The sequence below is a fragment of the Podarcis vaucheri genome (genome assembly GCF_965113315.1).
Source record: "Podarcis vaucheri genome assembly, chromosome: 17".
Lineage (NCBI taxonomy): Eukaryota > Metazoa > Chordata > Lepidosauria > Squamata > Lacertidae > Podarcis > Podarcis vaucheri.
This window is the reverse complement of record NC_138755.1, coordinates 4,343,262-4,397,796: the sequence shown is the minus strand read 5'-3', so window position 1 is coordinate 4,397,796 and position 54,535 is coordinate 4,343,262. Positions and strand designations below refer to the sequence as shown.

Genomic DNA, 54,535 nt, shown 5'->3' with positions numbered 1-54,535 from the left:
ATAAAAGCCCTGTTCTTTTTCAAGTACCAGAAACAGAAACCTGACTAGAACTGCATCCCCTCCGTCTGTTCCTGGTCGCCATGCCACCTTTCCACTTTTTTTCACATAATTTAAAAATAAAAATAAAAAAAATCGGCACTGAGGTTCTGATGAAAGCAGGAACCACAGAGATACAAATGAGTTTGAGATTAAGAATTCCACTTTGTGGACCTTGCTTCCAGTTCCACTTTGAACATTGCCCTATGGGAGTCAAGAGCCCAATACGGGATGTGGGGAGCTGCCCCAAGCATGATGAACAGGGCCAACTCAATATATTTTGGCACCTGAGGCAAACCACAAAATGGTACCACCTCCTGCCAGGGAAGAAGGGGTGAGTGAAGATCTGTCTGTGGATTCTGCCGCCTGAGGCTGGCACCTTACTTGCTCATGGTTGTGCCCCAGACAGTTCTCATTTTATAATATTGTTTCCTTCTCCCTGGATCAGACCAGACTTGTCCATCTTGCAGACCAGTCTTTCTCAGTTAACTTTTGACAGTATTCCTCCACCCCTCTCAATCACCCTCCAGTTTAGTGGGGCAGAAGTGAAAACAGCAGTCAGGAGAAAGCAGAAAAACCTAGCTATTTAGGACAGCTGTTATCTGGCAGCTCCACAAACTCCTCAGTCAAAAACAGGGAAGCAAAAGAAATGGGAGTTTGTAGTTTTGGGGACAGATTGATTTGATTAATTTACTTACATGTCACTTTTCCACCATGAGCTGTACCCAAAGCACATTGCAGCAAACATTTAAAAACATCAAAATAAAGACCATTGGAAATACAAATATACAAAATACAGAACATGGCAATAAATTCAAAAATGACAAAAATCGGCAATTTGGAAAACACAGACTATATTCAATATTACAAAAAATAAAAGGAAATATAATTAAAATATAATAATATATAGCATAACAAATTTTTTTTGCTGTGAATTTATCTTTACTTTTTTTAAAAAATGTGCTGCAGATGTAGACACAATTATCCCCATACTGCAGATGTGGGGAGGGAAGAAGAAGAAGAAGAAGAAGAAGAAGAAGAAGAAGAGTTTGGATTTGATATCCCGCCTTTCACTCCCTTTAAGGAGTCTCAAAGCGGCTAACAATCTCCTTTCCCTTCCTCCCCCACAACAAACACTCTGTGAGGTGAGTGAGGCTGAGAGACGTCAGAGAAGTGTGACTGGCCCAAGGTCACCCAGCAGCTGCATGTGGAGGAGCGGGGAAGCGAACCCGGTTCACCAGATTACGTGACTACCGCTCTTAACCACTACATCACACTGGCTCTCAGAGGCGAAGGAAGCAGTTTTCTCCACAATATACTGTAGTCCAATTTTATTAGCCCCAGGTTTGTGGAGGGAGCTGAGGCTGCGACCCTATGAAGCTGTATTGTTTATTCACTCATATTAATTTTTTGCCCTACAAATGCATGTCAAAATGATTTACAAACATACCATAAAACAGCTAACACATATTTTTAAATAGCTAAATATAGGTTTAAAACAATACAAAATTAGCACCCAAGTTGTTGAAATAAAAAAGTCTTCAACTGTTTCTGAAAAATACTGTTGTGAGTTTGCGGGGGGACCACCCTAAACCCTAGAAATTAATAAATGGTAGGATTTTATTTGGAGAATTGAAGGGAAGATTGCAGGCCAGAGGAAAAATACAGGTCAAGCTTTCTTTCCAAGCCAGAACCTCACCTGGGATAGAGGCATTAACATGACAAAAAGGCGCTGATGGCTCATTTAAGAGGAATCTTGGGCCTGGATAGAAAGTTGCTAGAGTAACTGGGTGTGAGTTGAAAGGTAAAGAATGTCTTTTGCAAGCTTGCTGGAGAGGAGAGAGAGAGAGAGAGAGAGAGATCCATCCATCTTGGGCAGGCTGGCTGAGAGATGCCTTAGACCAGGGGTCAGCAACCTGTGGCCCACGGGGGCAGTTTAACCGGCCCACGAGCCACCCCTGAACCAAGCCGCCCACTTGGTGAGTCCCTGCGCGCTGCGCTAAGCAGTGCGGTGTGGTGCGGAAAATCGTGTCTGCGTATGCCCAGATGCCAGAAATCGCATATGTGCATGTCCAGATGCCGGTAAAATCGCATGTGCGCAATCAGGCCCACGGAGAGATCTCCGCGGGACTTGACTGGCCCAGGCAGGTGAAACCTTGCCGACCCCTGCCTTAGACTCCATGGCTGCACTGCTGTGGGGAACAAGCTTTGCTTGACATGACCATGCTGTTAAGATCTGGACTCCTTCCATGCAATCTGAAGGTGTAAATATGTGAATAAATCATATTTCTTAAAGGTACAACAGTCCCCACTGTGTCTTCAAGGCGGTGGTGGTGGTTCAAGGCACTTATGCTACTTTCAAGCTGCCATGCTCAACAGGCCACTCTCCCCACAGTAGGCAGTGGGGCAGGCAGGGAACGAGGGGTGGCACTTCCCTTGGAAGGGGTGGCTGGAGACTGCAGTGTTTGCCTAGCCAGCAAGGCTGACACGCAGCGTAAATTAATAATGCAGAGTTTTAAAGAATAAAAGCTTTACTGAGTTAAAATAAACTTCTTCATAAACAACATGGTTCCAGTTTGACTGAGATTCCATACTGACTCTGTTCACAACTGAAACAGACAGACTGTCACTGACATCTTAGAGAGCACAAAAGAGAAAGTGGCTACTAAGTCAGTGTCAGAGTGACTCCACAGCAGTTAGGCCTGAATAACTTGACTAGGCCCAAATGACTGTGCAGTCCCAGCACTTCCCAGCCTGCTTTGCTGCTTCTACTCTCATGTGTCTTTGTCACATGACAAAGGCCAGGTGAAAAGTGTACACTCCACTGCCCAGTGAAAGTGCACTTGCTTTGCATGTGCAAAGTCCCAGATTCAGTTAAGTCTTCTTTATTTGTTAGTTTAAAGGATCTCAAATTGCGTATGATGGGGAAGACCCCTTTGTGAGGGATGCTAGCTGTTAATAATAGAATATACTGGGGAAGATAGGCTGACAATCTGTCCAGGTATAAGGCAGGTCTGGCTATCCTATAGCCAGCTTTCCCCTTATACATGCTATTCCTTTAAAGCCTATTTTGAAGCACATCTTGTCCCTGAAAATACTTGAGGGCATCGGTACCTTGGGGCTGCTGTGGCTTGTAACTCTGTGAGGGGTCAAATACAGCGCCCACTGCAAGCTCAGCTGTCCAGAGAACGCCATCACCCTGTGGTCTTGCAGTTCACTCCTATGCAAGCTGTGCAGAAGCAAACCCCACTGAGCCAGGCACCTTTGGGTGTAGCAAGACCAGTACCACAAACTTTATTGTGGGTTAACTTTCCTTTTTGCTTTGTATTTATGTACTGACGCCTAGATTGGTGTTGGGTGGGTTGTTTGTATGTGTGTGTGTGTGTGGGGGGGGTAATACTCAATTTATTCTGCGTCTGCTAAATTGCTTTAAAAAAATTTACTGGCATACTCTGCATCTTGCACGTTTGCCTTTCCAAGGCTTTGCAACGTTTGCTGTGGGCTGCTTTTTGGGCGCAGCTTGTCATGCAAAAGTAGCAAGTTAAGTAATATTATAATAAAATTTGGGGTTGACTTTTAAAGTCCCAATTTCCCACCAAGGGACCCAGGATCCGCTGCTCGTTATCGGTCAGAGAAGAATGAGTGGAGGCAGGAACCAGTCGAGGAAAGCAAGGGCGATCTGTATTTTTCTGTTGCAAGAATCCCCCCTTCCCATTTTTCTGCGGAGCGTGTGCCCGCTATATATACGCATCTTCATTTTTTTATAGCCGCAAAGCCGACTCATCGGCTCAATGGGGCGGCCCCACATTGCAAGCACCCAACCTAAAATGGAGGTCCCTTGGAGGCGCGCATGTGCGCAACTCCAGCCCTTTCGAGAGAGTCCCAAGAAGACAACTTTTCTGCTCTTTTACGGCGCCCGCTTCCTTTGCCGGGGCTCGCGCTCCCTGCGCAGTCCCTCCGTTTGCATAAGAAGAAACCGAACCAAATAAGAAACTAAGACTAAAGACGCAGCGGCAAGGGCGGGCATGCACGGCGATGGCGAGGCGTCTTCCGCCCGGCTCGGCCGCCCTCTTCCTTCCTCCCGGCCGACGAGACCCTGGGATGCCGCGCCCACCGCCGGGAGAGGCGGGGCCTGCCAGCCTTCTAGTTCCGACTTCGGCCGCAGCTGGGCTCTGCTGGAGGGCCTGGTAAGTGGGGCGCCGCCCGGCCTTCGCCCCGGGGGCAGCGCGCGGGAGCGGGGCAGGGGCGCGCCGAGGGCGCCGCAGGAGCGTGCCGGGCGGCCGAGGCCTCCCCGGGAGAGAGGGGCTCCGGCGTGGGCTCTCGCTGCTTCCCCGCCCCCCACCCCCTAGGCAGGCTCTTCTCGGTGTGCCTTCGCCCCTCTTGCCCCTCTGAAATGTCGCGGGGGTGGGAAGCAAGAGGCGCGCGCCGCCCTGGCTGCAGCTCCCCGAATCCCCATTGCCAGGCGCGGCCAGCCTTTAGTCGCGCGCAATTAACTCTTCCCCACGTTCCTCTTGGGCTGCGTGTCTGCCTGCCTGCCTTGCGAGCGCCGCGGGTGAGGCTCCTCGGAGGCAGCGGACGAAACCCGTCAGCTCGCAGGTTTCTCCGTTTGCTGCTCCTGCTGGGCGTTTGCGTGGGAAGAGGCGCGCACAGACCGGTTCTGCAACAATCCTGCCTCCTCGGCGGTTCGCAGGAGCCCGGTTGGATCCTGCGGCTGGTTCTGCCGGCTATAAAGCGTGGGAGAAAACGCATTGCCTTATTGCAGGGGCGAAGCTAGGCTTTATTTCACCCGGGTTAAAGACCCAGACTGGCAAAAGAAAACCCGTGCATTTGCGAACGCACACAGGCTGGTGCCCCCCCCGGAGGCGTCACCCGGGGCAAAAAACCCGGCTAGCTCCCGCTCCCCGCGTAGCTACGGCTCTGACTTCTTGCTCGGCCATTTCTAAAGTTTAACAACCTAGAAGCAAGCTTTAGAGTTAGACAGAACCCCCACCGCCTTTTTAAGGCCTTAGGTTTCCATAGCAAAGCAAAAATTTGCTTTGCACCTTGCCTTGATAGCCGTGTTCCCAGTACATACTGCAAAGGGAATGATTTTCCTTGCCCTGCCCACGTGTTCTCTGAATGTGGCTGATGGTGTAACACTGGGGGAGGCGGATAGAACTTTTTCTGGTGCTTTCTCTGGGCGTGGAAGTGAGGCAGGGAACGGTAAACGAAACCCCTGTTTGCTGCAAGTGTCTGTTTAAGCCCCTGGTGGGCTATTTCTGCACCGAATGCTCAGATAAAAGGAAGTGAACAGGCTGTGGCAACCCCTCTGCTGTCCTGGCGGTTATGGGCCTGTTCCAGGATTGCCTCCATGCCTGCACTTTTTCAAGTAATATGCTGAAATATTGGAGAAGAGCTTTCTGGTCTCAAATGCAACTCTTCCATTGGGTTTGTGCAAAGGTTGTAAAGGTAGCAAAGGGTGAAATATTGCTTGCTTCTAAACACTGATGCTGTGGGGCTGGAGGCCTACAAGTTGTTACTGAATGAACTGCCTGTTAGGTGGGGCACTATCCTGGTGTCCATGGCAGCATCACTCCCTAAATGTTTGCGCAGGAAAGATGGTACTGAACAGAAAGCGCAACTTTTGTTTCTTTCCCTAAAAGAGTTTTTCTTGGGGTGTCAGACCCTGCCCCAAGGCCCCTTCTTATTTGCATTAAGGTAGAGGTAAAGGGACGCGGGTGGCGCTGTGGGTTAAAGCCTCAGCGCCTAGGGCTTGCCGATCGAAAGGTCGGCAGTTCGAATCCCCGCGGCGGGGTGCGCTCCCACTGCTCGGTCCCAGCGCCTGCCAACCTAGCAGTTCGAAAGCACCCCCGGGGGCAAGTAGATAAATAGGTACCGCTTACCAGCGGGAAGGTAAACGGCGTTCCATGTGCTGCGCTGGCTCGCCAGATGCAGCTTTGTCACGCTGGCCACGTGACCCGGAAGTGTCTCCGGACAGCGCTGGCCCCCGGCCTATAGATGTGAGATGGGCGCACAAACCCCAGAGTCTGTCAAGACTGGCCCGTTCGGGCAGGGGTACCTTTACCTTTACCTTTAGAGGTAAAGGGACCCCTGACCATTAGGTCCAGTTGTGACCGACTCTGGGGTTGCGGTGCTCATCTCGCTTTACTGGCCAAGGGAGCCGGCGTACAGCTTCCAGGTCATGTGGCCAGCATGACTAAGCCGCTTCTGGCGAACCAGAGCAGCACTCGGAAACACCGTTTACCTTCCCGCTGGAGCGGTACCTATTTATCTACTTTGCACTTTGACGTGCTTTTGAACTGCTAGGTTGGCAGGAGCAGGGACCGAGCAATGGGAGCATTAGACTGTGCCTAAAGCAGGCATGGGGAACCTGTGGCCCTCGAAGTTGTTGTTGAGCTACAAGCCTGGCCATTGGTCATTGGCTGATGGGAAGGAGCTGCAGTCCAGTAACATCTGAAGGGTGACAGATTCCCCCAACCCTAATCTGAAGGTAAAATCAAAATGGAGGCGGGGAGGAGAAAGAGGCCTTGATCTAAAGAGACAGCAGAAGATTATCATAGGGCAATTTTCATTAATGGCTCATTAATTGCAACCTTAGGGTGAAAGGCGGGTACTAAATTAAAATAATAATAATGATGATGATAAACTGTAGAAAGATAGGAACAATCCAAATTATCATAAAATAAACTATTTATATAACCTGTATTTTGGGCAGCTCACAAGGTACAAAAGAATAAATGCTAAAATGTGAGGATGAACCTAATTCCCTAAGGAAAAAGAACAAACTTGTTCCAGTTCTTGAGCAGCTTAACGACATGTTCTGACCATTGTGCCAAATACATTTTTTTGGGGGGGGGGGTTGATGTGGGTTTCATGAACATTACAGACTTTAAGTGCATCGGAGCCCTGCTGGATCAGGCCAGAGGCCCATCTAGTCTAGCATCCTGTTCTCATAATGGCCAAACAGGATTCCTCTGGGAAGCCCATAGCAAAGGCAACAGCACTTGCCCCACTTGTGGAACCCCAGCAAGATACACCGCCTCTGATCCTGCAGGCAGACCCTGCCTGAGCTTACTCAAAGGCTGTCCTCTGAGATGGCAGTGAACTCGCATGGTATGTAAGCTTAGCCAGTCTTGAAAGCAGAGGGGAAGAACCTGTGGTCCTCTAGATGATGTTGTACAACTCCCAGTGGTCATCCCTGACCATTGACCATGCTAGTTGGAGGTGATGGGATTTGGAGTCCATTGCCATCTGGAGGACCATAGGTTACCCAGCGCTGCCTAAATAGATAAGGGGGAACCAATAGCTGAGGCTTCTCCCTCCTTCAGTGTGCCATACAGGTTAAATCTTAGCTTTGGAGTTGAGCGGTTGTTGCTGCGAGGGTACAAGATAGGGGATTTTGCCCAGCAAATTTCATATTCAAGTGTCTTCTCTCTCTCTTCCAGCTAAGAATTGCATCCTAGCCGTGAAGTCTTCAGCCTCTCCAACGTAAAGTCCCTTCCAAGCGTCTCACGATGAGTCTCCAGTGGGCGGCTGTGGCCACCTTCCTCTATGCAGAAGTCCTCCTCGTTTTCCTCCTGTGCATACCCTTTATCTCAGCAACAAGGTGAGCTGAGGTGGGGATGGGATTGCGGGTGAACCTAGGAGCCTTTCCAGGCCACAGCTGTTGTGTAACACAATTAAGGACGCAATCACACCCTCTCTCGGCCTTGGTTTCTAGGATGTTGCAGGAGGCGGATGCCTGTCAACGAAACAGTGGGTTGAGCTGGGTGAGAGTGATTAGCTCTTGCAGACCGATGGGAAATTATTTTTAATATCTGGTTGTCACTGGAATCTGTGAGAGGAGACAAGGAGGTGGATGAAAAGTCACTCCCATTTATTTAGCCAAGTTCCTTATTGTCAAACGTCTGTTAAGTAGCTCAGGGGGGGGGGGTTTGTGGTTAGGAGATGGTGCAACAGCCCTTATGTAGGACATAGTTCTTGGACAGTGTTCTTAGGAGCCACCCTATTCTACGACACTAATTTATTTTAAGCTGATTAAAATACCTATTAAAAAGTGCTGCAACTCTGGAACTTTATAGAAGGGCGGCGAAGTAATTTTTTATTACTATTACAAAGGTTGATAGTGAAGCTCACCGTCAGGGCTGTTGTATTCTGATGCACTAAGAAATAAAATTCTGTAGCCTGCTAAGTCCAAATTTTGCAGATTCTGCAGCAAGAAAAGCCATGTTTTGCTACATAAACTTGTAAACAGTGTTTGGAATTAGCCAGTTGCGACTGGTGCGGGTCCAGTTGTGACCACATGGAGATCTCTGGATGCCAGGCTGGCGACTGAGGAAAACAAAATGCCACTTTGAGAAGAATCTGAAATACTTTCCCTGAAGCCCGAATTAGATTTATTCTGAATTGTTTTATTTGATGTTTTAATGTGTTGTAAAATACAGAGATTTGTTCTTTAAAATATAAAGCAGTATAGAAACAGAAATAATAATAATGATTGTCATCATCCCATGGGGGTGGGAGGGGAATGGTGCCACTGGGGTGACCGCAGCCTTGGTTTAAGGTGCCATTTGGCGATCTGTATCTGAGTTTCTAACACTGCTTGTAAACTTAGTTTGCATAATTCAGTTAATGAAATCCGATTGTTGATTGAATCTTTTGTGTGACATGATTGGACAATGAGAGGCAATTGCTTAAAAAATATTTTTGTGTTTGGTGCCATGTGTCACAATCCTTAAAATGGCCTACTTAAACCCTGCATAGTTCTGCTAATTTAACTTTTTGGGAGAAGCAAAGAGCTGCCTGGGACACTTCAGCTCTGTCTCTAGCTCCTGGAAGCTTTCCTTGGCTGCTCCTCTGGCTTTTGAGTCTTTCACAGGCACTGCTCACCTTACAAACATACCTTCCCAGTTATGAGGCCTAGAACCTTAGTTTTCTTTAAAAAAAAAAAAAACATATATGCAAGACTCTCAGGAAGCTGAATTCTCTTCCCAACCTGCACTTCTTTAGAATCATGGCATACACATCCCCCCCCTCACCCATTCCTTCCTCCCATCTCCTTCTGGCATCTCTTCCGCTGCTGTTTAACCCAGACGGAAGGCTGTCTGGGGATGTTGCTTGGCAATTACCGAGTTGTCTCCTGATTTCTTCTAGGAGAGTTACACTCCCTCCAAGGCATTGATGTAGCCCCAAAATGCCTTCTGCCTGAAAGTGCTTCCATGGCGTCAGGTTAGGCAGAGGTAACTGGGGAGGCGGGAAATCCCTGGAGGTGGGGAAGGGGGAACCTAGAGCCTTCCAGATGTTGCTGAGACTCCCATCAGCTCAGCCAGTGTAACTAATACTTGGGGATGATGGGAATGTTATAGGCCAACTGCGTTTGGAAGTTTACCATCCTAGTCTTGGTCGTCGCTTGTCCACAGCCTCCTAAATAGCCCAAGAGAGGAAAAACTGGGTCCTGTCTCCATTTTGCTTCCCCACCCATACCAGAACAAGCTGCTGCCTGTGTTGCAGTCAAGTGTGTTTGTGTTTGTTGCCTGCAAAGCATTGATCCTAACCTCCAACCTTCTTCCACAGATGGCAGAAAATCTTCAAGTCCCGCTTGGTGAAGATAATGTTGGCCTATGGGAATACCTTCTTTGTTGTGCTCATAGTCATCCTGGTCCTGTTGTTTCTTGGTGAGTGGAAGGAAGCCATTGTCCTTGGGGCGGGTGTTCTCGCCTCACCCGCTCATGGGAGCGTTTGCTTCTCTGCCTGTGCCTGCCAGGTTCTGGCCAGGTCCCCAGGGCCTTGGGCCACTTCTTCCTCCTGTGCTCTCTGAGCTGCTCATAGCCTAGCACTGTGACAGAAAGGGGACAGGAACGTGGCTGTGGTTCAGGGCCTTTCTCCACACCCGCTCAACTTTATCTTGGCCAGTGGTTCAGGAGAACCACCCTTTCATCTCCCTCCATGTAGCTGGGGTAGGGCTTTGCCCAGAGTGCTGTGCTGGGTTTGGCCGTGAAGGATTGAGGTTCAATTCTGCCCGGCCATGAATTTTCTTGGGGTCTTCCTCACAGGGTGGCTGTGAAATTTAAAAGGCAACCAGAAGCATTTCTGTGCTCTGGAAAATCCTAGAAGAGTAAGAGTTGAAGATAAACCAGAGGGGGAAAGCTGGTGTCAAAATACTGGGGGTTGCGGGTGCGAAAGTGGTGGAGATGACAGACCTCTGCTTTATAGGTACCCGTATTTTTCACTCTATAACACACTCCCAACCATAACACGCACATAGTTTTTAGAGGAGGAAAATAAGAAAAAAAAATATTCTAAACGAAACAGTGGATGTATGATTTTTGTGGTTCATGCTGTGGCCACAGACATGTGATCTGACGGTGAGTTTGGGGTAGCCCAATGCAAAAATCCTGAGGATCCATGTGGACCCGTGCTTTGTAACCATGTTTTTGCACCACTGCGGCCCCAGGCAACAGTGGGTGCGTGATTTTTTTGGTGCAAGCTGTAGCCATGGACATGCTATGTGATCTGATGGTGAATTTGGGGTGACCCAGTGCAAAAATCCTGAGGATCCGTGTGGACCCGTGCTTTGTAACCACGTTTTAAGTGGGGAGGGAAGGAAAAGCACTCAAGGGACAGGGAACACGCGTGGGGTGGGTGGAGAAGGATGCTGTTAATAATGCAGAAGAGGGGTATAAGAGGAGAAGGCTCTTATAAGAGGAGTGGGGAGGAGAGAGTGAGAGCCTGCTTGCGAAAAACTTTGCTGCTATTTAGCGAGTGGGGAGGAGAGAGAGAGAGACACAGAGAGCCTGCTTGAAAAATCTTTGCTGCTATTTAGCGAGTGGGGAGGAGAGAGAGACAGAGAGCCTGCTTGCTTTAAAGGAGCCAACCGGACAGGAGCCGCTTACACTCATGTAAGCGGCTCCTCTCCTCTCCCGCTTTGCTCCTTTAAAGCAAGCAGGCTCTCTGTCTCTCTCTCCTCCTCACTCAGCGGCTCTTCTCCCGCTTTGCTGTTTCAAAGTGAGCCACAGAAGAGGGAAGGAAGGGGAACCATGGATCCTCTGCTCACGACTGCAGCAGATCCCCCCACCATCTGTAGGCATTTGCCCCATAACACGCAAAGACATTTCCCCTTACTTTCTAGGAGGAAAAAAGTGAGTGTTATGGTGCAAAAAATACGGTACCTTCTTTCTACTTCACCATTGCACTTAACTGCTCAGGACAGTTGAGTAGACAACTGCTTTGCATCCATTTTGATGTATTTTTAATCTTTGTTGGAAGCTGCCCAGAGTGGCTGGGGAAACCCAGCCAGATGGGCAGGGTACAAATAAAATAATAATAATAATAATAATAATAATAATAATAATAATAATAATAATAATATCATCAGCAGTTGGGCTAGGATGCCAATATCTTTTGTGTGGGTTATGGCAATGTATTCTATTCAGATGGGGGGTGGGGGAGAGACCCTGGAAGCCTTGTGAAATGAGGCTGCTCTTTTGACCCCTACCTCCACTACACCAGTTCCACATAAAGCAAACCAATTTGTTTTAAGTCCCTTGCATCTGGGCATTTCAAGAAACCGCCTCCTTCATGTGATACTTCTCTGCCTTTTGAGGTCCTCAGCAGATGCCCTGCTCTGCCACTGTCAGAGATGCAGTCTACCCTCTACATGGGGCAGAGCCTTTTGGGTTGTTTCTCCCAGATTATGGAACTCCATGCCCTGAAGGGCTCACTTGGCCCCCTCTCCCTGCTAGCATTTCGACACTTGGCCCAGCCTTTATGTAGTTCCTTTGTGGACAAGCTCTCCCCTGGGTTGTGTGCGTGTCACTCCTGATCCAGTTTTATGGTGCAGAATTCTATATTTTTAAAAGATAAGGTTGCCGGCACTTTGAAGGCCTTTGAGATGGAGAAACGGCTTAGAAATAAATTGGACCAGAAGTTGGGCACATTCTTACCTCCCCCTCCATTAAGATAGATTATGTGGCTGGGTTGTTGTCTTAGAGATGCTCAATTTCCCCTAAAGCAAGGATGATCAACATGGCGCCCTTCGGCTGTCCCTGAACTACAACTCCCATCATCCCTGACCGTTGGTCATGCTGGCTGAGGCTGTTAGGCGTTGCAGTACGCCAGCCCCTGGAGGGCACCATGTTCTTTGTCACTGCCTCTAGAGTCACCTGCGGTGATGGCCCAGAATCCAGTGTTCTAGCCAGCAGCACATGCCCAGTGACAGGTAGGCTGTTCCCTGTGAAACATTCCTGGCTGTTCTTCAGCAGGTTTCTCTGCTTCTGGCTCCTTTGGCAAGAGAGACTCTGCAGCGCAAGAGTGTTAAAATGGCACATGCAGAGATGGAGCTTGCAAGGTATGCAAGAAGTTGGCTTCTGCTGCCCCCTGGAGTTTTCAGTGGGACAGTGAGGGTGAGAAGTGCACTTTTCCGTACAAACCCCTTTCATGGACTCAGAATTGTAGAGTTGGAAGGAAACCCTGAGGGTCATCTAGTCCAACCCACTGCAATGCTGGAATCTCCACTGAAGCATTTGTCTTATGAGTGAGTAGAGCACCATCCCATCAGTTTGTGCCGTCTGGCTGTCGGGGCTCCCTAGGGATGGAGCTGATGGACTTGTGTCCACACAAATGCAGACATTATTATAGAACCAAAATGAGCCATGTTCACATGGCGCCACAAGAAGGCAAGTCCAGCCCATGGGTCATCAGTCAGCCGTCTTGGTTTTTTTAGTTTTTTAAAAGTAATATTTATTAAAATTTTACAAACAATAAAGAGTTTCAAAGTTTAAACATAAGAACAAAGAATAACCCTAATAAAAGAAAAAAGAGCTACAAGTATACAAAAACAAAACACATGAAAAATGCAAAATAGAAACCAGTTAAAAAGAAGAAAAAGAAAGAAAGAAATCAATATTTTCATATCTTATACTTCATTTACTAGTTTCCTGACCTCCTCACACCTCCCTTTTTGTATTCCAGTTCAGATATTTAATTCAGCAGGTCCTTACCCTTTATCATTTATCCTTGCTCAACATCTTAACCTATTATAAATATATATTTTCCACTATTATCGATCCATATTTACATACTCTTGTTAATCTTTTTACCAATACCGCTTGTTTTCAATCCAACATCTCTTTAACATTCATTAATTTTACAGTATTTCTGCAAATAGTCTTTAAATTTTTTCCAGTCTTCTTCCACCACCTCTTCTTCCTGATCTCGGATTCTGCCAGTCATTTCTGCCAATTCCATGTAGTCCATCACCTTCATCTGCCATTCTTCCAGAGTGGGTAGATCTTGTGTCTTCCAATACTTTGCAATAAGTATTCTTGCTGCTGTTGTGGCGTACATAAAGAAAGTTCTATCCTTCTTTGGCACCAATTGGCCGACCATGCCCAGGAGAAAGGCCTCTGGTTTCTTCAAGAAGGTATATTTAAATACCTTTTTCATTTCGTTATATATCATCTCCCAGAAAGCCCTTATCCTTGGGCATGTCCACCAAAGGTGAAAGAATGTACCTTCAGTTTCTTTACATTTCCAACATTTATTATCGGGCAAGTGATAGATTTTTGCAAGCTTGACTGGTGTCATGTATCATCTGTAAATCATTTTCATAATATTCTCTCTTAGGGCATTACATGCCGTAAATTTCATACCTGTGGTCCACAACTGTTCCCAGTCAGCAAACATAATATTATGTCCAACGTCTTGTGCCCATTTAATCATAGCAGATTTCACCATTTCATCCTGAGTATTCCATTTCAACAGCAAGTTATACATCTTTGACAAAATCTTAGTTTTGGGTTCTAACAGTTCTGTTTCCAACTTTGATTTTTCCGCCTGGAAGCCAATTTTTTAATCCAAATTGTATACCTCTCTTATTTGGTAATAATGAAGCCAATCTCGCACTCTGCCTTTTAGTTTTTCAAAGCTCTGCAATTTCAATTTGTCTCCTTCTTGCTCCAAAATTTCCCAATATTTTGGCCATTTGGCCTCCATATTGAGCCTTTTCTGAACCTTTGCCTCCATTGGTGACAACCACCTTGGGGGTTTATTTTCAAGTAAGTCCTTATACCTTGTCCAGACATTAAACAGTGCTCTCCTGACAATATGGTTTTTAAATGCTTTATGCGCTTTAACCTTGCCGTATCACAAGTATGCATGCCACAGCCGTCCTGTTTTAGGGAATGAATTCAACATAGAGCTAAGCAGATCGCTCTGTCGGCTCACTCATTTCTGCTTTCCTGATAAAATGAGCTGCCTTCTCCTCCACCTGCCTGCTGTCCCAGTGGTTCTCCTGACCCCCAGAGCCAACTGGAGGGGCAAGCCCCATTGCGCTAGCAGAAGAAGTTGTTGCACAGGCTTTTTTTCTTTTCTTTTGAAGAGGCTTTCTTGTAATAATTGTCAAGGGCAGGGATAGGGCACTTTTTCCTCCTGGGGGCCACAAAATGGGCATGGCCAGAGGCAAAAAGATGGGTAGAACCCCAGACATTACTCACTTGCATATAGCAGGCTCCATTCAAGTCATGTAAAATCCAGAGGTTCCTATGCAGACCTCTCTAGTCTCAGTTCCAGTCAGGCAAAAGCCCTCAAGGAGACAGTGGGGCAGGTGCTAGTGTGGGCTGTGTCCTGGAGAGAGTCATGTGGGCCAGATAGAGAGGTCTTGGGGGTAGATGGGTGTGCACTTGGCCCCTGGGCCTCAGGATTCCCACACTAGGCCTAGGAGGAGAAGGAATTCAGTGCTTTAGTTCTCAGTCACTTCAAACTTTAGTTACTTTTATCCTGCTAACCCCATATATTCTTGAAACATGACTATCGCATTTGACCCAGACTGGATGATATGTTTGCCATGTGACTTGAGCTTGATTTTCCTTCTGGAAATATCAGCTGTGGGGGTTTGACTTTGGGTAGGATTTGTGGGGCGAGGGAGTTGTCCCTTCTCCACACATTTCCCCCCTCAAAATTGCCTCCCAAGCTGCTTGTGGCAAATTTCTAGTTAGAAAAAAGCTGTGGAGTAGGGTCACCACCCCCACCCCCACCACCCCCCGGTCCATGCACTGTGATCCCCATCTGGATTGCACCCCAGCAATTTCTGTTGCTAAAAGAAAAAGAAGCCTGGGCAGCACAATCATGGGACCAACGTATCGCCTGGTATTGGAAGTCCGCTGCTTTTAGAATACTTGGCGAGGCTGAATATGTGAGGAAATAGTTTCACCTTTAGCACAGTCAGTGAGGAGTCAAAACTTTATTTTGCAATCATGCATTGCCATGACTTAGGCTGTCAAAATGGCTTGTAATGTTAATACCCAAAAGCATTCGTACTGTCTCAGAATGGAACGGAATGAAGGAGGGGTGACATTGTCTTACGTCTACACAGACCTTTCAGCTAACATTGGCTTAATTCTCAAGCATGAGAAGCAGGGCCTTTCCGCCCCCTTCTAATGGCACCTCTGTTTCTTTGATGCTCATGGCAGCCATTTTGTGCTGGCACCCACAGCACATTGGTATAGATACTCGAACCGGCACCTCATTATCATTATTCTTTTAACAAAAAAAAAAGCCCTGAAATATATGACAATGGAGTGGAACTGACAGATTTCTCTCAGGAGAGAATTTAACTTGGGCGCCATGCTGAATATATCCTATTCGTGGTGACAGCTGATCTTGCCTCAGATGATCATGATTACATGAAGTAATGTCTCATGTGTCAATCTTAATTAATGTGGTGGGTGGCAAGTATAGGACAAAGAGCTCATTAAGTGGCTTCCGAGGCCACCGAGGGCTTTAAAAATTGGAAGCCGACACCCTAAACTGGGCCTGAAAACAGGCTGGCAGCTAATGGCGCTCTCCTCAGAGACTGGGCTGGGGAGCTTGTGACACCCCCCCCCCAGTAGTTGTTGAACTACAGCTCCTACCACCTCCAATCATTGGTCGTGTTGGCTGGGGCTGATGGGAGCTGGAGTCCATAAATAGCTAGAGAGCCCTGTTCTGGGAGGTGAGATACACTCCTGGAGGTTAGTTCTAGACAGAAATTGTGCTACTATATTTTGGACCAGTGGAAATTACCCAGAGGCTCCTCATGGTAGGAGGGTAGCAAAGTGTTGCATTGTGTGGGGGCAGCTGAAAAGCTTGTTTATGTTCCCATCAGTCTAAGACCTTCTTTGGGGACCCTACTGTTGGTCAGTGGGACAAGCATTCTCCCTCCCTCAAGTTGGCATGACCAAAACCTACCTCCATTTTATACTTCTGTCCGGAACACATGCTGTTGTGGCATGATGGCTTTTGGTGGATTCTTGTCAAAGACTGCAGCCGGATTCATGGATTCATAGCAATGGGCTGAGCTTGGGACGAAATCTCAAGAAACCAACCGGAGCTTAAGTTCAAGCAAGACTTGCAAATAAATTGTCAGTCTGCGGAGCTCTGACTCGTATATAAATTTGTGACTTGCAGATGCCATTCGTGAGATCCGGAAATATGACGATGTGACCGAGAAAGTGAACCTGCAGACCAACCCTGGGGCTGTGGAGCATTATCACATGAAGCTCTTCCGAGCCCAGCGGAACCTCTACATTGCTGGCTTCTCGCTGCTGATGTCCTTGTGAGTACCTCGGGGGCACTGCTGAGGCCAGATCAGGTGGCGGGCAAGCTGCGTGGCCGGCCAGACTCATCACCCCTGACTATTAGCCATGCTGCCTGGAGCCTGATGGAAACTGGAGACTTAACAGCATCTAGAGGGCTACCATTTCCCAATCCCTGGGCCAGATGCTTGGGAATCTGGGTAAGGCTTGGATAGTAGGTTTGAATTCAGGAGGCACTGGAAATAAGGCATTGAGGGGAGCATCAGCTGCAGCCAGATTGCATCACCCACTTCTTGCCAGTAAGAACCAAATTATTTACTTTGTGGCCCTTGACATAGTTCTTGCGTATAGTAGCAAAGAGTTCTCTAGGGCAGTGTTTCCCAACCGGTGTTCCGCGGCACACAAGTGTGCCGCGAGAGATTGCCTGGTGTGCCGTGGGAGGGAGGCGGGCGAGTCGGGCGGCGAGAGGCGGGGCTGCGGCGGCGAGGATCCGCGTCGAGCCAGGGGCGGCTCCGCGGTGGTGGTGCCGAGGTTTCTCTCTCCATTCTCCCCTCACACACACACACACACAGAGGAAATAACACAGGATCAGCTGACAGGACCCGGCCAATGGGGCGGCGGCGGGACAGCGCGCGCAAAAGGGAGGAGCGCGAGACAGCGGACGAGGAGGAGGCCGGCATGTCCGGGCAGCAGCAGCAACTCCCGGCGACGGCTCCTCAAGCCCCGGGCAACCCTACTCCCTCACCGGCCTCGGCCGCCCTCCTGCTCCACCTGCCTCCGCCGCCGGCCACCTCGCCGCCGCCCCCTCCTCCGCCCGCTATCGCCGCCACCACCACAACAGCCGCCACCGCCTCAGCTGGGCCCATGCCTGCCAGGAGCGGCGGCGGCAGCAGCAGCAGCGCCCCGGCGCCCTTCCCTCACGGCGGCGACCCAGCCCTGCAGTGGCGTAGCGTGGGGGTGCAGGGGGGGGCCGGCCGCACCGGGCGCAACAACTGCGGGGGGCGCACTCGCAGCTCTCTGCCCCTCCCGAGGTACTATTTCTGGGTTAGCGGAGTCTGTAACCTGAAGCGTATGTAATCCGAGGTACCACTGTACTTCCAAGTCAGCGTGCAAGGGATTGCAGGACCGGCGGACTTGGCGGTGGGGGTGGTTGCTGGAGCCTTGTCTGTCCTTTCAGCCCTGCACCCACCGCAGACCCCTTCCTATGCCACTGGTAGCTAGGCGAGGCGGGGGGCACTGGGCGCCACACCTCGGCGCCTGCAGCGTGCCTGAGCCATGCGTCTGCGGGCGAACTGCCCGCAAGCTCCGCTCTGGCCTCTGCCCACCGCCTCAGCCTCCCTACAGCTGAGGGGGAGGCTGCAGCGAGGCTCCACGCAGCGCGCCCTGCCATGGCTCGCCCCCATGGCACTCGCCCCTGGCTGCAGGACGCGCGCGCCGCCCCTGGCCCCTGAGCGGCTAGCTGCGCCGCTGCGCTGAGCGCAAGGAATACGTCCTCTCCGAGTTCGGCGTCCTCTTCGTGGGCAGCGCGAACCGCATCTCCAGCTTCGGGTGGAACTTTGGCCAGGTAGGGGGAAGCCTTTGGGCGGGGGGGGGGGCTGGAGACCGGGGTGGGGAGGGGTTAGGAGAGACGCTACCGGCGCCGTCCAGAAATGCCCAGAGCAACTGGAGCTCAGCTACGCGCACACATGCGCCCTCCAAATCCCGTTTCCCACCCCTTTCTCAAAAGAAGAGAGAAAAAATGGGTCCTGGGTGTGAAACCAAAGGACCTTTCCAGCTCCTCCTCAATTCCAGGTGTGGATGGCAATGCCTCGTGTCTCCTCCCCCGCGACCAGAGCACACTTCCTAGGCTGGTTGGACGGTCCCTGGGGGTCTTCGGGTTGCCATATTTTGAAGAGCAAAAAACAGGACACATTTGTCGACTTCTGCTTTTAGCTATGGATCAGTGGCCTAGCGTGGGGGGTGCAGGGGGGGCCGGCCACACCGGGCGCAACATCTGGGGGTTAGTGTTAGGGGGCGCAAATCCACGGGTCAGGGGGCGCAAATTACTTGCATTGCCCCGGGTGCTGACAACCCACGCTACGCCACTGCGGCCCTGAACGAGCAGGAGAAGGAGCTCAAGTGACGCTGCGCGCTGACGTCACGGGGCTGTAATGGTGGTGTGCCTCGAGATTTTTTTCATCAAACAAGTGTGCCTTTGCCCAAAAAAGGTTGGGAAACACTGCTCTAGGGAGCATCCCTCTCCCCCTTGCAAGGGTGGCCTCCATATATTCTCCTTTGCAGAGAAAAGCTTCTAGGCAGGCGTTGACATCTCCCCTTAATGACACTTTGCCTGGTTCTCTTGCACCGTAGATGTTGGCTGCAGAGCTGGATAAAAGGTAAAGGTAAAGGGACCCCTGACCATTAGGTCCAGTTGTGACCGACTCTAGGGTTGCGGCACTCATCTCGCTTTACTGACCGAGGGAGCTGGCGTACAGCTTCCGGTTCATCTGGCCAGCAGGACTAAGCCGCTTCTGGCGAACCAGAGCAGCGCATGGAAACGCCATTTACCTTCCCGCCAGAGCGGTACCTATTTATCTACTTGCACTTTGACATGCTTTCGAACTGCTAGGTGGGCAGGAGCAGGGACCGAGCAATGGGAGCTCACCCCGTTGTGGGGATTCAAACCACCGACCTTCTGATCGGCAAGTCCTAGGCTCTGTAGTTTAACCCACAGCGCCACCCGAGAGGATGGCAAAGCTAGAGGTGGGGAGCCTCTGGCCCATGGGCCAAACGTGGCTAGCCAGGCCTGCCCACTTGGCCTACAAGGCTTTTTTGTGAATACAGGCCCACTGCCCCACATACATGATAGCAGGTGTGGGACAGGTAAAGGTGGGGTTTCAAAGGAACAACCAGGAGCTTAAAGTGGATTCTTGACTGTTTTTTTTTTTGCTGGAGCAAGGTATACTCCCAGTCATGGCATCAAATGATGGGCAATGAGAACGCACCTTGCTTGAGGGGGGCATGTGGTTCCTATTCAGTGGAAGCTGCTTCTCCCTTTTTACAACTGCTCTTTGAAGCTTCCTGTGCTTCTTTCAGCCTACAGAACATGGAAAGCACAGGGCTGGCAGTGCCTCCTGCGCTGTGGTGCCAAGTTTGGGAACCCTGCACAATGAATTTGGAGGGGTGGGTGGGACCACCCACTTGCCAATCATCTGGTGTTTTCTGCCTCAGAGCCGTAGCTATAGGAGGTGGGGGCTAGCCAGGGTTTTTGCTCAGGTGAAGCCTCCAGAGGGGGCGCCATTGAGGCTCCCAGGCTGTGTGTGTGTATATATGCAAATGTGCATTGGGGGATTGGGTACCCAACTGGGTCTTTGACCCAAGTGAAATAAAGCCTAGTTTCGCCTCTCGGATGGATTGCACCACTCGCCTGTCAAGGTTGGCCCCCATGGTGGACGGAAAAGGCTCCCCACCCTTGCATAAGCAATGCAGTTAACCTGCAGTGTTGTTCGCACGGTGCATGCCCAGGCTGTTTCAACAACTGTTAGATATGCAGATTGGCAGGCAAAGCAATACTAAAAATTACTCCCTGAAGATAAGTTTGAAAACCACTGCTGTACAAAAAGGAGGCACGGTTTTCATCACATTTCCCTGCTCTCCCTTCTGGAAGCTTTGACAACGAGCGTGATGTGAGCTGCAGAGGGGCTTGCCTCTTCTCCCTGCTCCCATTTGCGTTGCTCTGTTTAGGTCAGGGCTAGAGAACAGCATCTAGAGCTGGCATCCCCAAACTCGGCCCTCCAGCTGTTTTGGGACTACAACTCCCATCATCCCTGACCATTGGTCCTGTTAGCTAGGGATGACGGGAGTTGTAGTCCCAAAACAGCTGGAGGGCCGAGTTTGGGGATGCCTGATCTAGAGGGCCACACTGGTTTCCTGTCCCTGGTTAATAATAATAATAATAATAATAATAATAATAATAATAATAATAATAATTTTTATTTATACTCCACCCTCCCCAGCCAAGGCCGGGCTCAGGGCGGCTAACAAGCAATAATAAAAACAAGTTGAATGAATACAACTTAAAAAAAAATTAAAATACAACATTAAAATATTGAAACATTAAAATATTAAAATGCAGCCTCATCACAGGAAGAGAAAGGAAAAAGGGGGAGGGAATCAAATTGGCTCCAAGCCAAAGGCTAGGCAGGTGGAACAACTCTGTCTTACAGGCCCTGCGGAAAGAAATCAGATCCTGCAGGGCCCTGGTCTCATGAGGCAGAGCGTTCCACCAGCCCGGAGCCAGTGTTGAAAAGGCCCTGGCTCTGGTTGAAGCTAATCTAACTTCCTTAGGGCCCGGGACCACTAGGGTGTTGCTATTTATGGACCTTGAGGCTCTCTGTGGGGCATACCGGGAGAGGCGGTCCCGTAGGTACGAGGGTCCTAGGCCGTTTAGAGCCTCACTGGGTGCTCTCTCTCTGTTTCTTTTCTCTCTCTTGTCTGTCTGGGTGGCTTCCATTCCATCAAAAGCTTATGCTGTAAAAAACCGGTTAATCTTCAGAGCAGGACTCCTGTTTTCAGCATCAGTCTGGCACAGCAGCCTCTTTTGGAAGGCTGCTTGGAGAAGGCAGGGTGTCAAAATTTCTATACAGCAACACTGCAAGAACGATGTCAAGGGCCTTACTGACAATTTGGCCTTACTGGCAAGAAGTGGGTGCGAAGGGTGATGCAATCTGGCTGCGACTGATGCAACTGCTCATCTCAATGCCTTATTCCCAGTGCCTTCTGTATTCCCACTTACTATCCAAGACTTGCTAAGATTCCTAAGAGGTCGCCCTCTGGATGCTGTGGGACTCCAGTTCCCAGAAATAGTTCTTGTTTTTAATATGTATTTTGTGTTTTTATTACGTATTTTTATGCTGTGAACTGCCTTGAGATCTTCAGATGAAGGGCAGTATACAAATAATAATAAATGATGGGACTATGCAGTAGCTGGGCATGCACTGCTTCCTCCCTCTTGCCTCCACTTGACTGTGAGGACCAGGTGGAGGTTGACCAAAGACCTCCCGTTTCCAACCCCTGTTGCATACAGTGGTACCTCTAGTTAAGAACTTACGGTAATTTGCTCCGGAGGTCTGTTCTTAGCTTGAAACTGTTCTTAACCTGAGGTACCACTTTAGCTAATGGGGCCTCCCGCTGCTGCTGCCACCGCACAATTTCTGTTCTCATCCTGAAGCAAAGTTCTTAACCCAAGGTACTATTTCTGGGTTAGCGGAGTCTGTAACCTGAAGCGTATGTAACTCGAGGTACCAGTGTATTCTGTTTGCTGCTATTTAGACTAGAATCAAGTACAGTGGTACCTTGGGTTACAGACGCTTCAGGTTACAGACTCTGCTAACCCAGAAATAGTACCTCAGGTTAAGAACTTTGCTTCAGGATGAGAACAGAAATCGTGCTCCGGCGGCGCAGTGGCAGCCAGAGGCCCCATTAGCTGAAGTGGTGCTTCAGTTTAAGAACAGTTTCAGGTTAAGAACAGACCTCCAGAACAAATTAAGTTCTTAACCCGAGGTACCACTGTAGTTGCAGAGGCTGAAGCAGCCTGCTGTGCTCTCTCTGGCCACAAGGTGGCAGGCGTGCATAATCTTGACCTCTTACTGAAAATTCCTGAGGATGAGGACAGGAGCTGAGTCTACAAGCCAGTAGAGTAGACTCTTCAGAGTTGGGGATTTAGCCACAAAGTGATGCCCTAATGAGCACAAGCCGGACGCTTTCTCTGGACAGAACCACCACTTCTGGGCACTTGGACTGTAGTGAGGGCCAGGCAGCCCTTGGCCCTTTGAGCCAACTTTTTCTTTAGAAGCTTCTGAGATTAACAGTAAGAAGCCTAAAAGAGATGAAATTCCAATTCCTAAAGTTATTCTCTCTTCTCCTGCCCACATAATGAGTTTTTGTGTTTGCTATTCATTTTGCAACCTGTTGAGAGTATCAGAAGAGGCTTTATGCCACGTCAGACCATTTGTCCATCTAGCCCAGCATTGCCTGCACAGGCTGGCAGAGGCTGTACAGGGTTCAGCCAGGGGGTGTTCCTAGCCTTACCTGGAGGTGCTGAGGACTGACCCTGGGACCTCCTGCATGCAGAACAGACGCTCTACCACTGAGATGTGGCCCTTCCCCCAGTGTAGGAAGATGGCCTTATGCTGAGTTAGAGCGGCTGTCCATCTAGATTAGCGGTTCTCAACCTGTGGGTCCCCAGATGTTGTTGGACTACAACTCCCATCATCCCTGAACTCGGGCCTTGCTAGCTAGGGGTGATGGGAGTTGTAGTTCAACAACATCTGGGGACCCACAGGCAGGCTGGTCCGGATATTGCCACGCTGATTGGCAGCCACGGCCCCCAGGGGTTCAGGCGGGGCAGGGGGGGGCATTTCTAGCCCCACCTGGAGATGCTACATGGGGGTTGAAGCTGGGACCTCCTGCATGCAGACCAGTTGCTCCACCCCTTCTCCGTTGCCAGGGGTCCTTGCGTTGGCAGCAGCTGCTCACAGGCCAGCTGAACCAGGGGCTGATGTCCTCCCTGGCGCTGTGAGCAGGCTGCAGGGTCTCTGTTGTGTCCATTACGGTGCCTGTCCAGCCAGCTCTCTGGTTTGATGAGCAGCCGCTTTTGGCCGTACAGGACAGCTGGCGAAGGGTGTGAACAATGCCTGTGGGCCATAAATCAGCAGCCTGGGTGCAGAGTTGCATACAAAGGGAATGCGCTTGACTGTGCAGCTGGGGCTGGAAGTAGGGATGGGGGGGGAGCTGTCGGCTTCCATATCTTTGCTGTGTGTGAGTGTCTGGCCAGGAGGCAGGATGTTCTGGTCTTGTGAGCACAGCCCTTGGCCTTCGGGCTGCAGCTTCTCAGCTCACTTTCCCTTTCATTGTTGCAAAATGCATTTGTTGTCCGTGCTCAGAATGGCTATACAGAGGGAACTGGGAGTCCTGGGCCAGATCTCACTCCCATAACGCTTGTCCAAGGTGGCATTGCCCTTCCCTTGCCCTTGAAAGCACGTTGACTTGCAAGGCGGTTATTCAGAAAGGTAAAAGGCCTGCCCTTCCCTCTCTTGTATCCTCACTATCGAGAGAAGCTTTTTAAAAAACAGGAAGGAGCATTTTCTCCAGGCGAGAGCTGCAAACCACCCTTCTCTGGGCTTCACTTGTCATTGAAGCACTCGAAGGGACTGCCAGTGTTCTCTCGTTCCGCTTTGTGGCCTTGTGTTGGCAGCTCTTGCAGCCAGAGGAATCTGTGCTGAGGGCCATCTTCGCCTTGCACTGGGTTTATTGCCACCTCACTCCCTTCTCTGACCGACATTTCGGTCTGTGGCCTCTAACAGACAGTGGTCATCTGGTGGTGGCAAAAGCCTGTTTGACATCTGGCCAAGGCTGAGCTTTGTGGGTGGCACCTTGGCCTGTGTCCTGGCACTCCCTTGTCGCGACTGATCTGCTTGGTGGCTCCTGGATGTGGCAGCCTTCCTTCCCCTGGGCCAGTCCAAGCTGCCGGAAGGGCTTGTGTAAGCCTTGCAATGTAGCGCCTGACTTGTGCAGCTCTGGGGGCTGGCTCTGCATGGTTCTCTGTACGTTAGTCTGCCTCCTGTGGTGCCAGTGTGGTGTAGTGGTTAAGAGCAGCGGATTCGTAATCTGGTGAACCGGTTTCGATTCTCTGCTCCTCCACATGCAGCTGCTGGGTGACCTTGGGCCAGTCACACTTCTCTGAAGTCTCTCAGCCTCACTCACCTCACAGAGTGTTTGTTGTGGGGGAGGAAGGGAAAGAAGATTGTTAGTCGCTTTGAGACTCCTTCGGGTAGTGATAAAGCGGGATATCACATCCAAACTCTTCTCTTCTTCTCTTCTCCTACTGCTGAAAAGGAGCTGCTCCTTGAAAGGGTGACGTGCAGTGGCTTCTTTCAAGTCCAGGAAGTGTTGCTTCATTCTTCTTGCTCCTCTGGTGGGGATGGGGCAAGAAGTGATAAGGCTAAGTTGGAGGGAAGCAGTGGTGATAGCAGGTGGAGGGTGGAGCAGAAGCTGTGTCTAAGCTGAGAGCCCTGGTGAGCGACAACCTCATAAGAGAGGCCATATTTTGATATAAACAATTGCAGAAGGGCTGGCAGAATGGGTTCTCAGTGTGGAGCTGCGCCTGCATTGGCAGGGGCCACAACCACTTCCGGACTTGCTCCTTCTTGAGCTGGGAGGCAGCAAAGCCTTTGGCCAAGCCCTCTGCTGATCCTGCAATTCTGCCTTTTGCTCTCCTCTGTCTTGGTGTGGGGAGAGAACTCCTGTGCAGTGGGGGCATTGAAGAGCAGCTTGGCTTTCTTGTAGTGGTAAGAATGAAGCTTCCCTATGTCTGTGGGAGGGCTGGTTGGTGGAGTGGGCTAACCCCAAAAACCTGTACGTTAGCTTTGGGGGTGGCGTGGGAAGGGCCCTAAGTCGGCGGCGGAGCACATGTGTGCACGCCAAAGGTCCCAGGTTCAATCCTTGGCACCACGCAGTAGGTCTGGGCAAGGCTGTTATGCTGCAGAATCTCTGCTGGTCAGGGTACAGACGATAGTGGGCTTGATGGACCAATATCCTGACTCTGTATAAGGCAGCTTCTTTTATCAAAGGTTTGGGGAACCTTGACATGAAGCAGGATTGGGGATCCTAAGTAGCCCTATGGATAATGTTGGACTCCAGGTTGTGTCAGTCCCAGCCAGCATGGCCCGTGGCCACGGATGGTGGGAGATGGTGGTCCAGCAATATCCAGAAAGTCACAGGTTCCCATCCTTGAACTTTTGACGTGAAGCACAGTCTTCTCTACTGCAGTTAAACCCCTGATCCTGTTGAAGGCAAGACCGGCCTTCCATTTTCTTACCAGTCTTCTCTGGTCAGAGACATTGTTAGGCCTTGCTGTTCTGTTTTCCCCAAAGGGTATGCATGGCTCAGTCGTTTTATGACTGGAAGTGGGGGCTTCAGTGATCCAGCTGATAAAGCACTACTGGGTTCAGATTCAAGTCCCACCTGGTTAGCCTTGGGCAAGGCCAAGTTGTGTTCCTTGCTTGCTTTCCCCAGTATTCAGAGACAGCCTTGGTGGGTAAGGAAGCTACTTCCACCCCCAGTTTCCAGTACAAAATCCTCCTTTCCCAAGGCCAGTTGGGAAGCCTGTGACTGACCTGGAAATTGAACCCGGTGCTTTATCAACTAGGTCACTCTAGTGCCCTTTACAGCAGACCCAGATCTAAAGACCTCTCTGTGTGTGTGTCTTAACTCTCTTGTTGACTTGGTTTGCGATGCCCTCTTTGAGCCACCTTCTGCCTCTGTCCTTGCAGTCTGCTGAGACGCCTGGTCACCCTCATCTCCCAGCACGCCACCGTCCTGGCTTCGAACGAAGCCTTCAAGAAGCAGGCAGAAGGAGCTAGCGATGCGGCCAAGAAGTACATGGAGGAGAACGACAAGCTAAAGAAGGTAGGGGCTCCTGCCTGGGCCAGAGGGACAGGGGAAGCTGCCGTGGGGCAGTTTTGACTTTGGCAGATTGCCTCAGTGTTGTTGCATACATGAGTTTTGAGGCTCCCCTCAGTTTTAGCAGCAGGTGGCCCTGCTGGATGCCAGTCCCTCTGCTCTTGAGGAAACACGGGTGCAGTGGCCCCTCTGGGCAGTAGTTTGCACACTTCCACGCATCCTCAGACTTCAGAGGTCTGATTTATGGGTGTATTGGTTGGTGTCTGTAATCCTATAAGGCTCTGGGGCTGTCTGTCACACTATATACCCGGTCCCCTTTTATGGCAGTAACCTTACCCAAGGGGTTAATCGCCCACTGGTGCCTTGTTTTTTCAGGAATACTTGGTGGGTGACTTTGACCTACAAGATTGCTGCACTAGCAAATGCCAAGCATTCGAAGCAGCTGGCATTGCAACCCGCTCCCTCGATAGCCTGGTGTTGGTGAGAGGCTTGCTGGCACCTAAATATGGAGTATACCTCAAAATGGGTTCAGGATGGTGTTGGCTAACCTTCCGGTAGCCGAGGCACACTTTCTGAATTTACATGTGAGGCAAGCTTTGTTCTGTCCACCACATTTTTCTTCAGTGAAGGTGTGGGGAGGAAGATGTAGCCCACTGTGGCCTACCTGTGACCAGCAGGGGGTCTCCTGGGGCTTGGGGGCCCTTTCTTGGCACCAGGAGACACCTGGGATTGGACCTGGGACCTTCTGCATGCAGAGCAGGTGGTCCCTCCTCACCTGCATTTCCTGGGCTTGCCTCCCTCCAGCGAGAGCGCAGAGGTGTTGTAGGCCAGACTCTTCTGGGCAGGGGTGTAGCGCTATTTGCCAGCACCAGGGGTGGTGCAAATGTTCAGCGGAGGGAGTGGAGCACATTCACCCAGCTCTTGCTGCTGACGCTGCCAGGCAGGTGCTCATGCGCCGGGCAGGGTAGAAGCACAGAGGATGCTCTTTGCCCTTGGCACTCACCCAGCCCTCACTGCTGGAGCCAGGCAGGGCGCGACAGAGATGCTGGTTTGCTCCCCTCAAGATTGTGTGCCGGGGCCATGACCCGCCCCATCTCCTGGATGGCAAATATCTTTGCTGATTTTTTGCCTTGTGAACACTGGGATGATCTAATGAAGGAGCCAAGCTCCTCTGAAGCCTTACCTTCTGACCACTGGAAATCTTCCTGCTTGGTTCTTTTAAAAACAAACTCCCAAACCTTTCAGCGTCAGACATGGTGCTTGTGACAATCTTGCAAAGGGAAACTATAACTGCGGACCTCTGAACTGGTGTTGGACTGCAGACCCCATCATGCTTGACTGGGGGCCATACTAGCTGAGGCTGATGGGAGTTTCCCCCCAGAAATATCTGGAGGGTGCCAGGTTCTCCATCCCTGGTATAGGACATTGTGCTCTGCCAGGAGAAGTATTACATGGTGGAGGTCGCCAACTCGGCACCCACAAGCAAGGTGGCACCTGGAGAAGTTTTCATTGGTGCCTTTGGGCAGGGGCTCCGGACTCGGAGCTTTCCTTTTTCTAAAGAAGCAAGTCTCTTGCCCTTCTAGACAGAGAAATAGGAAGCAAAATATGCAGGTACCCCGTCTAAGAAACTTCTGTGAAACAAGCTGGACTGACTGCTCCAACCATTTTAGCCAATGAATTGTTTGGACACCAGGTTATAGTTATTCCTGTGGTCCTAAAGAGTTGCTGTTTTCCCCTCCTCTTCCGTGTTCTTTTTCTGCTTCAGACTTATTTTCAGGTCCTTGGAATTCCTGTAGTTTACATTCCTTTTTGCCCAGGAACCAGGATGCATTTTTCCTGTGGTCAGTTTTTGTGGGATCAGGGTAGTCCCTAGGAATCATTTTCTGCAAATAATACTACACAGTGAGTGAGTGAGTGTGGGTGCATGCTATGGAATCCCTCCTCCCCACCGAAGGCAAAGGTTAGAACTTTGCAAACAGGCTGCGCCATCTCTCCTTCTGTATGGGAGATAAGAATTCACTGCAGTACAATTGTGCACATGTCTACTCAGACGTAACACAGGAGGAAAGTGTAGTTTGGCTGGCCAGTCGCTCTCAATGGCAAACTTTCATTGAGACCAGAAAACGTTGCTCTAGGGTGGCTGGGTGTGTTTCTGCAAGCTTTTGAATTGTAGAGTTCACTGTGCATTTATTTTTTGAAAAACAAAACACCGTGTGTAAGCTGGCAGCAATGGAAAGGCACCCCGATGAAGCAGGGCGCTGTGTAGTCCTGCACTTAAATGATGAAAGCGGTAATAACCAGTCTGCACTAGTGATTTTTCACCCTTCTACTTGAGCACGGGTGCCCGAGGCCTGTTCACACCCATCTTGCCCTGAGGGAACAAATACAGTCATACCTTGGGTTGCGAACGCTGCATGTTACGTCTTTTCAGGTTGAGTCCCGCAGCCGTCCAGAAGTACCAGAAAGGGTTACTTCCAGGTTTCGCCGCTCGCGCATGTGCAGATGTGCAAAATGACGTCATGCGCAGAAGTGGTGAATCACGACCCGTATGTGCGCAGGCACGGGTTGCGTTCCTTTCAGATTGCGAACGTGGCTCCAGAACGGATCCCATTCACAACCAGAGGTACCACTGTAATGTCTGAAAAGTCTGTAAAACCCTGACACCTGAAATATTTTGTTTCCATCTGCTTCCCCCTCTCCCATGCAAAAGAAAAAGGTACCCGGGAGCTACTAAGTTCGCTAAACACAGGCTTGCTAAATAGTCCCACAGTCTTTACAGCTACAAGGCCTTTAAACTTCTGAGAGCCTCGGCTTTGCTTCATAAGAATCCTGAACTAGATCCCAGGTCTTCCCCACCCCCTCCTCACGTGGAGAGTGCGGCTGTGAAAGGCAAGCTCTGTCGCATGGCAAGTGTATTGGAGTTTCTGGGAATTCACGGCAGCTGCAGCTTCTAATGCAGAATCCAGATTGCCTTAGAAAATAGAAGAAGAGCAGGCTTTCTTCCACCGCATGATGGACAAAACAGGTGAAAGTGCCGCTGCATTCTCAAGTTTCAGCTTTGGAGGGTGGGGCTCCAACCTGGGGGCAGCTCCCTTTCATGCAATTTCTTTCCTTGCCAGCTTTTCTCCTCTGAGGCCCAGCCCTACTTTCTCTCCTCCCTAACCAATAAAAATAAGCATGGAAATTCATGGAATGAAATAAAAAATGACTTGCAAGTATGGGGAAAATTAAATCTTTCCTTACTAGGGAAAATATCGGTAATAAAGATGAACATATTACCAAGGATGATGTTTTTATTTCAAAGTATCCCAATACTAGGAGGAGATAAATGTTTTAATAACTGGAAAAGAGATTTGGCTAAATTCATATGGTCAGGAAAAAACCCAAGAATAAAACACAAAATAATGATAGATAAGAAGGAGAGAGGAGGATTTGGTCTCCCAGATATGGAGTTATATCACGATGCGGTGGGTCTGACCTGGCTAAAGGAATGGATCAAATTAGATGACTCGGATGTATTGGATTTAGAAGGAGTAGAGACGAGATTTGGATGGCATGCCTATTTAATAGATGAAAAAGTGAGAGTGCATAAAGGCTTCCTAGGGCATATAATCAGAAAATCTATATACAAAATATGGGAGAAATATAAAAGACTTTTAGAACCGAAAACTCCCTGGTGGGCATCGCCAGCAGAGATTGTCGCAGTGAAAAAATTAAATATGAAAGAAAATTGGGCTACCTATAAAACTGTATTAAAGGAAGAAAACGGGGAATTGGAATTAAAGGACTACACACAAATTAAAGCTCATATTAGTGATTGGTTTCAATATATTCAAATTAAGTATAGATTAGCAAAAGACAAAAAGTTAGGATTTGAAAAAGAAATATCAAAATTCGATAAATATTTAATACAAGAAAAATAAAAAAATATATCTAAATTGTATAATCTGATTTTAGAGTGGGAAACAAAGGATGAACTGGTTAAAGCATCAATGATTAAATGGGCGCAAGACATTGGGAAAAATATTATGTTTGAACAATGGGAAAAATTGTGGAAAGAAGATATGAAATTCACCATGTGTTATATACTGAAAGAAAATTACCTTAAAATGCAACATAGATGGTATTTAACACCTGAAAGAATAGCAAAAATGAATAAAAACTGTAGCGATATCTGCTGGCGATGCAACACGGGAAAAGGTACTATGATACATATATGGTGGAGTTGTTTAAACATCAAACAATTTTGGGAAATAATATATAATGAAATGAAAAAAATGTTTAGATACTCATTTAGGAAAACACCAGAAGGTTTTCTATTGGGAATAGTACCAGGAAGCGTAAAGGAAGAAGATAAGACCTTATATTTATACGCAACAGTAGCAGCAAGGCTATTGATTGCGAAAAACTGGAAAAGTGGTATAATACCGACAAAAACAGAGTGGCTTGCCAAATTATTGGAGTATTACAATATATCCAAAACAATGGAAGAAATTGGAAGGACTTCAAAAGAAAAGATACATAGGGACTGGAAGGTGTTTAAAAGATACTTGCAAAATCATATCGAAAAATCAGAACTCCTATTAGAATAAACAAGTTCCGTTTCAAATACTGAAATATCAAATAAGATGGAAAACAACGTGTATTAGAAAAAGAAGCATGAAATTAGGGTAAAGGTGTGTGAAAGAAAGCAATAGAAGTGGAAAGATATTGTAATTGAGTAGATTGGAAGTCAACACAAAGGTGGGGTGAAGGGTCGGTGGATGGTGATGGGGAAAGGAACTATTTGTGGGATTGAGTGTAAGTATGTTTGAATATTTTTAAAGATTGTATGAAATGTATGTTTGTATGCTTGTATATGTGTATTAATGATAAAAAATAATAATAAAATAAAATATTTTTTAAAAAAAAGGAAATTCATGGAATTTCCATTTGCAGTGGGGCGAGAGGCCTCACATTTGCCTGTGTACCAAAGAGCCTTCAAACCTTATGTGTTTTAAGCCACCACCCGCCATATGGGGCAGGCAAGCCCCACCACGCTGGGTTGACATGAGGGCACTGCCTTAAATATGGCAATAATTTTTATGGAGCCAAATAAAAATAAGGACTGTTCATTAGCAAGACAGCCTTGACCCTCTGGATAGTAGGGTGGTGGTTGGATGTATCGGCTTTGGTGTGTCTTCAATCTGTAGCCATAAACAGGATGCAAAGATAAAAATGCAAAGCTTGCTCAAGGGCGGTGGTTATGGCTTGGGCTTTTGATAGTGCCCCAGTCCCTTGCGGCTGTTTTTGGAGAGCTCCTCTCTCCCCCGTTCTCTGGCACTACAGACTGGAATGGAATGGACTTTTCTATTCCAGTTAAAAGTCATCTCTTGTGAATTTTGCTTGGGGAGATTCTGCATCACAGAATGGGGATGTGGCACTCTGGTTTGGGAGGAAATCCCCCCCTTTTCTCACTCATTTTCATAGAACCTTAGAATTGGAGAGTTGGAGCATCCTGCAATGAGCCAGGATGCTCATTGCAAAAAATTGGAAAGGGGGGAAAAATCCTACCAATGGCAAATCAATTTTTGTGAATATATATATTTGGCAAGATTCGCAGCATTCTTAAGGGGACAATCGGACCAAAAATTAGTAAAAGAATGGGATTGTGTTAAAGAATATGTGAAAAAAACATTGTTCTGGAGTAAGTATATCGGGATGTAATGAATGAAGCTTTGCAGGGTTAAAGAAATTGAAAAATGGTGCAAAAGGCATAAAGATAGAGGTAATCTACACTAGACACAACAATACAGAACGATTAAAAACTATGAGGTCTCAGAACAAAGGAAGGAAGTCAATGTTAACAATTAGTATGACGATACGGTTTTCTTTGTAGGCGTGATTTTTCTTTTTCTTTTTTCTTTTTTTAATCTTTGTTTTTTGTTTTGCTTTCCTTTCACCCCCGACCATTAGATATGCTGACTGGCTGACTGGGGCTGGTGGGAATCCCTTACAGGCTTCCTTTGGACTAGCTTAGCAGCATGTGAAGGGGCCACAGGGAACCCACCCTAACCTAGAGGGAGGTGGGCAGATCACTTTCTTGAATGCTGGCCCTGTTGCAGTACGTCTTGGGAGGGGTGTGCAAAGAGGACCAAGTGAATGCAGAAGCTTCTCTAAAAACTGGCTGTGTACACATGATTCCTCCCCACCCCCCAAAAAAAGAATATTGGGAACTGTAGGTGCTGGGTGTTGGGAATTGTAGCTCTGTGAGGGGGTATGCTACAGTCCCCAGGACTCTGGGGGACGTCATGTGCTTTCAATGTGTAGTGTGTACTCAGCCCATATTCCTGGCTCCTTAAGGCCAGCCAAGTTGGAGGGAACTGTGTATTCTAAAGACAACGGGAACTGGTCGAACTTCTATTCTTGTTTGATTAAGGCAGTTTTATAAACAGCCCCTTCTTGGGTGTGGCAGGTCAGTCTCTTCAAGGTAACCAGGCAGGGGAGTTTTAACAAAAGATTCTGTGTCCTTCATTTTGGCCCCCAATTACTTGGTAGAGGAAGAAGAGTTTGGATTTGATATCCCGCTTTATCACTACCCTAAGGAGTCTCAAAGCGGCTAACAATCTCCTTTCCCTTCCTGCCTCACAACAAACACTCTATGAGGTGAGTGGGGCTGAGAGACTTCAAAGAAGTGTGACTGGCCCAAGGTCACCCAGCAGCTGCATGTGGAGGAGCAGAGAATCGAACCTGGTTCACCAGATTACGAGTCCACCGCTCTTAACCACTACACCACACTGGCTCTCCAAAGCTTAATACCAACAAATTCAATGACATAAGCTTCCATTGATATCAGTGGGTTACTCTGAGCATGATTGAGGTTGGACATCGCCTATAGCAGGGGTGGCCAACTCCCAAGAGACTGTGATCTACTCACAAAGATTACCCCCATTTTTGAGGTGGTGCAGGTCAAAGTTGTTGACTTTTTTTTTTAGGAAGGAAGGCCCTTTTTTAGGAAGGGAAGAGGGGGGCCCCTGTTTTGGGGGGGTGCAGGGCAAAAATGTTGAGCTTTTTTTTTAGAGGAGCAAAAGTAGTTGAACTTCTTTGGGGGGGGGGAGCCAGTGATCTACCGCAGACGTGCAGTTATATACCATTGAAGGATTTCTACTTTTTCAGATTGTCACAGGAGAGCTGGAATAATGTGTTGTAGCTGGTGGGAAGCAAATACACAGCCTTTGAAGTTGGTTGACGGAATAGTGTCATCCTGCAAAACACAGGCATGAGCAGATGCACACTTTCTACATCTCCATATAATGGCTGCAGAAACACGAGGGAGGATATTTTTAGGTTGCCATTTTGAAAGCAGTTTGAATTTAAGAATCCATGCATGTTGTAACTTCTGTGAAAGGCGATTCAGTGGCCCTTGAAGTGGCAATGGAGCAGTTGTATGTGCGACACAGTTGAATATTTGTGTATTTTGAATCTCTTTCTCTCTGTGTGTGTGCGTATAGATATATATATAGAGAGAGAGAGAGAAATGTGGTATACAACATGAGAATAAAATCAACAAAATGTCCATGGAAGCATAAACACAGATAAAACACCAGTAAACCCTGATTTGTTAAAAAAGAGAATTCATATTACAAAGATCTGGCTTAGAATGGTATGGTTTTCAAAAGACCTATGGGCTAGTTCCTGCGAAACATCTACTGGCAAGGAGTTCCACAGGGCAGCGCCTGCGCCACTAAAGGTTTGGTCCCTTTTACTTGAGCAGTGGAGAGAAGCAAGGGGTTTCCAGAAATGGAGGGCATAGGGTATAAACACACTTGAGGGCATTAAGAATAGCCTTGCTGGATCAGTCTACCCAGGAGGACTCCCCTGTTCAGCGCCTGAGGGCCCCAGTCCTGCCACTCACCAACTGGCCTAGGGCGGCGCTTGACGGACTCCATAAAGGACTGCTGGCGCTGCTGCGGGGCAGAGAGGGCTCCGTTTTTCTTTTTTTAATTGCTGTTATTTTTTACCTATGTCATTTCAAACTGATATTAATGCTGTAATCTTAGTTTTAGATTTTTATTTATGTGGAAATTGTTTTCCATTTGGTTGTGTATTTTTGATGTGGTTTACAGTGGTACCTCGGGTTACATATGCTTCAGGTTACATATGCTTCAGGTTACAGTCTCTGCTAACCCAGAAATAGTGCTTCAGGTTAAGAACTTCGCTTCAGGATAAGAACAGAAATCTTGCTCCGACAGTGTGGCAGCAGCGGGAGGCCCCGTTAGCTAAAGTGGTGCTTCAGGTTAAGAACAGTTTCAGGTTAAGAACAGACCTCTGGAACGAATTAAGTACTTAACCCGAGGTACCACTGTATTTATTGTTTATGACTTTTGTAATTATGTAAATCTTGTCATGTTGTACGCCGCCTTGAGCATTGTTTTTAACTGTGGAAAAGCGGCATAAAAATAAAATGCTGATGATCTCACAACCAGATGCTTTTTGGAAGTCCAAAAGCAGGACCGGGCACAGCAGCAGCCTCTCTGGGCGCCTGGCTCACTGCCTGTGTCAGTGGAGGCAGAACGTAGACATTGTGGCTTTGATAGGCTCCATTCTCCATGAACTTGTCTTTTAAAACCACCCAGGTTGGTGGCTGTCAATACACCTTGTGGTAGCGGATTCCACAGTTTTAACTGTTCTGTGTGAAGAAGCGCTTCATTCTGGTCTGTGCTGATTTTCCACGCAGCTTCAGTTGCTGTTGTGTCGTGCGCCACAGGCTTGGGCATCTCTGCTGCTCTGAAGGTCTTGTATAACATTTTTTCTATACATAGCATTGCTAATGTCAGGCTGTCGCTTTTGTGCTTGTCATGCCAGTGCTTGCAATCACAACTGCTTCTTCTCATATAAGACGAACCATGATTGGAGAAAGCTTATGCAAACCGCCCCCCCCCCCGGAGGCTCAGTTTGAGGATGAAAGATTCTCCTCCTCACACCCCCATGCCTTGTCTTTTCAGCAGCCATTTCTCCCTTCCAAAATCTCAGGTTTCTCTTTGCCTAGTAAAATGTCCCCTTTTCTGTCCTGGGCTTATCCAGCTCCCTTTGCACTGCCCAGAAGCAACATCCGTTGTTTTATACACTCACGGTTGGCATTTCCAGGGGTGTGTAGGCAGTATGCCTATTGTTTGACTGGTTATTATGGGATACTTTCCTTCAGGGATTTTTCCAAAGTAAGAAATGTTAGGAGGACGACAGGATTCAGGGTGGCATTTCGTATGCATCAAAAAAGGGAGAAAGTGATAGGATGGAAATGAGGTGGCTGGGAAGTTTGTGGAACATGGCAGGCGAGTCTCAGCTAATCCAACCACAGGCTGTGTGCAAGAGGCATCTGTCTCCCTGCTCCTTGGAGGCAAAAGGATTTTGGTGGGAGCTGCTGCCTGGCAATAGAAAAGGGCGAGAGCCTAAATCATCCTAGTTGAAAAACTTTCGTAAGCCACTTCTTGAGAGCATCTCTGGGCTATAAAGCAAGATATAGGTATTTCAAATGGGGCATTTTGTTGTGTAAAAATGAAATTGCCCAGGGTCCTCCAATAGGTAGACCCCAGGTCAAATCTTGCTTCATCCGTGAGCTTCTTGGTTGGTCTTGGGCAGGCCTCACTCTAAGCTTCCCCATTCTCATATGAGGATTGTTTGTGCAGTGGTGTAGCATGGGTTGCCAGTGCCTGGGGCCACGCACAGGGGTGGGTGGGAAGGAGGGAAATGGATCCATGTGCATTCAACTGCCTAACAGCATCCGTGTCACCCAGGGGATCACAGAGAGATGTAGAGTCATTCCATTATCTAGAGAGGTCACTTCCTGAATCACATGGAAAAGCCATTTTCAGTGGAGCCCAGTGATGGAAGCATGCAGCTGTAATGAGGCAGCATCTGGTGTTGAAATTTTGTGCCCAGGACATCTGCCCCTGTGGACCCCCCCCCAATGCTAAACCACTGCATCTGTGTTTGCAAACTTGATGGCTCTGCATACTTGATGACTTGGTTGCTAAGCCATGCATTACTGCAGCAGGAAGGGTCCAATCCTTGACCTTCAAAGCATGAGGACAGGGATTTTGCCCCTTGCCCAAGGTTCAGCCTCAGAGTAGGAGAGGGGTAGGGGCATCGTCACTATAGTTCTTCTCCTCTTGGGAAGCCCAGCATCAGATGGGTACCAGTTTCTGCGAGGTTTCTAGCTCTCAGGTTGGAAGGAAACATGGAGACTTGTCATGCTCAGCAGATGTGTGTTTGCCATGCCAAGGGAAATTGTAGACCTCTGAATGTCATGCTGACCATCCCTTTAGAGCAGAAGGTTTCAACCTTTCTGAGTCTATGGCTCCCTTAAACAACTACATTCTTTCTGTGGCACACCTGTGGGGCTCAGGAGCCCATTTATGTCACTCCTTGTCTGCAGTGCTGGCAGCCTCTCACCCTTTTCAAACACCCTCCCTTGTGGAGTGTTCCCTCAGCCTCCTCTCCTCTCCTCTCCCTCTCCTTGGGAGTCCTCCAGGCAGCCGCTGCTGCCACCCCTGGTCTCTGAGCTTAAAGAGGAATCCCAAAATTGCTTCTTCGGATTCTGCAATAGTGGTTTGCCTATTTAGTATTTTTGGCTGTGTCAATTGTCCTAGAAATGGGTTGACACTGAAGTTTTGCAAGGTAGGTTAGGGGAAAGGGTCAGGAGAAAAGCCAGCTGACCATGTACAGGACAGGGGTTTGTCTGTACACACACATTAAGTCTTGTGTCAAGCTATTTCTCATTGATGGATGGATTTCTCCTGTGTCCTCTAACCTTCTCTCCTTCTTCTCATTCAGCAACTGCAGCAAGCAGGGGTGAAAATAACAGATCTGGACACCAAAGGCGCTGGAGGTGAAGAAGAGAGTAAAGCACTGCAGGGTGAAGTGAAAAAACTGAAGGATGAGCTGGCCTCCACAAAGAAAGGTGAGAGACTTGGTGGAGTATGTTTAGCGCATGCCCCCTCCAGTCCTGGCTGCAAAATGACCTTGTGTGGTAGATGCCACTGCCCAGTAACTTATAGGGAAAGGGCATGGCCTATTAGAGACCCTGGACTATCCCTCTCCCCCCCACATCCCAGTTGTGTACAGCTGGATCATCCGGGCTAGATGCCGATGAAAGGGTGATACACCATCTATTTATACTTCTAGAACTGTACAGCCATGCGCCTTCCTCATGTACAATCTCAGAATTCTGTCCCCCCCCCTCCTGCTTAAAAATACTTCACTTGGCATCAGACTTTGGGAATAGATGGACCGAGCCCTGAAGAGTTTGTTTGTAAACACTTTGGTTCGCTATAGTTGTGAGGATGCTGTTTTCCTTGCCCTACAAAGCAATGTCCAACTTTGAAATTGGTCTCTTTAGTTATTGAAAAGGGAAATGATGATGGGGACCACTAATTGGTGCACTCAGGTCTTCAAATCTGAATGTTTGGGCACTGCACACACTGGCAGGTTTGGGACTTCTTTACACCTTCTTTGTCACAGCTCCCATCAGTCCCAGCCTGATGACCAGTGCCCAGGCATGGTGGGAGTCCAGCAGAACCACAAATTCCCCATTCCTCTCTCTCCTGTCCCAGTTGACATGCAGCATAGGCTGATGTAGTGGCACTTGCTCACATTGGTCCCAGGTAGCCTCCTGCAAAGTGGTTGATTCTGGCAGCAGTGTAGGTGATGCTGCTCTGAGCTGTGGCGCACAGTCAAGTGGAAAGTTCTCCTGCATAAGCCCCACTGGAATGCGTGGGAGATGTGTGAGAGCACAGTCACTTAGTGGGAAGGGAATGCTGCTGTTTGGTGCTGTTGGCACCATACTTCACCACTGCTAAACCCTTCCCTCCTCTCCCTGTGTCTCCTCCACAGTCAAATGTATTTATTTATTTATTTGATTCAATTGATGAATTGCTTCCCATAAAATATCTTGATCCGATTTCGCAGTAAAGACAATCAAACAATTCTGTATGTAAACTATTTTATACTGGCAAGCTCATACCCAACAATGATTGGGAATGCTAAGAAACATCATCAAAATGAGTGCAATTTTGAAATCAGTGGTTAAAATCCACACTGTTTTGTAAGATTCAACCTGCCATCTTGATTCAGATTGGCATCCGATAGATGAAAAACCCGTTACTTGACCTCAAGAACCATAATGCAAAATTGGATTACGTAATCCAGTGTCCAGATGCATAGGAAGCAGACAAATGATTTTCCAGGTGTCCTCCAAGAAAATTGTTTGTATGTCTACTATAATTGTTTGTATAGTAGATACGCAAACAATTTAAAACCAATTCTGTGTGTGAAAAGAACTCCAACTCCAATACAACTCCAACTCCAAATAAACGTTGCAAGCTTTTTTAGGGTAGCAGGGCAGGTTCTTTGCACACTACTCTGAAACCTTGCAATGGCATAATGGGATACTCTCCCCCCCTCATGCTGCATGTGTTTGGGGAAAAAACCACACACACATACACATACACACTCGGGGGGGGGGCTCCAGTTCTCAGTTGCAGTATCAACCAGTCTGAGCAGCTTCTCCAGGGCTCATTTCCAGAGCTGGCAAACTAGAGGGGTTGACATCAGTGCTGGAGGAATCCTGGAGCTGGGAAGTTTTGGGTGTCAATTGCCCTTCCGACCTTCTCAGTTCTTGGTGGGCTTGTGTAACATTCCCAGCTTCTCTTTGACTCCCCCTTCCCATGTGAATGGCACAGTGGCCAGGCAGGACTGTAATTGGTTGTGTAGTGTGCAACACCAGGCACACAAGAAGTGCTCAATATACCTTTTAAGTTGGTTGAATTTTTTTAGGTTCTTGAATTATTATTTTGTGGCTCAGATTTCTTTCTTTGGGGGTGCAGGGGGTGTTTGGCTGGGCATGCCTGGGTTGAACTGATCTCTTGTCTCTTCTTCCAGTGTGCCCTCTTTTTTATAGCTGTTATAAGGGGTGCAGCGTTGTGTTCCTTCTCTCCAGTCTAACACCCAAATGGTGCTCATTGTTAAGCCACAGAAAAGCTGCCAAATTTGGCACAACTTGTTCTTCTGGCCCAGAAGCTCTCTGTTTCTTTAGCACGGTGGTCCTCCACGAGGGAAGTGTCCCATGTGCTGGATCAGGCCAATGGCCCATTTTTTCCAGCATCCTGTTCTCTCAGTGGCCAACCAGATGCCTGTGGGAAGCCTGCAAGCGGGACCTGGGTGCAACAGCAGCCCTCTCCCCTATTGTGATTTCCAGCAACTGGCAATGGAAGTGAAATGGCCATGATGGCTAGCAGTCATGGATAGGCTGATCCTCCACAAACTTGTCTGATCCTCTTTTAAAGCTGTCCAAGATTGTAGCCATCACTACTTCTCAGGGGAAATAATTCAATAGCTTAACTATGTGCTATTTGAAGCCAGTGAGGAAAGTGAAGGAAGGAGCATCTTCCCAATATTCTCTGAGTCTTCCTTAAGGAGCCTCAAAGCCTTTTAGGCCTGCATCTGATAGAAACCAGCCTTGAGTGTCTCTCTCTTCCAGTGATGCTAATGCTATCGTGGGACGTGCGCCAGTTGCTCTCTGACTGTTCATCCGGAGCCTTGAAGCGCAGGAAGTGCAGCTTGCATTTGGCGCCAAATGCAAGCTTCAGAATGGATCTGGTCCCAGAGGGGCTTGCACTTGGCACACTAAATTTAAATTCAACGCTGACCACGAGCTCGACTTTCGGCACAGATTGGCTCTGCTTGGAAAACTCTGCTGTGCCGTTGATGGCCAACATGCAAAAGGCCCTGAATGCAAGCTCCTCTTGCCAAGGAGCAACTGAGAGTGCACCTTTGGGCTCCCAATTGTTCCTTTGCAGATACGGCTTTACCTGCACCACACCTGAAGTCATAGGTGATTCCAGGTGTGGCAGAAACTACCCTGTGGGCCCAATTAGGGCCTCTGGTGGCTCTGATTTGTTGTGTGGGCTGGAGGTTCCCCTCCCATGATAGGTTGTAGGAATCTTAAGAAGCAGAACTGGAAGTGACTCAGGGAATTGTTTGGGTCAGGGTTCTGGTTCCCCGCTCCCGCAGTAAAACACTAGTGAATGTTAGAGGTGATTTGGACCAGGGAGCACAGTCCTAATTCAGAACAAAAATTTGGATGAGAGCTTATTGAGAATAGTTGAAATGTGCTTGTGGTGACATGATCCAATCAGTTATTTCAGGCTTGCCTAGTCCTAATTACACTCTAGAACCACCATCCATGTCTTTGAGCGTTACTTTTTAAAATTCTGTCTATGCTGGTGGTCAAGCACAAACCCTGCAGTGGGCAAAGTGGCAATTGAGAAGCAGCCTAGCTTATTGTCCAGTGATCTCAACTTTGAAGACCAAGAGGGAAATAAGTGGCTAAGCTTTATAGCATCCTCATTTGATAGCCACAGCTGATGGGAACATGGCTGCAGCCTTAAGTTACTTTGTAAACTGTCCTATGACCTTTGGATCAAGGCAGGCATACAAATTTTATTAAGTAAGTGCTAGAAATCAAACTACTCACCTCAGTCCTTTCATGGAGTTGGAAGTCAGAGGAATGAACTTGGTGGAAGATCACAGCTCCTCCTCTGATCCAAAAGTCTGTGGTTTTCTATTCCTGGAAAACCAGGATCTGCAGTGATCCATTTTTTACACACAGACACATTCATGTGACTTGGCTTGCTGTTGCCTGATTATCTGGGTCAGTTGGGATATGTAGAGATTGCTCTAACCTGTGCTTTTCTTCCCCCTTTCCCCCCCAGCCCTGGAAAAGGCAGAGAACGAGGCCCTGGCTATGCGCAAACAGGCCGAAGGACTGACCAAGGAGTATGACAGACTGATGCATGAACACACCAAGCTCCAGGTGCCAGGGGAGGGAAGTGGGGTTGCAAGTATCTGTTCTGAGGTGGGAGGGAGTCAAGAGGGGCCTGGCTGGCATCTGCATGTGTGTGTGGCTGGACCATTCCAAAACTCTAAAAACCGATCCCCTCCCTGGCTTCTACGGGTTCCAGCTTGAGTTGGTGTCTTGCTCCAGGAAGAGCAGTGGTGTTTGTGTTCTAGGGCAGGGCAAGAAGAAGGCAGTGGTGGTGGTGTGATGAGGGGTTTGGGGCTCAAAAATCCTTTAAAAAAAGAAAAAAGAGAGAGAGTTTGTCCCATGAATACTGTGGCTGCTCTGGGAATGTGAGGGTCGTCGATGCCAGCCTTCCCTTCAGATATTGTTGGACTACAGTGCCCATCATCCCTAACCATTGGCCAGGCTGGTTGGGGCTGGTGGGACCCCAAGAAGATCTGGAGGACATCTGGTTGCAGAAGGCCCATCTGCTTGGTTTTAAGAGAAGGAAGCTTCTTGGTCTTCCTCTTTTCCCCAGCTTTTTTTTTGGGGGGGGGCCTCCTCATTCCAGCCTTCACTTGAGTGTCCTGTGGACATTCTTCCTTGAAAGAGAGGTGGCTTCCCTGTTACCAGAATGCATAAATAAGGGAAGAATGGGGTGACGCTCGAGAAGTAAGGTTTCGGCTGTGGCCGGCCCTTACAATGGTTGAGAGGGAGGCATCCCAAGTAGAACCTCCTTTTTTCTTGCCCTGTGCTTTGTTCCTTGTTGGATTTCAGCTGTGTGTGAGGCGGTGAGTCCAGCAGGGTCACTCCCGCTGGGCAAAGCCAGTTTTGTGAACAAATCTTCCTCCAGATGAGGGCGGCTGAGGAGTCTTCTGAAGTTTCAGCTGTAACTGAAAATAAATGTGTGTCTTGCCGTTGTTTAAGCTTTCAGGGAAAGCAGGAGCTGTGTCCCTGCTGCTTCTAGTCCTACAACCCATGATTACCTCCTCAGGGGTGTGCTCTCTTCCCCCACCCCCACCCCTTGCACCCCAAACCTTTTGACTGTGCATCAGATATCCTTAAAAGTTAGCAAGAGCCTTCCACAAGTTCTGGAATCTTGTTGCTGACAGTCTCTACCTTCAAGAACATACATCCTTCCAGTCCTTGAATGTGTTGCGGAAGCTTTCACATTTGTGCATGCAGTGGGTGCTTCTGAACCTCCCCCTTCTCAGGGTCCCCCGAAAGTCGCTACCCCTGTAGCAGGAAGAAAGGAGTAGTCGGTCTTTTATTTTTTGGGTGTGCCTGTGTGTGATTATGTTGATGAGTTGCTTTGGTACATTAATGAAGGTTCTTTCTGCATTCTTAAGGGAGGGCTTTGAATCTGTTGGAATACAGCTGTCTTCTGCCGCAGACCCGCCTTCTCTCCTACCCTGTGTCACTGGTTGGCTAGGTTTAAATGGCCAGCCCACAACAAACACAGCATACACACACACACACGTATAAAAATAATCCAGCTTTCGTTGCCAGGGTAACCTAATCTGCACACAGTGGCTGAGAGAAGCTGCCCAGCCTTGGTTGCGGGTTTTTTACTCCAGCCTCCCCCATTCGCGGAGAACCAGCAAGGGGGAGGATCTTGGCAGCGCCTGGGAATCCTGCCCGGTAAACAACCCTCCACGTTTCTCTCTGCACGTAAGCAGCAGGTCACAAGACGCTGCCTCACCTGGGAGCTGATAACAGGTGGGCGGGGAGGAACAATGTTGGGCCTGGCACCACCTCAAGGAAGTGCGGAAGGGGCTGGGGCCCTCGCTGCTCGGGTTTTAAAACAAGACTTGAGGCAGCACTGCCTGCAAAGATGTGGAGGATGACAAGGGCTTTTCTTTTCCCCAGGCTGGACTTAAACTCAGGAGTGAAGGACTATATACAAATTCATTAACAGCAGTTTGGGACTGGGATAGTGATGTCTGGTTCATAGCTGTCAACTTTCAGATTTGAAAATAAGGGATCAGCAGCCTCACCTGTCCCGGGGACAGTCTACGGGATACCTTAGAATCCGGGAAGCAGCAGGAAACGGCACTGGAATAAGGGAATTTCCTGCAAAAAAAGAGAAAGTTGACAGCTATGGTCTGGTTATCAGAGGTGGGAAACCTCAGGAACAGCCTCCCAACTATTGTTTTGGGACCAAATGATATTTTGTAGTAGATCTTAGGAGAAGGTTTCTCTGTGTGTCACTGTCCTCTCCAGAAGCTTACTGGCAATTCTTTGGAGTTCAGAAAATATCCCCCCCCCTTCAGTCACATTCTTGTGATGGCCCCCTTCCCAATTCCCATGCTTAACCAGCCCCTCTTGTTATCCAAGGCTGCGTACACACCTTGCGTTTAAAGCACATGGCTTCCCCAAAAGCATCCTGGGGACTGTGGGTTGTCATTGGCACTGGGAATCGTAATTCTGTGAGGAGTAAACTACAGCTCCCAGGATTCTTTGAGGGGATCTCTGTGCTTTATTTGTGTCGTGTGTCCACAGTCATAGTCCCCATTGGGCATTCCAGGAAGCCTCCCTTGGGGAATGCACCTGATCGCTTGCACAGTTCTTCCATAGCCAGTGACCGAGGGCTTCTCCCTTCCGCTCTAGAACTTTGCAGTTGGGGAGGGTGGTTTTGGAAGGCTTGACTGGGCTCCAGACAGTTCACATGAGCTGAGTCTTCTGCATTTTGCTTGCTCTCTGCTCCATGGTGGAGCTTGGGTGGGTTGGGCAGGGACAGCAACCGCCTCTTCTTTCTCAGTCTTAGGATGATATATAAAAAAAGTTTCAAGGTTCTGTTGTAACCCATGCTGAGTAAGCCTCCTGCCTCCGGGGCTTAATTACCCCCCACGCAGCATCTTTCTGGATTGCAATGGGCGTTGCTCTGAATATCCTCATTCCAATCCCTTCTCATCCCCATGCTCCTTTCAGCCCACAAGTCCTTTCTGAGCTCTGTCTTGGCTTCGCCTGTGTGCTGCAACCACCTGCTTTCCCCCTCCCCTCCCCAGAGCTGGTGTGATCCGGCTGCCAAGACTCAGTAACAGTGTGCCTTGCCAGCTGCTTAAAAATAGGATCTCAGTGTTGTTGCTATTCTGATGGCTCTGCAGGCTGGCACTGCTGAGGAATGGCACCCTCCTGCTTCTGAAGGGCCAGTGTGCCTTTGGGTACCTAGGGAAGCAGAGATGTCCTTGCCCTGCGAGGAGGAGGAGGAGGATAGGGACCTTTCCAGCTACTTACATGCCCTTGAGCATTGTTCCTGGGTGGTGATTGGAGGCTCTCATGTTGGCCTTTCCTTAAGGCTGCCTTCCCCAACCTGGTGCCCTCCCACGAGCCTCAGCACAGCCTTCTAGAAGGCACCAGGATGGGGAAGGCCATGTTGAGGAGGTGTGGGTGCAAACAGCAGCATTCTCGGCTGGTGTCTTGGGAACTCTGTTCGAAGCATGTTTTCAAAGGGAGGGGAGAACTAAGTGACGGCAAATGCTAAGCAGTGCGTGGGAACTCCTCTCTGCAGTGAGGTATCCTGCTGAGCTAATATTTCACGCGCAGCTCTTCATCTTTGCTGCCATCATACTCCAAAGCACCCTGTACATGGCATGGTTCGCTCTACATTCTGTTGAGCTTCAGTCCCAGCCAGCATCACCAAAGGTCAGGGATGATGGTCCCCTGTACAGGGTGCTGATAGACTGCTCTGCATCTTGCCCAGACATCAAAATTAGGGGTGCACTGGCCTTTCTGCTCTACTTAAGTTGAGCACTACCGCAGCCCTTCAGAGGGAGAATTTGCAGGGTGGAGGGTGAGGAGGAGGAAGACTGGATTCTGAATGGGCATCAGAATCCAGGACGATGTCTGAACCTGTGTTAGCTGGCGATTTCTGGCATCTGCTTAGCTTGGTAGGAGTGTCGTGGGCCGTAGCTGCTGTTAGCTTGATTTGCTCATGCAGCTATTTGCCTTTGTGGCCATTCTGGGCAGCTTCCTCCAGGTTGCATTCCTGTAGGGAGCTGGGTGGTCTTCCCCCTCCTTGGGCTGTGTAAGCAGATCCCTCCCCCTTGGGTAGGATTGCAGTGCTAAGGGCTGGCTAGTTGGCAGAGAGCCAGAATGTTGCTACTGCAGCTGCTGTCCCTCCTAGACAATTGAGCTCTGCACTTGGGCACGGGATAGAATTGCATTGAAGTCCCTGGCCATCTGTGGAGGCTGGGGTGGGGGCAGCATTTCTGCTAAGGCAAAACTGTATTTTCAGAAGGACTGTTGAGAATGCCTATTTGCCCCTCAAGTTGCCATTACTGCGTGGAGTAGCAGAACAGGGCTATACCTAAGATGATATCCTTTCAGCCATGTGGCTCAGTCTGGTGGAATTTGTGGAGATGTGTGTGTCTCAAGATGCCTGGGGCTAAGACTGAGCTATGAATGGGGAAGTCATCTGAGCCATAAATTCACAAGGTGGCCTCTCTCAGCATGCAAACAGCCTTGATTTTTGAGCATCCCTAACTGGTCGGGGTAGGGAATCGCCACTGGCTGCTGTGGAAATACATTCACAGAACCTGCATTTCATGTGGCTGGTGCACACACTGACCAGCATTAGGCATGTACAGCACAGAAGCAAAACAAATGCAGCAGCCTTGAATGATGTGCCTAAGAATGAGCAGCTTATGACCTTGCAGAATACAAAGGACAATGGCTTGAATGGAGATATTGCGTCATCGGCCAGCAGGGAGTCAAATCTGTTGTGTACATTTGGGCATACAAGGCCTTGTGACTTGCTTATTATCTGCCTGAAATGACAATGGACTTGTAGTTCACTTTCTGCTGCAAAGTGTCCACTTGCTACTTGCTCTGCTGTCTGCAGAGTTCTGTGAAACTCCAAATCCAAAACTATGTGTCTGCCTTATCCTGCAAAAGTAACAAGCGCAGCATGTGGCAAAGGACAATAAGGAATTTTGTTTCCTGGGAATCTTCACTTAAAGCTGATTTCCAGGCCATAATGGCAGCAACACGTGCCTGGAAGTGTGTGTTTGCTGTCCTCTCAGAAGCCAAAGGGGATGACGGAATGAGAGTTCTGTGGCTTGAGCCGTGGGGCCCTTAGTGCACTGCATAACGTCTGGCTCCTCCCCATAACCCGAACAAAAAAATTAAACCACTTGCAGAATTCAGTGTTATTTACTCGGCTGCAGCTTTTGAAAAGGGGACGGGGGTAAAGCATGGGGAAACAAGACAACTGTCCCTAAAGCGTGTAAAATGGAGAAGTTAACTGTGTTAAGCCACTTTGCACTGGCTTGTCCAAAACGTGGCTTAAAAATACAGTTGAATGAAATAATTCTCCTCTTATATAACGCCATGTTGTTCCCCCACCCTCCTTGTTTCTCCCAGGAGGCCTGCGATGGACCAAGAGACAAGAAAGAAGAATGATTCCCCTGCTGCATATTGGTGGTTCTGGCCAGTCTCCACCTGGTTGCTGTACACTCATGTCTTTCATGGGGCTGGGGGCAGCCTAGCTGAGCCCCCTCCCCTCACTTTCTGGGCATGGGTTTGGGTGATCTGCTCATCCACCATTATTTGCTCCTTCCCCGTCCTGCACCCCCCTTCAGTGATATAGCTTTTGAGTGGACTGCTAACTCCCTTTATCCTTGTGCCCCTGCCCCCCCCCCCCAATAAAGAGACTGGATGTGAACTTACCAGAACAATACTGCTGCTTGACTGTTTCTCACAGGTGGAGGAGAGGAGGAAGAGGAAGACAAAGTCTGTCTCTTGGGGAGGCAGTAGGGGCTGGGCTACCAGGGCCAGAAGCCTTTCATGGTGGCGAGGGTTGGCTGGGTCTATTTCAGCATGTGCTCTAAGGCTGTCCTGCTGTCTTTTAGCTGCACTTGCTCCCCCACACTCTGGGTAGTTTCACTTACTCCATCCAAAGCCTGAAGGGAGCATGAGTGGAGCATTATGTGTGGTGCTTATGTGCTCCTGTTGATACCATCTGGCTGTGATGGGGAAGATCTCCCCTGTGTCCGTAATCTGTATTTTTTTTATAATATATATTAAGGACAAGGTGTCTGTACAAAGCTTCTCATTAAAACTGGTAGAACAAAACTTTCAGTGTGGCCTCTGAGTGAAATGGGAGTAATGGATTAAAAAAAACAGAGCAAGGGGAAATTGATCTTGTAGCCCTGAATTCTGTGTTCTGGATTAATGAAGAGCGGGGGACGTTTGGGTTCTTCTGATGGGCTAAACCGAAAGCCCCACCCCTGTTGACTTGTTTCTGTGGCCAAAAAACGCCTGCCTTCTGGTCTGCCGGCTCCTGGGTCCCACCCTGGTTACGGTCAAGGTTCTGGTCTTTGTCCTTTTGCACTCAATGTCCGCCTCCTAAGGTCTGCCAAGGACTTGAGCAACAAGTTGCTACTGTGTTCAGTGCCTCACTTGGTGCCAAAACCATGGCCACAGAAGGGACGCAGCTTGTGTCTGTAAGTGGCTTTCCTGAGCAAAGAGAACAATGCACTTCAAAAAAGGAAAAAAGTGAAGAGGGAGCAGGATTTGAGGGAGGAGCGAGTGGAGATGGAATAAAGGAGTGCTAGGGAAAGCTCCCCCCCCCCCCACCAGAAGAAAGGAATAGTTTGAAGAATTAAGCTGAGGAAGTAGAAGGGTTCTGAAAGAGAAGAAAGCTGCATGGTCAGGGGTGAGAGTTGCCATGTAGATGACAAGGATCTTCAGGATGAGGGACAGAAAGAGACTCAGAGCACTTGTGCCTCAAACGTGCAAGGAGCAGGATGGCTCAGTCATCCTTGAGGCAGGAGCAATAAAGATAAAGGCCTCCCCACCCCCCAACGGGTCAGAGGAGAGGTCCTGCTTCTCCCCTCGCTAGCACCAGGTGTTTTTGCAGGGGAGAGCGTGTGCCTCCTTGGTTTTCTTGGTGGCTTGCAGACTGACGCTTTTTTCTTCAGTGCTGTAGGACAAGTGAAGAAGGGGGTTGTGTGTAGAGAGAACACAAAAAGCCCTGCTGGATCAAGAGTCTGTGGCTGGCCAGGTCCTCCTGGAAAGCCAGAAGCTGGACATGAAAGGAACCTCCCCCCCCCCCAGCGGCATGCGGTGAAATTTCTCGTAAGGGAATACCTCTGGTTGTGAATGGGATCCGTTCCGGAGTCCCATTCGCAACATGAAAAGAGCACAACCTGAAGCGCCGTATCTGCACAGGTGCACAGCGTGATTTAGCGCTTCTGCACAGGTGCGAGCGGCGAAACCCAGAAGTAACCCTTTCCAGTACTTCCCAGTCGCTGCGGGACGTAACCTGAAGCAAACGTAATATGAGGTATGACCGTACTGTACTCTAATTTACCAGGAACATTCAGGGGAGTAGCCTAGTCTCCGTAATCTGACTGCATGCTGCTGCTTCCTTCCAACACACACACACACACACACAGTTTGTCTCATGAACCTGGTGCAGAACAAAGTTTCTGTGTCTCTCCCTTTGATCACTTCTGTCAGGCATCTTGGGTGTATTCATTGCTCCTGTTCTTGCCCTGTTTTTCCTCATAACTATCATCCAAAAAACTGCCCTGTCACATCCTCCTGAAAAACCAGTGTGGCCACCATGTTAAACTTCATTTTTGCACGAGGGAAGCAGCCCAAAGGCCATGTGGACGGCGCTACAGGTAGCTGCCCAGTCTTCCAAAGCACACAGCCAAAGTGGAAAGTTTTGCTCTCTTTCTCTCCCTCCCCCTCCCTGCCCCTAGTCTTGGGTTGGTGTTTGTGCACTGGTGGATCTGTTTTCCCAGGCCCTGCCAGGTGATTTATCATGGCGAAAGCCGGATCCTAGCCAGGAGTAACCTTTAAAACGCTCCTTGGGCAGCCTTCCTGGCAGGGCAGTCGAGAGGAGCTCTCAATCGAGGGCCTGTTCTTTCTCTCCCTGTTGAGGGTGATTCTGGCCAGGAGCCTTGGCAGGAGGGAGGTGTCCCCCTGCTTTTTTTTAACGGCAGGATGTGTTTTTCCTCCCTCTCTGACAAAATGTGTGTTTTTAAGGAACACATTTATTGTGGACAGTGGGGAGTGGGGTTTTTTTAAACACTCCCTTCCACCCCCAGCCCAAAAAAGTTGGTTTTGAGCACTGGCTTCCAGCCTCCCCAAGCCCAACTTGTCTCTGTTGATTTCTCACATTCAGACCCTGAACTCCTCTGTTTTGGAGCTGCCTCAACAGCTTCCCCAAATTCTTTGATGGCTGCCCCTGACAAGGAGGCTCAGTGTGGTTTGCTGCCCAGCACATGATGACATTCCCAGGGAGGAAGCGAGCCTTGAGCCCTTCTCTTCCAGTTGGCTCAGTTCCTTCTCCTCCCCTATCCCTTTTCCTAGAAATGGGAGTGTAGTTGAATGACAACACACACAGCTCCCAGAAGCTGAACCTCCAGGCTACATTTTAAATTCCCCTACTTGAATCTTGCCTCATTGTGCTGGGTGAGAGAAGGATCATTTGCCCTCTTGCAACAGCTTGTTCTTGGGGGTGTGGGTGGGTGTAGGGAGCCGAAACACACCAAGGGGGCAGGTCTCTCTCCCATCTCATGTTCGCTGCATCACACTTCTCAGCGCTGGCAGCTCCCTTGGCCTTCAGTTGCCCAGTTTGAGCAGGCTCAAGGCCTGGTGGCATGCGGTCCCTTATTGGCATCCGCCCCTGGTGTGCATGTATGCGCCACCTCAATTTTGTGTGGTGTGTTGCTCATGATGCACAAATGTTTGCCCTAGGTCTTATTGCCCACCTCAGTTAGGCCTGCTGTACCTACAAGCTGTTGTCTGTGTGTCTCCTTCTAGTCCTGACTGAACTGGGAATGAAGGCCAATATAGTAGATGCAAGATTCAGCTTCCTGAACGCCTTTGCCCCCTCCCCACTTCTCTGCGCCAAGGGTGGCCAACAAAGGTGTCCTTGAGATGTTGGACTACAACTCCTGTCATATCTGGACAATGGCCGTACTGGTTAGGGCTGAAAGGAGATGGAGTGCAAGAACATACATGTTTCTCCCTCCCTCGTTTTATCCTCACAGCAATCCTGTGAAGTAAGCCAGGCTGAGAGACTCCTCACAGTGAGCTGCATGGCCGAGGGGACATTTAAAACATCTCTCTCTCAGGTCTTCGTCTGACTGTCTAACTGGTACACTGCACTCCCTTAAGGATGAAAAACATACTTGGAGTGGTGGGGCAATTCAACACTGTCCAGCTTCTGAGCTGATATTAAATGCCAAATGGCATTCCCCCCCCCCCCGGTTATCCCTGCAGTAATGGGATTCTGTGGAAAAAAATGGGGAAATCTGGGGCTTTATTTTATTTAACAGTGGGACAGTAAAGATGGGAGTTCACAGTTTTTCAGTAGGCCTCTTCTGCAGGGGAATTTTTTTTATATATATTTATTTAAACATTTAAAAGCACAGTGCAGTTGCATGTCATTCAGTGGCCCACGTGTGCCAGCATGCAATTGAGTACTGCAACTAAGATTTCAGGGAGGTATTTTAAGCAGAGCTGACCTTTGTTTCAAGCTGAGGGCTTTGGACTGGAAATCCCACCAACCTTGGCCTCAGCTCTAGCCTGAAGTACTACAAGTGGACTGTATTGCAGGACTGTTGCGAGGTTCTTTCAGAAGCAGCCTGTGGGGAAAATTACGACGGTTTTAGGCAAGGCAGTTTTTCAAATGGGTACAAAACAAACTGCATTCTTGAGGTGAAACAGAACCTGAGTCAGAGCGTGAATTCCTCTCTTTGCTGCTACCTCTTGTTTAATCACAGCTGTGCTACAATCCTGGATTCCTTTACTTTATATTATTATTATGTTTTATCCCTTGGAGACAGAGGAGATGGTGGCGGGAAGGTAGTCTCAGGGCCTGGTTTGACAGCATGTGATTCTAAGCAGGCCTGGGCCTGGCCTGTGTCTGCATTGGGCGACCTGCTGGGAACCACATGGAGGCCACTTGTGAGTTCCATGATGGAAGAAATGTATTGAAATAAAATAGTGGGTTGTCACTCCAGTACGTCTTGTCTTTATGAGGAAATCCTGTTTCCCCAGAAACTATTGGAGAAGCTGGAGAAAGGAGGGGCAGAAAACGGCTCATGGTAGCCATTTGGAATAATGGGATTAGGAAAAAGGCGTGTGCATTTAAAGTTTTGAAAAAGCTGGTGGCGGCAGCCATAGCCATTGGTTCCCTCATGTCTAGTTTGCCTGTCAGAGGGCTTATCTATACCTACTTTTCCTCCACGCTTTCCAGGCACTTTCCTCTCATAGCCATTCCCCCCCCCCCCTCTTTCCAGGCTCAGGTCTGAGCTTTAAAGCTGCGTGTCTGAGCACACTCTTTTCACTCTGCACTTTGCCCCATGAAAACCCTCCCTTTACTGCAGAAATAGACACGAAGCTTTGAAGCGTGAACCTGTGCCTGGAAAGAGCAGGGCAAAAAGTGCGAATAAGCCCAGCGTGAGAGCAAAGGCAGAGGTGTGCTGATGTGGAGTTTCTACAATATTTATTTTTTGAATGGCAAGCAGTGCTTATTCTCCCCACCCCACCTCTCCAAAACAACCAGAAATGTCTAGTTCACATTATGAACTTCTCAGGCTGTGAAGATTCCAAGAAGGGATGGACGCTTGCAACGATCCCTACCAGGATTCCTTTGGCACAGTCTTTCCTCAGCAAATGTTAAAGTAAGATGATCAGAATTGCAGGGCTGGCTAAGACAAGAGTCCCACTGAGACCAGTGTTAAGGATCCTCCATTTAACTTCCCTCCCTACTAAATAGCCTTTGACACACCTATCCTTTATGACTTTGCCCCACACCATTTATTTTCCTTTTAAGAAATCTGGGCTTGTGCCTATTGCCACATTGTGAGGTTTCATATGTCGGAATGGATAAATATTGCCTTTGTTGGTCCTAGGCCTGATGCCATAAACTTCACAGGGTCTTTCTGAGTTCTGGTAGTGTGAGGAGGTGGAGGAGGAACATTTCCATCACATGTTTGTTCTCTCCAAATTTTTTATCAGCTCGTCACATTCTCCTTCCTGATTTCTGCATACTGATAACTTAATTTCTTCAACAAAAAGCTGAAGAGTTTAGAGAAAAAATGGCCGTGGCAGTGCCCATGCCATACCTTTAAAGCACATTCTTTCAAAGACTTTTGCAAACTGTACTTTGTTGCTGGGAATTGTAACTCTGTGAGGCGAAAACTACAATGCCCACATTTATTTGAGGGAAAGGATGTGCTCAAATGTGCTTTAAAGGTATAATGTGTACGGCAGGCTGTGTTTTTAAAGGTTAGATGAATAGTCCCGATAATAGTAGTGAGGGCAAATTAAATTGCAGGTAAGCTAGAGAAGAATAAAAACAATGTCAAGGGCAAGTGGCAGTTTCTGATAATAGTGTTCAGGTGCCAGAAGCTAGTTTTGAAGCAAATGTTGAATTCTTGGTTGCAATGGAATTTTTGCCACGCAAGGCTGATCTTGCCATGAGGAAGAGTGAAACCCAGGTAGATGTTTGAATGCCACAGAAGAAGAGTAAATGTTTCTCAGTCTGGTGCTTGTGGAGTTTTCTGACTTGGATACCAAAATATCATAGGTGCTGTCTGCTCAGAGTTGGGTGACATTTACTGTTCTACCTCAGGGAACGAAATACCTTGGCTGGCCTGATTTGCTGTAACCTCCCGTTGTCCGAAGATAATGATCGAAACTAATAGAGTACAGGATGTACAGTTCCCATCTGAATGCCTGAATCATTAAGTTACACCTCAGCACAATGACAGAAATCGTCCCAATGGAGCTCTGCGCTGGAAAGAGAAGTTTTGAACCTCTCCTCTTAACACTGTGATGTGGAGGAAAATGGGGTTTGCCAGCCTGTTCTGTACTGCTGGTTTGCCATCCTGCCTTAAAGCAACAATATAGCTTGGTTTCAGAATATCCAACAAAGGTGTGAATGAATAAATGTTTGGTAGAGGAGCTAGGGATGCCAACATCTACATTTGCTTGGCTTCCACTTTGCACAAATGAGTGAATGTATCATAGTCATAGAGTTGGAAGGGATCCTGAGGGTCATCTAGCCCAACCCCCTGCAATGCAGGAATCTCAACTGAAGCATCCATGACAGATGGCCATCCCACCTCTGCTTAGAAACCTCCAAGCAAGGAGAGTCCACCACCTTCAAAGGGAGACCATTCCACTGTCAAACAGCTCTTACTGTCAGGAAGTTCTTCCTAGTGTTCAGTCAGAATCTCCTTTCTTGTAATTTGAAGCCACTGGTTTGAGTTCTACCCACCAGAGCAGGAGAAAACAAGTTTGCTCCATCTTTCATGTGACAGGCCTTGAGATATATAAAGATGGCCATCATATCTCCTCTCAGTCTACTCTTTTCCAGGCTAAAAATACCCCCCTCAATCATTCCTCATAAGGCTTGGTCACCCTCGTCTGTGCATTGTCAATATCCTTCTTAATATCCTTAAATTGAAGCACCCAGAATTGGACACAGTATTCCAGGTGTGGTCTGACCAAGGCAGAATAGAGTGATACTATGACTTCCCTTAATCTGGACACCATACTTCTGTTGATGCAGCCTAGAACTTCATTAGCTTTTATTTATTTTTTCTGCTGCATTACACTGATTCATGTTTGGCTTGTGGTCCACCAAGACCCCTAGATCCTTTTCACATGTACTGCTAGTAAGCCAGGTGTCTCCCATCTTATATTTGTGCATCTTGCCTAGGTGCAGAACTTTGCATTTATTGCTATTGAAATTCATTTTGTTACTTTTGGCCCAGTTCTCCAACTTGTTAAGGTCATTTTGAATCCCAATTCTATCATCTTCAGCCTTAGGTACCCCTCCTAGTTTGGTGTCATTGTGAATTTGATGAGCATCCTCCCATTTCTTTGTCCAAGTTGTTTATAAAGACATCTAAGAGTTATGGGCCCAGGACACAACCCTATGGAATGCTGCCCATGCAGCAACAGTACTGGGGCAGTAAAGACAATAAATAAATCTGAACCTGAAAGAACAAAAACCACTATTCATCTATACTTAACACCAGTTGGGAGCCTACTATACTGGTCCAGTGTTGGCTTTGGTGATCTATACCATTTTGTCAGATTAGGTAAAGGTAAAGGTACCCCTGCCCGAACGGGCCAGTCTTGACAGACTCTGGGGTTTGTGCGCCCATCTCACATCTATTGGCCGGGGGCCAGCGCTGTCCGGAGACACTTCCGGGTCACGTGGCCAGCGTGACAAAGCTGCATCTGGCGAGCCAGCGCAGCACACGGAACGCCATTTACCTTCCCGCTGGTAAGCGGTACCTATTTATCTACTTGCACCCGGGGGTGCTTTCGAACTGCTAGGTTGGCAGGCGCTGGGACCGAGCAGCGGGAGCGCACCCCGCCGCGGGGATTTGAACCGCCGACCTGACGATCGGCAAGTCCTAAGTGCTGAGGCTTTTACCCACAGCGCCACCCGCGTCCCCTTTTGTCAGATTACATGGTAGTAAAAACATGACTTTGGCTAGGGCTCTGGTGTCATAAGAATATAAGAAGAGACCTGCTAGGTCAACAGCCCATCTAGTTCAGCATCCTGTTCTCCCAGGGGCCAACCAGAGGCCTCTGGGAAACTCTAGCAGGATCCAAGTACAAGAACGCTCCCCCTTCCTGTGGTTTCCAGCGACTAGTATTCAGAATCATTAAGGCTGTGCTGGGC

General features: G+C 48.6%; 1 protein-coding gene and 1 long non-coding RNA gene across 2 annotated transcripts; one reads left to right on the top strand and one right to left on the bottom strand.

Annotated features, from left to right (window-relative positions):
* The first annotated feature begins 4,069 nt into the window (after positions 1 to 4,069).
* BCAP31 (B cell receptor associated protein 31) lies at positions 4,070 to 46,508 on the top strand. The gene is made up of 8 exons (XM_082204416.1): positions 4,070 to 4,223; positions 7,482 to 7,642; positions 9,610 to 9,710; positions 16,480 to 16,627; positions 25,919 to 26,054; positions 36,861 to 36,987; positions 40,799 to 40,899; positions 46,231 to 46,508. The coding sequence occupies exons 2-8, from the start codon at positions 7,551 to 7,553 to the stop codon at positions 46,267 to 46,269; spliced, it is 744 nt and encodes a 247-aa protein (XP_082060542.1). The 5' UTR covers positions 4,070 to 4,223; positions 7,482 to 7,550; the 3' UTR covers positions 46,270 to 46,508.
* Positions 46,397 to 50,606, bottom strand: LOC309521710. Its single transcript, XR_014214756.1, has 2 exons — positions 49,613 to 50,606; positions 46,397 to 47,791 (listed from the first exon to the last, which is right to left on the bottom strand). It is a non-coding gene; the product is annotated as an uncharacterized lncRNA (long non-coding RNA).
* Between the last annotated feature and the right edge of the window lie 3,929 nt (positions 50,607 to 54,535).

Coding starts and splice junctions, on each gene's coding strand:
- BCAP31 (XM_082204416.1), top strand. CDS start 7,551: ATGAGTCTCCAGTGGGCGGCTGTGGCCACCTTCCTCTATGCAGAAGTC. Junction 9,711..16,479: donor CCTGGTCCTGTTGTTTCTTG/GTGAGTGGAAGG, acceptor TGTGACTTGCAG/ATGCCATTCGTGAGATCCGG. Junction 16,628..25,918: donor TTCTCGCTGCTGATGTCCTT/GTGAGTACCTCG, acceptor CTGTCCTTGCAG/TCTGCTGAGACGCCTGGTCA.